Source organism: Haliotis rufescens, unplaced genomic scaffold (genome assembly GCF_023055435.1).
Source record: "Haliotis rufescens isolate VD_foot unplaced genomic scaffold, xgHalRufe1.0.p SCAF_29, whole genome shotgun sequence".
In the NCBI taxonomy this organism is placed as follows: domain Eukaryota; kingdom Metazoa; phylum Mollusca; class Gastropoda; order Lepetellida; family Haliotidae; genus Haliotis; species Haliotis rufescens.
Genome location: NW_025963990.1, coordinates 85654 through 157742, shown reverse-complemented (window position 1 = coordinate 157742; position 72089 = coordinate 85654). Strand labels below are relative to the sequence as shown.

The following is a 72089-nucleotide window of genomic DNA, read 5'->3' as shown; positions in this document are numbered from 1 at the left end:
TGCTGGAATATTGCTAAAAGCGGCGTAAAACCATACTCACTCACTCACTCACTATAGATTAACCATAGTACCGTCGGATCATAGGTTTCCGGACGGCCAAGTTTATCGCGATTACTCGCGCTATAACGGGGGGAGTAGCACCACACAGACGTTGTAAATATATACTCAGATGTGTGGTACGTTTCTGTACTAGGGGATGTATGTTGAGCTGAAGAGGCCAACTGATTTCTATTTGTATTTGTAACTACCGTATTCGACGTAATAAGCGCCCCGCTCTAATGAGCGCCCACGGCGATATTTGCTAATATATTGGCAAGTGAACAATCCCAATTAGCACCCCTTCCGATTGATCAATGTACGCAAGACTTATTTATTCGTGTATAATACGCACTCGTGTGTTATATGCACCCTTAATTATTGGCGATTAAATTCTGGAGAAATATATCTGTCGTATATAAACAGTCAGGCCGTCAGCATAAACCACGAAATTTATCTTTCAACTCTGTTTTTTTCCAGCAAAATAATATTCTAATAAGAGTCCCCTATTTCTTATTTTGAGAGCGCCCTGGGCGCTTATTACGTCGAGTACGGTATTTTTATTTGTACCAGTTAGTTCTATACAAACAATAAGACTATGTGCATTAATGATGAGGCAAAGTCCATTCACCTAGTGGATGCTAATAGCTCTACACTGATTACCCCGGTCTTTGGATCAGTGCGCACTCGATTTTCATTCTCAGCTCCCTGGGGAGTATACAACCCAAGCTGCCTGTGAGGCGCTGGAAGGTTAACAACCACATCCTATCGGGTACCCATTCACTGCTGGGTGAACAGAGGCACATTTGTAACAAAGTCAAAGTCTGAGGACGCACCACGTGTGCTACATGTGCTTCAGTGTGGGGCAGGACCGAAGCCCTGGAAATTCCCAGGAGTCCAGCTGCTGAGCGCGGTCACCCCTCCAACTACTCCCCGAGACCGACTTGGTTCTAGTTCTCATATACAAAATCAACCTAACGTAGTTTATCCGTACACTGTTACTATTTCATAGGACAGGGGCAGGAGTGAGTGAGTGAGTTGGGTTTAACGCCGCTTTTAACAATATTCCAGTTATATCGCGGCGTGTCAGCTTAATGCAGGTCTCAGACGTTTACCACTTCGGTGAAACCCACGAGCACGTGTATGGTGCTGACAAACCTAGAAACATAATCGGAGCGAACCGGGATTCGAACCCACAATCATAGGTTTCTGGCGTGCCCAAGGGACGTAACTCTGCACAGCGAATCGCGGCGCCTTAGACGACTGGGCCAGCCGTGCCCCCCGACAGGGGCAGGAAGACTACACGACTCGTTCGTTCATCTCTTCAACCAAAGACATTTTTAAGCGAAATGTTGCTATTTATTTAAACGGTAATATTTTGTGGGGGTATAAATAGAGAATCACACCCGAGTGTCTTTTGATATCAAATATATCAACACGAGTTGATAAAAGTGGAAAAATTCCGAGGCTTGCCGAGGATTTTTGCCACTTTCATCAACGAGTGTTGATATATTTGATATCAAAAGACACGAGGGTGAGATTTTATTTATCATCCAACATCATTCTTAAGTTTCAACTTTTTCAATTTGTAGACAGTAATTAGCAGTGTCTTCAGTGTAAAAAGTACTGCAAACAGCTTCAGTAGCAGAGCCATTAGTGATGTCATTTGATTGTGACGTCATGGTAACCAGTGACGTCACAATGGTCTGCAAAGCATTGTGATGTAATTTCATTGCAGCGATATCTCCTGTGGGAGCCAGTTTTGGATGATAAATATATCTACAATATCTTTCTCAAATGTACAGTTGAACTGGACTTGTCGAGGCCGATGCAAAACATTTTTTTTAAGTATGCGGAATTCGTAGCTATGCAAAAAAGCTGGATAGTGAAACCGGAGCGGCACATTGCTACAACTTCGTGTATGGTATATTTGCTGACTTGTATTAATCAATATAATCACAATTTGAGGTTATGAAAGACAACGAGAATCTGATGTGTCTAAATATTTGTTAACATTAGAAATTGTTCACAACCACTTTACCACACGAACAGGAACTCTGTAACGAAGTACACAGAAGAGAAATATAAACACGTGGGAAATACATGTGCAAATAAATCATTTATCAGTGTACCTTGAGATAATGAGGTTAATTATACCGAGTCAGGGCCAAGTGTGTATACGGTTAATTACACTCGCTGCACATTTGACACATTGGCGTCACACTTACTGATGGAACTACTTTGAAAAATTCGTTTCCGATTTCGGTTCATTATGTTTACTATATCAGTATCATGGTTTCTAAATGTTCATCTCCTTGTGAACAAATAATAATCGTTACCATGGTTACCAGTTATTCATATATGAATATTATCTGTTGTCATATGTGTAAGTCCACTTTGTTTATACAAATGCAAATAACATGTCCCAGATGTTAACATTCAACGACAGCAAAATCGGCAACGCCTTCGAGGGAATATGAATACAATAAACGAACACGCTTATAACGAACTTCCGGATATAACGAACTGTTTCTCGTCTCCGTCCATTTTGTGTATATATGTTGTATATATGCTTATAATGAACTTCGGTTATAACGAATTAAAATTAGTGGTCCGTTTGAGTTCGTTATAACCGTAGTTTAGTGTATACCACTGTGGAGCCACAACCAGCTATTCGCTTAAATGTCGTGTTCTATCATGTTCTACTTTGAAAAGTTACTTCATTTTGAAAAGGGGAAAATATGTTCGTCGTCCGCAGAGGTCGTCAGTGTAGTTGTTGTTGTTGTTGTTGTTGTTGGTTTGTTGTGTAACGCCGCACTCAGCAATATTCCAGCTATATGACGGCGGTCTGTAAATAATCGAGTCTGGACCAGACAATCCAGTGATTAATATCATGAGCATCGATCCATGCAACTGGGATTGATGAGATGCATCAACCAAGTCACTGAGCCTGACACCCGATCCCGTTAGTCGCCTTTTACGACAAGCATAGTCACCTTTTACGGCAAGCATGGGTTGTTCTACCCCGGAATCTTCACGGGTCGTCAGTGTAGTGTTTTTACCTGACCCGCCTAATCGCGTGAGCTATAAGACTGCATACAGTTCTCCACCGATGACTGAACTACGACAAATGAATGAAACGTTCTGAGCCTAACTACGAAGAATGCATAGTACACCCTTAATAGTTTGCATGTATTACACCCAACACGTTCCATACTTACATGCTGCATTTGAACCAAGTACACAACCAGGCAGCAAGTATCTTGTGGCATCAAGGGGACCAGGTATTGTCTGTCAGGTACAACGTGACCAGGTATTGTCTGTCAGGTACAACGTGACTAGGTATTGTCTGTCAGGTACAACGTGACTAGGTATTGTCTGTCAGGTACAACGTGACCAGGTATTGTCTGTCAGGTACAACGTGACTAGGTATTGTCTGTCAGGTACAACGTGACTAGGTATTGTCTGTCAGGTACAACGTGACTAGGTATTGTCTGTCAGGTACAACGTGACCAGGTATTGTCTGTCAGACATCAAAGTGACAAGGTATTGTCTGTCAGGCATCAAAGTGACCAGGTATTGTCTGTCAGGCATCAAAGTGACTAGGTATTGTCTGTCAGGCATCAAAGTGACCAGGTATTGTCTGTCAGGCATCAAAGTGACTAGGTATTGTCTGTCAGGCATCAAAGTGACCAGGTATTGTCTGACGGGGATCAAAGTGACTAGATATTGTCTGTCAGGCATCAAAGTAACCAGGTATTGTCTGTCAGGCATCAAAGTGACAAGGTATTGTCTGTCAGGCATCAAAGTGACTAGACATTCTCTGTTAATGAAAATGGAAAAATTGGCAACCGCGCTGTCATCAAGTATCCCCAACTGAAAACTCCAACAGCCATCCAGTGGACATGCTGTCAACTGTAGTTGATGCTTCTTCCTATGCCAGTTTTAAAGAGGGCGGCTGAAAAAATAATATTTTGCTATTTGGCCAATTGTGCTGCAAGTATGAGCAAGTTTAACCACTGCAAATGGTGTTGGCGTATGTTTTGTTAAAAGCGGCATAAAACTATACTCACTTGTTTATTCCATGCCCCACGAAAATAATAATCGGTCGCACACAACAGGTAAACTGTTGTCGTCATCCCTCGATGACGTGAGTCGTTTCCCGTGCTATCAACCACTGTTTTGACTGACCAAAACTCATTGATTTATACACCGCCGGGAATAATGCTGACTGCGGCCTTAAACAAGATGTACTCGCCCATTAACTATTTTGTACGTCTCCGCACATTGACACTGATTGTTGATTTTGTCAATATAATGTTTACATAGGTCCTTGTACTAAGGGCTCTTAAGATGTTTGTGGGTGATAAAAGTCGATAGTGCAAATAGTTATGCTATGAAGTTGGCAATTAGGCTGGCCAGTGCTGTTGACTTAAAGGTGGGAAACACGTACATTATCCCACGTGGGACTAATTACCTTTACACATCTCTATCTTGGTGTGTAGGTCAAATATAATAACACATCACAGTTAATACTGACAACACAAGGACCTGCACGGACTTCTGACGTTGACGACTGATCTTTATTGTAGGAATAGGTATTGGGCATTGACTTGTTTTGTTCTCGTAAAAAATCAATTTTGCTTTCATTGACTTCATCCATTAATCATCTCGATTAATATATTGTTTGAATATAAGTTTACCGCTTCTCCGAAGATAGCATTTGGCGTTAAAACTGCCAATTTGAAATCCAAGATGGCCTCCAGTATGTTCACAAGAAGAATTGGGCCCACTGTGTTTTTTTAAAGTCTTGTGGCCTAGAGAGTTGTATGGGCACAATTATATCATACTTGAGAAAATAACAGCTAATAACGCGAAGTACAAATGACCCTGTATTGTATTATAGCTAAAATGGATAGAATTATCATAAAAACGCCCGCATGTTATCAGAAATGAGCGGGCCACTGTAACTTGATAATGCCCTCATATTACTTGACGACGGGCCATTATCACGCCCGTTGTTAAGTGACGTCATAGGATAGGGATAGGTGACGTAACGTTCAATAGTGACGTCATCTGGTTTGTTCTATGACGTTTCCATATTTGTAAAAGTGGGTCAGTGACATTCGTGTTGATTGCAGTAAATGTTTCAAAATCGACATTGTTGTTTCTTTTTATTTGATAACAAATTCCGTCCATTTTAGCTATAATAACGGTAACGCTATTTTTCAGGGCATTATCATTTGCAGAAGCCCTCGGTCTTTTCAACTGCCCTCCTTCGTCGGGCAGTTAATGGAAGACCTCGGGCTTCTGCAAATGATAATGCCCTGAAAAATAGCGTTACCCTTATATTACGATGTCTGGGTGAAAGTAATCGCTGAAAAAATAATGTCTCTTCTTTTCGTGTACTTTAAAGTTCTTTCAGCACTTGGTCTACCTCAGACTATATTTTCTCAGTGTTGTAAATTGTAAAAGACCATGTCAGATGATGTAATTGTACCTGCAAATACTAAGCTGATTTGTAAAAGAGACACTGGCCAGCATTGACCGAGATTTTGTTGTGGTATGAAAGTACAAATTTTGACAAAACCGACAAAAGTACTGTGCGACAAACTGTCCATTTGTCTTTACAAACATCGACCGCCTCCGTGGTCTTGTGGTAGAGCGTCCGCCCGGAGAGCGGAAGGTTCGGGGTTCGATCCCCGGCCGCGTCATACCAAAAGACGTTAAAAGATGGTACTTGTTGTTACCCTGTCTGGCGCTCGGCATTAAGGGGCTAAAACAAGGACTGGTCGGCTCGGAGTCAGTATACTGTGTCTGAGTGGGGTATCCATGTTAAACTGCGGCATGATATCTCAGTGTGCTAGCACTATAAATCGGCATCAGTCCGGACACACACACACATACACGTGCATGCACGTCGCTATATAATCGCAATAATCTTGGACGCGACGTTAAGCCCAATTTCACCTCACCTTTCCAAACATCTGAACGATAACGACAAAAGAGGGAGAAGTAAAACGTAGTCCTAGGCGACAGCATTGCCTGTCAGCATAACGTTGGCTGTCGCCTAGGACTACGTTTTACTTCTCCCTCTTTTGTCACTATTACATCATAGGCATTATGACGCCACAAATACTACTGTTGTGCCTCGCCTAGGACTACAATGTACCTGAAGAGCCGTTGAACGGCGAAAGATCTTGTGTGGATAAAGGAGTTTTGACAAGCACGAATATCTGGACTCTGTTATATATTATTATATGAAATGGATTTGTTTGCATATGTATAACTTTATATAGCTAGCCATAAAAGATAAAATCGGTTTTCCTCAAATAGACCAGCACAGCGTTCGTTTTCACATCTGATTTATTTCGCTTGATTTTATCTAGACCATTTGTGTTAGTGACAAAGTCAAGCTTTAATTTTGATGATTTTAATTCAGTGATGTATGTATCGCAGCTGTGTGTGAAATATATGTGATTTAACCGGCGTCTCGTAACCGGCGTACACGAGACGTGATTTGCTAAACACTATCCAATGAGGCGGAAAGAGAACTTCGGCGTTCATGTTTGCGAATTTTCTGAAATATTTAAACGATTCTAGGGTTATTGGCGACGTTTAAGAAAGATCTTTGGTGTTTTGATTAAAAAACCCCACAGATAACCGTGATCACTAATGTGCCTTTTTTTGTCATTGAATTCTCCGAATAATTATCCCATATTTAAATCTCAAAACATACACGAAATAACGCCATGAAGGGTAATTTAGTAAAAATCAAAAGTAGCGATATGTACGATGTACCTAATATTTTGAAGTCGTTTTTAGCAATGTAACTTTGCCTAAAGTAAATGTATGTGATATCAGACAACTAACAATTTCCAATAATATTTTGAGGACGGTCGGGTAGCCTAGTGGTTAAACCGTTCGCTCGTCACGCTGAAGACCCGGGTTCGATTCCCGACATGGATGCAATGTGTGAAGCCTGTTTCTGGTGTCCCACCGCCGTCATTTTGCTGGAATTTTGTTAAAAGCGGCGTAAAACAGTGTTACAGTTTTTATATAAATAGAGGATATTTCGTGTGTTGATTTACGCCACTCGTGAAGATATCTACCTTTCCCCCCCGTCACGCCATGAGAGAAACATGGTATTTCATTTGACACATGGAATATTCTATTTATTATATACTTTTTGTGTAGGTGGCTTCCGGAAAATGAAATTATTTCATTATAAATGTAAAACCTTGAAACGTAAATTCTTCCTTCATAACATACAGGGACGGTTCACCACCCCTTGTATATGCGACTAAAAAGTAGTTTCGTGTTTACAAAATCTTAAAAAAATATAAACAAAAGTAACAAAAAATATTTAGTGTCACGAAAATTCTGTATTATACATATAGATTTGATTATACACAAAATCAACTTTAACAAAAAATATTCTTGAAAACTACGAGACCACGAGAAGCGAAAGAATACACGCTGGTCAAGTAACAAAAGTGGCGCTTTGCGAAACGAACAGTCTCGATTGACGAGTTAAATGAGAAATTTACAGTTTATAACCAAACGTTTTCAAGAGAATAAAAAATCGGCATGAAACGATATTAACTCCATAAATGACCACCTGTCATTATTTTGCCTTGCCAAAGTGGAACTAGCGTAAAAGGAAGTCAACAGTTTGTGTACGGGCCAGACACTTACGATAAAGGGAGACAATTTGAGGGGAGATAACTCTTGTATGACAATAGTTCCGTTAAAGTGTTCAAAGCAATGAAATATCAAGTGTTATGTTCACTGCAATGTAAATATCCCTTTCTCAACTTAGGAAAACTCAGTCTTTCACACTAAAAAACATAACAAACGATAATACGAGGGGCGTTCAATAAGTTTTGCAACATCAATAATAAACCAAGTCACAGAATATCTTTTGCACTTTTATTTTTCAATATAATCTCCATTCACCTCAATACACTTATTACATTTGTCCTTCAAGCTTTTAATACCACTTTTATAGAAATCCGCAGAATGGCCCTCTAACCACGCCTCTGTGGCAGCCTTTATGTCCTCGTCATCCTGGAAGCGTCTTCCACGTAGGGCAGATTTCATTTGCCGGAACAGGAAATAGTCACTGGGGGCTAAGTAAGGCTGTACAGTTAAATTACCCACCCTACAGCACCGAACCTACCGAGCAGTGACTGAACACATAAACGCAATACACACAGTACACACACACACACACACACACACACACACACACACACACACACACACACACACACACACACACACACACACACGCAGACAGACACACACACACACACACAGAGAGAGACACACACAGACACACACATACACACACACGCAGACAGACACACAGACACACACACACACACACACACACAGAGACACAGACACACACATAGACACACACACATACACATACACACAGACACACACACATACACACATACACGCACACACACACAGACACACACACACATACACACACAGACACACACACACAGACAGACACACACACAGACACACACGCACGCACACACACACAGACACACGTACGCACACGCACACGCACACAGACACACACACACACCACACAAAGGCGAGTTATGCATATTTTTAAAAAGATCTGAAATTACGCAGACATGTAGAATATTTAATTTCCTATCTGATGTTGTTACTGCAAATATTAAAACACTGGTTTGAAACAAGACACTGCTTAATGTTGTCCGAGAATTTATTCTGCGTTGAAAAAAAGGAAATTTCCCCGCTTTCTATCGTACACCGATAAAAGTACTGTGCGACGATTGGGTGTCCCAGTCGTCTAAGGCGCCGCGATTCGCTGTGCAGAGTTGCGTCAGAAACGCCAGAAACCTATGATTGTGGGTTCGAATCCCGGTTCGCCCCGATTATGTTAATAGATTTGTCAGCACCATACCCGTGCTCATGGGTTTCATCGACGTGGTAAACGTCTGAGACCTGCATCACTTCGGGCTTTCCTCCCACATTAAGCTGACACGCCGTGATATAACTGGAATACTGTTAAAAGCGGCGTTAAAACCAACTCACTCACTCACTCACTACGCACGCACAAAGAAAAAGGGGGCATAACTCCGCTATGCTTCGCACTAGTTTATTGTAACTAAGGTCACTTGGTGAGAATTAGCCGTGGATAAGGATAATATATTTTCGTGGTGTTTTGTTTACAAGGAACCAAACTATTTCAATACAAATATCGATAATGAAACTGTATACGTTTAGGTATAAAAAGACCCATAAGAAATGATGAAATCGTATTTTATAGAAACGGAAGTAATACTGAAATGGATGGCCCTATCTAACCTATAAATTAGTCCTTACAATCCAACATTCTCCTGATTGTACATGCGTAATTTAACTAATGCTGCACGATTTTTAATGGAGCACTAGCCTTTTCATCAAATGTAAAGAATTACTAAAAAAATGGCACCATTTATTTGACGTCATGGCAGTCTTTGACAAACAACGTCGAAGAAAGACGACATTGATATTTTGACTATTATATATCGCCCCTAATTTTCGTTCATGGTATGGAAAATCTCGACGTGTAAAACGGAATTTGACTGCTTTTACAATGTAAATAATATCTTGAATATATAAACAATTAGACAGTTTACCGTGTATCTTAATTAGTCAAGACAAGCACCTGTTTGGCATAAATTCTACGTAATCAAATACCCCAAAGAATATTTCGAACCAAACAAAATTAATATTTAAAATTTAATATTGGACATGTCTTTGTTCATTATTATGTGATTATTTCTCTTTATCTCGTCTCAGAATTATATAATAAAATATGCGAAGAAAGCTCCTTTGGTATAGAACTATCAGGATAATCGTATATATAAGGTTCGACCGACGGGGTACATATCACGGTTTATATATTTTATACTTTTAACATTTTTTGGAGAAATAAAGTAAACAGTTTAATATCCTGTTATCAGAATATTTAAAAAAGGTGAACCCATTGATACAAAACGAGAGAAATAATTCGTTAATCGTTTGTGACTAACGCGCACCTTGCGAATCTTTCGACATGACCGTTCTATCAAACGACATAAAAAAAATCCAAGACAATTCTTCTGAAGATGTGTGCATATATTTTAACAGAAAATATCATTCATTTTTAAAGTAATATAACAGCTTAAGTTTTAAAATAAAATAAAACGGCTATTCATTAACCTGTTTATATGAAATTACAATATTGACTATTACACTCCAAAGGAATACGTACATGTTGCAGTTACATTTCATCTTCTAACACCTATCTAAATGAAAGAAATATGTTTACAAAATGGCGTGTTCACTGACAACAGTACGCGGGATTTCCAGAGGAGGATTTTCGTTGATTCAGGGATCGGAGATACATAAATGTGACATGTAAGTAATCAGAAACATTCTGACAATCTGTGTACTGTTACTTGGTTTTATGTTTTTCTTTGAAAACAAAATATTCCTATAAATACCGTGTCATTGTGCGTGATTTTGCGTCAGTCATGGCGTCACGCATGACAGAAACTTTGACGATTTCGGGTGAATTTACTAAATCATTGCATTGTGTCTTTTCTTAATTCCCTAATTCTTTCTACAGTTCTCTCCACGTGCATATTCTGAAAATTTTGAGCCAATGTATGCAACGAATAGACGAATGGATAGCACAGCATAGGAGAAAATGCTACACATTCTAAAATCTGAATTTTGCTTTGTTTACAATACCAACAAGGGCAGTTTTTTTTTACCTCAGCGTTCGATTTTCACACCTTATATATTTTGCTTGATTTCATCTGGACACTTTGTAAAAGTGACAAAGACCCTTTATCTTTTGATTCTAAAATTCTAATATTTGTGAAATTCATTTCTCTGAGCAAATATACGAAATTTAGATTTCAAAATATGCTGTTAATAACGCCGTGAATCGTGATTTAGTAATGCGTAAAAAAGGCGACATTTACGATGTATCTAATTTCAGGTCATTTTCAGTAATTGCGCTTTGCCTGACAGTGGATGATATCACAGAAGAGGGAATTTCCCACAGAATTAAAACATATTCGACTTCAAAGTGAGGGTTGAAGAGGAGGGACATATATGTCCCTCTGGCATCCAGGGGGATATTATCCCCATGTATCGTATTATATTCCAGATGCCATTGAAAACACACCGAAACTTACAGTATTATACAGTATGATTGAAGACATTTTAACTGTATCTTGGGTATAGTTTTAAATGCAAGAAATATATTTATGTGACAAATGTTATATTTGGGATAACACTTTCTGGGTAAAGTACAGATTCTCGTGCCTTTTTGGGTTGAGTCCCGTCCGGGATTCGAATCCACACTGCCAGAGTGAGGCACTTAATCGCCAGCACACAAAGTCAGCGATCTAACCCACTCAGCCACCGAGGCTTCAAATGCTAATTTGAAAATTCACGATGCTTGTTTGAAATTTGACGAACATATTTTAAATTAAGTATTCCGAATTACGCGAGCATACGTATGGTGCTGACGGACCATGGATCATAATCGAGTGAATCCTGGTAGAACTAAGGGACGCAACTCGTCATAAACCACAGAACTACCCGTGGTCCGTAAAATGGAACAAATCAGAATTCTGATAAATAATCACTCTGTTTTAGAATAAACTGCTAGCTGCGAAACCTGCCCCCCCCCCCCCCCCCCCCCCCCCCCCCACGCCGATAAAATCGTCAAATTTGGATAGGTCCCCCACATGTCTACTATAAAACATTTCTAAAGCTGTACTGAGGCCATGAATGTTGTAACCTTGATCAAACAACTTCTGAGCAAGAGTCGTTTGACGCTCTTTGAGATCTTGGTAGAAAGAGCATGCTCGATTGTATCTCAAAAGTTGTGAAATGTTGTGGAGAGTGTTCGGTCACTCTGAATCTTTATGCACAGATCCAACTAACTACATGGAACTTCCACACACCCTAATCAACATGTAGATAAAAAATATGGATCCTTTACAAATCTAGGATCTTTCGTTCAAATAAAGTCGTTATGGTAGTTTACCGTTGCGTCGTGTCACCATGCAAAGTTAATATGTGGACTACAGCACAGTGCAGCGGTGATGAAATTTGACTCCCCACCAACTGATATGTTTTAAGTGAGTGTGTGACTTGGGTCTAACGCCGTTTTTAACACTATTCCAGTTATATCACGGCGTGCCAGCTTAATGTGGGAGGAAAGCCCGAAGTGATGCAGGTCTCAGACATTTACCACTTCTGTGAAACCCACGAGCACGGGTATGGTGCTGACAAACCTAGAAACATAATCGGGGCGAACCGGGATTCGAACCCACAATCATAGGTTTCTGGCGTGCCCAAGGGACGCAACTCTGCACAGCGAATCGCGGCTTAGACGACTGGGCCACCCGTGCCCCCTGATATGTTTTAAACTCATTGGGAACATTACATGCAAACTAGATATATAAATATATATAAATAAATATTTTACAAAATGTTAATCCGAATATAATAGCAAATATGATATTCATAATGATCGTAGACGCACAATGACATATAAAAATGCATACACAATCTAAAAAATACCATTTATCAATGACATTCAGTGCAATGAGATTGGACGTTAATACCAAAAGTCACATTTCCGGTATATACTAGCTGAAAACGTCACACTCAACACCCATAATTAAAATTTGTTCAAACTTTACAAGACCCCGACAATTACCAAGGATCGTTTGTCCCGCGGACAGCTGAAAAACCATCAACAGTCGCCCACTCACAGAAAACTCATAACTGATATTTCCACCAATATTAATTAAGACTCTACACATATTGACTATATACACTGTTCAGTCAATTTTATTGATACTCAGGCGGTTAAATACGACATCTATCTGACCTGTTAAACCAGCCTGACTCAAAGCGTGTGAGCGGTCGATGTATCAGCGGTGCTTCTGTACGAGGACTGTTGAAGCGAAATTGTAACGAGCAACATGGCTGGTAGTATGGCAAACGTGAAAAACGGTAAGGAGTTAGACCCGGGTTTGGTCATTAAGAACAGACTCTACGATGAGAAAACGGACATTGAGCCTATTCGTCCAAGGAATTCGCTGGTCGAATGTTGTTGCAACGGGAATTGGGTCGAATTCACTCAAAATACCACGCTCCATGGACTCAAGTATATCTGGTTGCCAGGTGCTTTTCCAACAAGACGGTGAGTACACTCGCCCGCAGTGGGTATCGCCCTTACTATGTTACGGATACACTGTTTTATACGGTGTAACAGTTTCGTATTGATATGCATCTGCACATGTGAAAAGGGCTCGTGAAATATAGTGACTTCAGTGTTGATATTAACCCTAAACTGACATCACTTTGAAGGTGTTTTCGTTTCGGAACATTATTATATTAACATTCCTCGTTTTGGACACTCGTTTATCTGGACACGCAACGAAACTGAAGTCCAGATTGACGACGTTCACATTCTGACGTCAGGACGATCAATCCATTGGTAATATATCTGTGATCATTGAATAACAGAATGTATGTACACATATTTGTAACTCGATCCGACAGTGGTAATAGCTTACTTAATTAGCCAACATACATATTGCGCCACAGGTTGTGGCATGTTATTAAAAAAAATGATTTGATTACAGGGAAAAAACAATTGTTACGACATCGAACAATTAATACATCATCACAACTTTTTTTATGTCACATGGTTTTAACATTAATTGGTATAAACGTTTTGAGGATACGTGATGTTTTTATATTCATAATTACTTTCTTGTACTGTCCGAATAATGGAAATACGTTATACCGAGTCCTATAATAAACCCCTTTACCCACTGACCTATTGGCAATACTGGTGTATAAATAACCATCTCTTAAGCCCTTGGGTAGCTATTGCCATCGTAAACACCGTACGTCCAGGGGTTCTTGCACTGCGTTAACTGTTGCAGTAATTCTATTGAAACAATTAATAACGGAGAATAGTATGTTTACTCTGTGTGAAACAGTCTGCCTCTGAATGACATTTGTGGTGACCATTATCTAGCGACCGAACGCTAACACCAGCGGCAGGGCAGATTTGTAAGGTCACCACAGCCTCTGGGCAGAACTAGAGTGTAGTGTGTGTCAGGAACAGTTACCATGCGTTCGTTCGTAATTGTAAATAATTACATAGGATCCGGATTCAGTACTTTTATATGCGTCTAAGTGAGTAACAGTATTCCAGTTATATCACGGCGTGTCAGCTTAATGTGGGAGGAAAGCCCGAGTGAGCGAGTGAGTATGGTTTAACGCCGCTTTTAGCAATATTCCAGCAATATCATGGCGGGGGGCACCAGAAATGGGCTTCACACATTGTACCCATTTCGGGAATCGAACCGGGGTCTTCGGCGTGACGAGTGAACGCTTTAACCACTAGGCTACCCGACCGCCCCAGGAAAGCCCGAAGTGATGCTGGTCTCAGATGTTTACCACTTCGGTGAAACCCACGAGCACGGGTATGGTGCTGACAAACCTAGAAACATAATCGGGGCCGGCGAACCGGGATTCGAACCCATAATCATAGGTTTCTGGCGTGCCCAAGGGACGAATCGCGGCGCCTCGGACGACTGGGCTACCCGTGCCCCCATATGCGTGAGTGAGTGAGTAAGTGAATATGGTTCTACACCGCTTTTAGCAATATTTCAGCAATATCACGGCGGGGGACACCAGAAATGGGCTTCACACATTGTGCCCGTGTCGGGAATCGAACCCGCTTTAACCACTAGGCTACCCAACCGCCCCTATATGGCTAGTAATAAACTAGTATACTGATATCACAGATTATAGCTAAAATGGAATAATTATCATTAAACCGCCCGCATGTTATCAGAAATGAGCGGGCAACTGTAACTTGATAATGCCCTCATATTGCTTGACGACGGCCTATTATCAAGCCCGTTGTTAGGTGACGTCATGGGGATAGGGAAAGGTTACGTCACGTTCAATAGTGAAATCTGCAAATTCTGCAAAAAAACAATGCCCTGAAAAATAGCGTTACCCTCATAATAATCCGTGCGTTATGCACGTATATACTATTTGATGTGCGTAAATATCATATGTGCGTAAATGTAACATTTAATACGTAAATAGTAGTACGTGTATACTACTTGTTAAGTGAATATATAGTACTTGATGTGCGTAAAATATTACGGTTTGTTACGCGCGTTAATTGAACACGTATGTTCGTAAAAAATTCTTTTGTGTGCGTTAATATTACATATATGTGCGCAAATGTAACAATATATGTACATAGTAGGCGTATATAGTACATGTATGTGCGTATAAAGTACATGTATTTGCGTATATAGTACATGTATGTGCGTATATAGTTCATGTATGTGCGTATATAGTACATGTATGTGCGTATATAGTACATGTATTTGCGTATATAGTACATGTATGTGCGTATATAGTACATGTATATGCGTATATAGTACTTGTATGTGCGTATATAGTACTTGTATGTGCATATATAGTACATGTATGTGCGTATATAAGTACATGTATGTGCGTATATAGTACATGTATATGCGTATATAGTACTTGTATGTGCGTATATAGTACATGTATGTGCGTATATAGTACATGTATTTGCGTATATAGTACATGTATGTGCGTATATAGTACATGTATGTGCGTATATAGTACACGTATATGCGTATATAGTACTTGTATGTGCGTATATAGTACATGTATGTGCGTATATAGTACATGTATGTGCGTATATAGTACATGTATGTGCGTATATAGTACTTGTATATGCGTATATATTACTTGTATGTGCGTATATAGTACATGTATATGCGTATATAGTACATGTATGTGCGTATATAGTACATGTATGTGCGTATATAGTACATGTATTTGCGTATATAGTACATGTATGTGCGTATATAGTACTTGTATGTGCATATATAGTACATGTATGTGCGTATATAGTACATGTATGTGCGTATATAGTTCATGTATGTGTGTATATAGTACTTGTATGTGCGTATATAGTACATGTATGTGCGTATATAATACATGTATGTGCGTATATAGTACTTGTATGTGCGCATATAGTACTTATATGTGCGTATATAGTACATGTATGTGCGTATATAGTACTTGTATGTGCGTATATAGTACTTGTATGTGCGTATATAGTACTTGTACGTGCGTATATAGTACATGTATGTGCGTATATAGTACATGTATGTGCGTATATAGTACTTGTATGTGCGTATATAGTACTTATATGTGCGTATATAGTACATGTATGTGCGTATATAGTACTTGTATGTGCGTATATAGTACTTGTATGTGCGTATATAGTACTTGTACGTGCGTATATAGTACATGTATGTGTGTATATAGTACTTGTATGTGCGTATATAGTACTTGTATGTGCGTATATAGTACATGTATGTGCGTGTATAATACATGTATGTTCAGATGAAAAGATGATAATTGGTGTTAAAGTGATGAAGAGTGGTGGTAAAATAACAATCATTCCACATTGATTGATCGTGTTAATAAAGTTGTGAAGTTGTTGGCTTGAATATATATTTATTACCACTTTGCAAGTATATTTATTACCACTTTGCAAGTATATTTATTACCACTTTGCAAGTATATTTATTACCACTTTGCAAGTATATTTATTACCACATTGCAATTATTTATTACCACATTGCAAGTATATTTATTACCACATTGCAAGTATATTTATTACCACATTGCAAGTATATTTATTACCACATTGCTTGTATATTTATTACCACATTGCAAGTATATTTATTACCACTTTGCAAGTATATTTATTACCACATTGCAAGTATATTTATTACCACATTGCTAGTATATTTATTACCACATTGCAAGTATATTTATTACCACATACCTAGTATATTTATTACCACTTTGCAAGTATATTTATTACCACATTGCAAGTATATTTATTACCACTTTGCAAGTATATTTATTACCACATTGCAAGTATATTTATCAACATTTAGTTACGACAAATCATTTATATCTTTAATAGGCTTTAATTTATATCACTTTTAAAAAGACGATTTCAGTCAAATTGAGAGTTAAATTAATTTAAAAATTTATATTTTACGTGACATGCTTGGTTGTTTATGTGAATTGCTATGCAACTAAATAGTATCCTGTCCTTCAGTAGATATTTCTGTCAATGGCTGGGATTAAAATATCGACGTATTCCGAAAAACAAACATACATACCACACTACCACAGAAATAGCAACCGTAGATTGAAATACTAACACACTGACAACTGAAAATCGAAAAATCGAATTTTCTTTCATGAACCCTTTACCAAATGTCACAGCTGACTGGGGTAATTGGGGGATATGATTACATCCTTAAGAGATCGCTTTAAAAATAAACTTTAACCATCTCGAACAACCCCAGCCCTGGCATCATAATAAAGGGCGTGTTTTATACAGTGTGATATGATGGTGAGGTGAGGAGAGTAGACTAACATTAAGTCTCTGAAATCTTATATTAAACACTATCCTTCTTGACTCTAAAAATAAAAACAGTTCCCTATGCTGATTATAGAGCTAGCTTGAGCTAGCTAGACTTGCTTTTGAATGCGTTTCTAGATATATTTTTTTCATAAAATAAATATATTCCACGGTCATGGTGCAGGACTATGAGGAGAGGTGAAATTGGGTTGAACGTCGCGTTAGAGATAATTGCGCTTATATAGGGACGTAATGTGTACCATATTCAGGCTAGTGGATACGCTTGCCGTAGCGCTCTGTCCGGTTATATGGTAAGCACGCTTCGTGCCACGATAGTGAGTGAGTAAGTATGGTTTTACGCCGTTTTTAGCAATATTCCAACAATATCACGGCGGGGTGGACACCAGAAATGGGCTTCACACATTGTACCCATGTGGGGAATCGAACCCGGGTCTTCGGCGTGACGAGCGAACGCTTTAACCACGATGCTACCCGACCGCCCATTGAGAATATGTGATTTGGATTGTGTTCAGTTGAAAGATGGCACAATTCAGGGATGCGTGTTTCATAGCGTTAACCTACTGACACAGTTATGGATACCCCACTCAGACACATAAATCTGACTCCGAGCCAACCAGTCCTTGTTTTGTACCCTTTATCCCGAGCCCCAGGCAGGGTAACAACAAGTACCATCTTTTACGTCTTTTAGTATGGCGCGGTCAGGGGATCGAACCCCGACACCTCCCTCTCCGGACAGATGCCCTGTCCTCTAGACCACGAAGGCGGACTGACTGATACGGGGATTGTATGTGCATGGGAAATTAATTGCTTCGCAGTGAGGAGAAACAAACCGATAGATAGGATGAGCTTTACGTTAATGCCACGGCCAGTTAATGATCTAACGTTACAGTGAAAATGGATCCAGCTTCTACAAAGATTGGAAGTTGAAAACGGACCGATTAATTTTGAAATAATATTGAAGTTATATTTTTGGTCGATTTCCTCCAAATTGATATACGCACATTTGCTTAAACGACTGAGGTCATGTACGTGTGCACAGACCGGTGACCTTTGACCTTTGACCTTCCTTCACTCGTTGATCGGGCAATCAAACTGTAATATATTTATACAATTTACATGGGGGAACTACTCGTAGATCAAGTCGGAAAAGTGATAGGCTGGTGACATTTGCGAAGATATATTGAAGTGAGTCAGTTATTTTAACTCTCGCTTTCCCAATATCCAAGTAGTCCAGTGCCTTTCTTAATATGGAAAACAACACCAAATGTTGCATGGAATCAAGAAGTATGTGCCAAGTTCATGCCATTCGTGAACAACTCGTGTTTTTCCGGGACAAGCCGAACAGCGACTCGTGCCCCTCTCGTGGCCATTGTTGCGACCGGGTTCCGTCTTAGCGCAAACGGGCATACCTAAAACAATTGTCAACTCGTTGCGTAATGGTTCACATGTATTTCCCCATATTATATATATATATCAGATGCAATTTAAATCACATCGGAATTAAACAGTATTATTGAACACATTTAAGTGTATCTAAGGTATATTTTTAGATGCAAGACATATGTAAAAATCAAACATTATTTCAAAGGGATTCTTTGACGAAGAACTTAAAATCATACGCGCATTCTGATTGGTTTGTCGTATTTTCGCACATAACATTCATCGATAGGGGGACGAGTCTTCTTGCGGGTTACGGAAAGGGGCGAGTGGTGACGAATGGGGAACGAGTCTTCTTGCGGGTTACGGAAAGGGGCGAGTGGTGACGAATGAAGTTCATGCATGTGGTTAGTGGAGCGAAAAATACTATTTGCTTAACAACCACTTCTGCTAGTTATTCAGACAGGTTCTCGCGTGGATAAGCATACTGAACGGGCACTGCAAACAAAAACAGATCAATAAATTAAGGAGTTTGAAATTGCTATAGAATTGTACTTAAATAAGGAATGAGCTGCCGGGTCGAGATGTCTCCGTGGAACTGTTCTGAGTCAATGAAAATAGTCAGTCAATGAAACGCGTGTAAACTCTCTGTATACTGATATTAAGAAATCTCGATTGTACGATTCCGACTATATCATGAGCATGTGCTTTAAATCACTATGAAATAGTGATGACACCAGGTGTTCGCGGACAGGTGAGGAGTGAGTATGGTTTTATGACGCTTTTAGCAATATTCCATCATTATCACGGCGGGGGACACCAGAAATGGGCTTCACACATTGTAACCATGTCGGGAATCGAACCCGGGTCTTCGGCGTGACGAGCGAAAGCTTTAACCACTAGGCTACCCGACCGCCCCGCGGAAAGGTAAGCGAATCCCACCGGTGGCACCCTTGTTAAGCACATTTAAAGACAAGTCACCTGAAAAAATGTGCTCCTTTCTCTCCGAGCATGTTTACCGAAGTCTGAAGGCACACGAATCTACAGGACCCGTGAAGATCCGGGGTAGAATAGGTCTTCAGCAACCCATGCTTGCCGTAAAAGGTGACTATGCTTGTCGTAAGAGGCGACTAACGGGACCGGGTGGTCAGGCTCGCTGACTTGGTTGATGCATGCCATCGTATCCCAGTTGCGTGGATCGATGCTCATGTTATCAATCACTGGATTGTCTGGTCCAGACTCGATTATTTGCAGACCGCCGTCATAATGCTGGAATATTGTTCAGTGCGGCGTTATACAACAAACAAACAAACAAACAAACAAACAAACAAACAAAGGAATCTACAGTCTGGGACAGAAGTAACTGTTTCGATTTTTGCATATGCTCCTGGTAATGAAAGCTGATCTTTTTTAATATACATTATTAATGCATTATTCAGATATCGTCAAAAACGTTTTGCAGTGAGTGAGTAGGCTGGGTTTTATCCCGCTTTTAGCAATATTCGAGTCAATCACATGGAGCGGGTGACCCCAGAAATGCACATTTGTACATATTTGCGAATCCAGACCTTCGGCGTGGGTTTCCCACCGCCCGGTTTATTGAAGAGACATGTTTACTCGATTGCCTCGCGATCTAACTTGCAAGTTATGTCCTGCTAGGGGCGGTGAGGTAGCCTAGTGGTTAAAGCGTTCGTTCGTCACGCCGAAGACCCGGGTTTGATTCCTCACATGGTGACAATGTGTGAATCTCGTGATATTGCTTGAATATTTCTAAAAGCGGCGGAAAACAACAATTACTAATGTCCGGCTGACCAATGTAGCGAGAATCCTGACAGATATATGAATTATTTCACATGGTTTCTGTACCAGCTAAAGGACATCATCGAGCCATACCAAAAGGCTGGAAGACTAAAGCAACACGTGACCTAAATACGCCACAATGGAATGTCCGTTCTGCACACGACACCGGTGTTATCACTACAAATTAGGACTGACGTACAGAAAACACTCGTGGCACTAAATAATATCACCATGATGTAAGCAGCGCTTGGAGTATACGGTCAATGACTTCCTTTAAGTAGACAACGGATAACAAGAATACCGGCAAAGTAACTACGTCCCGAATAAGTCCTTTCTTGTCACCATTTGATTATGAGGATCACGTAAGTAGAAAAACCCGTTAACTAGAACATGTCCTTGGTCCACTGAGTATGTAAACTGCCGGACAAAAGAAAGTTACACTCATGTTTGAAAGTGACTTAAAATGAAACAAACTAGAAACGTAACAAATGTTATATTTGGGAAAACACTTTCTTTGTAAAGCACAGATTCTCGTATGATTTCGGGTTAAGTCCCAACTCATTCGTCACCACTCGCCTCGCTATTCGGCTTGTCCCGGAATAACACGAGTTGGTCACGAATGGTCCCGACTAGGATTGGAACCGACACTGCCAGAGCGAGGCACCTTATCGCCAGCACGCAAAGTCAGCGATCTAACCCACTCAGTCATCGAGGCTTCCACAAAAATGAAAGTCCGACCACTGGTAGTCCAGATCACGTACATTGTGTACCCCTCTGACAAGTGTAAATTGGCACGGCTCCCATGGCCGAAAGCTATGAACACACAATGCCATTTAGAAAATGGTCAAATGTAACAAATGTTATATTTGGGATAACACTTTCTTTGTAAAGTACAGATTCTCGTACCTTTTCGTACTTCTTACTAGACTACCAGCTGTCAGACATTCGATTTTGATCGCCTTTTACTTCGCGGATTCAAAATATGCTTATTATGGACTGTAATCCCGACTGCTTCGGCGCTATTATCACTGCGCAGCTGCGTGAAGCGATATCTATCGGAGGATCGCAGAATGAGAAGCCATATATCATATATAACAAAATATAAACAATAAGGAGCTGCAGCCAAACTGACGTGTGGTTTTGTTGTTGGTTAATGCATTAACACTTGAAAGGGTGAAATTATAGGTCAACACCATATTATGCACAGTAAAAAACTACATAGTATCCTTTCAGAGAATTCAGTGAGGGACAGGTGATAACAAACTTGGTTAATAAAGATGTGAAATTTGAGATACATTATCACCAGAAATGATGATTAACCCTCTAAATTGTATTTACTGTTTTAATGATCGGAAGAATTGTGCCTGAAACCATCATTCTGTCAGCATTAATATATTCCAAAATCGATCAACACAATCAGTGGTGAATCAACACAATCGGCGGTGACGGATCAACCTTGTTAAACTTGCATTGTGTTAATTTTACCTGTAATGCATTCTTGTCTGTAAAACAAACATTGAACATATAACTTTTATGAGATTGTGTCTAAGTGTCAGTTCACTTGCAAGTGCTATCATGGCGGGCAATCGTAAGAGGAATTTGATAACAATGTTCGAATATATATACTGTTTAACGCCGCACTCAAAAATATTCCAGCTTTATGACGGCGGTCTGTAAATAAGCGAGTCTGGACCTGACAATCCAGTGATTGACATCATGAGCATCGATCCACGCAATTTGGATACGATGACATTCATCAACTATTAGTAGAACGCTGTAAAAATGTGTTCTATCTAAACACGTTTAGGGTCTAAATACATGAAGCGAGCTATCGACTCAACCAAAACTCCACTTAAACTCAACATCTCCATAATCTAAACATGTTTAGAATGTGTGTGGTCTCTTCCTCATTTAAACTCTAAACACGGTTAGCTGTTAACACAGTCCTAAACACGTTTATTACCTAAACTCGTCAAACGTATGGGACAAGGGACGCACTGAGGTTTGTGTACAAGTTTGAACAACTTTGGTATGATCCGGCTAGGGCAGCGAACCCCGGACTTTCCGCTCTTCTGGCAGACGCTCTGTCCACTCGACCACACGTCGGAATGCTACTACTAAATACTAAGTACTGGCATTTAATACATTCAGATCTGTCTCATGTTTATTCGCCAGTGTTTCAAATTATTCCCCAATGAAATATCACAAGATATTTCAGTATTCTGATGGACGCTTAGTTTTCTAAGGAAGACTGCCAGAGTCATTTAACAAATCTTTATTGATGATCCTGGTTGAAGACTGCCCCATTACTTAGAGTTAAGACTGCGATTTACATTGGAACGAGAAAAGATTGACGCCACACTGCTGTCTGACGTGCATATATCGTGGCCAGATCGTAAAATCGTGACATAATTATCATAGACGATTCTACCATGTTTACTTCATGAGATAGTTTTAAACCGAACTTTGATTTCATTTTCTTATGCTGGAAAGTCTGTTGACTTATGACTGTTGACGAAGTCGTTATTTCAATACAACAGTAGATGTGTTTTCTGTTCTCGTGATATTGCGGGGCAGAAAAGTTCCCCAGTACCGAGTCAGAATTGATCCCAAGTTTCCCTTTGGGATTCCGGATCAGATGATATTCCCAGTACTAAATTGGGATTTGAGGTCAAGAAATATCCCCAGTACCCCTTTGGGATTCCGGGACAGGAAATATACCCAGTACCCCATTGGGATTCTGGGTCAGGAAATATCCATAGTACTAAACTGGGATTCTGGGACAGGAAATATACCCAGTACCCCATTGGTATTCCGGGACAGGAAATATCCCCAGTACCCCATTGGGATTCCGGGACAGGAAATATACCCAGTACCCCATTGGAATTCTGGGTCAGGAAATATCCCCAGTACTAAACTGGGATTCCGGGTCAGGAAATATCCCCAGTACTAAACTGGGATTCCGGGACAGGAAATATCTCCAGAACTAAACTGGGATTCCGGGACAGGAAATATCCCCAGTACCCCATTGGGATTCCGGGTCATGAAATATACCAAGTACTAAATTGGGATTCCGGGTCAGGAAATATACCCAGTACCCCATTGGGATTCTGGGTCAGGAAATATCCCCAGTACTAAACTGGGATTCCGGGTCAGGAAATATCCCCAGTACTAAACTGGGATTCCGGGTCAGGAAATATCCCCAGTACCCCATTGGGATTCCGGGTCATGAAATATACCCAGTACTAAATTGGGATTCGGGTCAGGAAATATACCCAGTACCCCATTGGGATTCTGGGTCAGGAAATATCCATAGTACTAAACTGGGATTCCGGGTCAGGAAATATCCCCAGTACTAAATTGGGATTCCGGGTCAGGAGATATCCCCAGTACCCCATTGGGATTCCGGGTCAGGAGATATCCCCCATACTAAATTGGGATTTCGGGTCAAGAAATATCCCCAGTACTAAATTGGGATTCCGGGTCAGGAAATATCTCTAGTACTAAATTGGGTTCTATGACAGGGGGACGGTACTAACGATCCATTCAAGTGGAATGTGGCTTGACCTTGTTTAGGCCTGAAAATGCAACTGCGGTCAATTACTGTGGAAAAACTGTTTATCAAATTCAGCGTGTAATCGCACAGCAGTCAAAACATTAAATAAAAAGAAAACAATATTGTCCACACCGATTTCAATATGCCTGTGTTGAATAAAAAATTGTTTGATTAAATATATAATTTGAGTTGGCCACCTCAGTTGAATCTTGTTTGCCTCAGAGGTTATTGAAGGCCTCGTGTTAAAGTGTCGTGGTGTAAGTTCAGAATGGCCTACATGCGTTAATGGCCGGTGATTCCAACAGGGATTTCATGGCGGGGCGTCGCCGACAAGACTGGGATTCCGGTTCAGGAAATATCCCCAGTACTAAACTGGGATTCCGGGACAAGAAATATACCCAGTACCAAATGGGATTCAGGGACAGGAAATATACCCAGTACCAAATTGGGATTCAGGGACAGGAAATATACCCAGTACCAAATTGGGATTCAGGGACAGGAAATATCCCCAGTACTAAACTGGGATTCCGGGACAAGAAATATACCCAGTACCAAATTGGGATTCAGGGACAGGAAATATACCCAGTACCAAATTGGGATTCAGGGACAGGAAATATACCCAGTACCAAATTGGGATTCAGGGACAGGAAATATACCCAGTACCAAACTGGGATTCCGGGACAGGAAATATACCCAGCACCAAATTGGGATTCCGGGACAGGAAATATTCATAGTACTAAATTGGGATTCCGGGACAGGAAATATACCCAGCACCAAATTGGGATTCCGGGACAGGAAAAATTCATAGTACTAAATTGGGATTCCGGGACAGGAAATATACCCAGTACCCCATTGGGATTCCGGGTCAGGAAATATCCCCAGTACTCAATTTGGATTCCGGGACAGGAAATATTCATAGTACTAAATTGGGATTCCGGGTCAGGAAATATCCCCAGTACTCAATTTGAATTCCGGGACAGGAAATATCCCCAGTGCTAATTGGGATTCCGGGACAGGAAATATCCCCAGTGCTAATTGGGATTCTGACACAGGAAATATCCTCAGCATTAAATTGGGATTCCGGGACAGGAAATATCTTGTGTCACGATGCCACCTACTTCATCCCTCTGCACAGAGTTAATTAATGATTGAAGTTTAATGAATCTATGAAGTAATGCACACAATTGACTGTACTGTAAAAATGTATTTTGAACGTAAAAAGGCAAATCCACTGTGACGTTTTTTGGTCACGTGTGATTTTAGGGCTTCTAGCCTTTGGTTATCGACGGGTGGCTTCCTCCAACAGTGTTTTTGAATCCAGTATTCACCGATATTACTGAGTGTACTGCAGTAAAACCCGTGTGTTTGCATGGAATGAAATGTACTTAATAAATTATTTCTCCCCCACATGGGTACAAAATGTGAAGCTGGAATATTGCTGGAATATATATATATATAATTGTTTCCAAATGTAAATTTGTCTGAAGCCACGTCAATTACGTCAATCACAATTACCAAGCTGGGAGATTTACAATTCCTTTACCAGTTTCCTATCATTACTGAACATAACGAGAGGATGTTATGATGTAGCGAATTTCTATATGTATTAAACATGGAAAATATAACATATTGAACCCTTGAATGCTTTGTGGTAAATACAATATGCAATATTGTAATAAAGAGAGAAATGGCCCATGGATGTGTGTTGAATAATAGTGAGTGAGTGAGTATCGTTTTACGCCGCTTTTAGCAATATTCCAGCAATATCACGGCGGGGGACACCAGAAATGGGCTTCACACATTGTAGTTGAATAATAGGTTGATGGGATCAACTGCGAATGTTTTATTATGTTTAAAACTGTTTCCCCTAAGTGGGGATCCAATGTAGATTACAGGTCTCAAGTGAAGAATATGTCTCAAGTGTCCCATGCTTGTCTCCCTATTGATTCCGAGGAAGAATATGTCTCAAGTGTCCCATGCTTGTCTCTCTATTGATTCCGAGGTAGAATATGTCTCAAGTGTCCCAAGCTTGTCTCCCTATTGATTCCGAGGAAGAATATGTCTCAAGTGCCCAAAGCTTGTCTCCCTATTGATTCCGAGGAAGAATATGTCTCAAGTGTCCCAAGCTTGTCTCCCTATTGATTCCGAGGAAGAATATGTCTCAAGTGCCCAAAGCTTGTCTCCCTATTGATTCCGAGGAAGAATATGTCTCGAGTGTCCCATGCTTGTCTCCCTATTGATTACGAGGAGGAATATGTCTCAAGTGCCCCGTGCTTGTCTCTCTATTGATTCCGAGGTAACAGATCTCAAGTGCCCCATGCTTGTCCCACCATTGGAATTCCGAGGAAGAATATGCCTCAAGTGCCCCATGCTTGTCTCCCTATCATTTACGAGGAACAATATGTCTCAAGTGCCCCATGCTTGTCTCACCATTGGAATTCCGAAGAAGAATATGCCTCAAGTGTCCCATTCTTGTCTCCCTATTGATTCCGAGGAAGAATATGTCTCAAGTGCCCCATGCTTGTCTCCCTATTGATTCCGAGGAAGAATATGTCTTTAGTGCCCCATGCTTGTCTCACTATTGATTCCGAGGAAGAATATGTCTTTAGTGCCCCATGCTTGTCTCACTATTGATTCCGAGGAAGAATATGTCTCAAGTGCCCCATGCTTGTCTCACCATTAAGATCCCGAGATAGCATACGTCTCACATGCACATGCTCGCTCCGCAGGATAGATTCAGAATGGGTTCAAGTGACCTGTGCTTGTTATCCTGCGGGGATGCAGAAACACATTCGGTCCCTAAAATCAACATGCCCGTACTAGTAGGAATTCCTATTTAGACGATGTCCCAAGTGTCCAAATCTAGTCATCCCTTCCGAGTCATTTCCTCTGTTGTATATGAACAGGTCATCTACAATCTACGTCCAACCAAACTATAGAAAAAGGACACGCATTTAGTTAAAGCCATGATCAAATTATCTCTGCTATCAGGCACGTGGCCTCTGAAGCTCTTAAAGAGGAACTATGCCCCGCCTTCGTGTGCCCGTCGCTTGTCTACGTCAAGACTATGTAATAATACACGCTATTTGCCGGAGCCAAGTCTCCCTCAGCATGTGGTGTCTGGTGTTGCGTTGATGAAGCGCACCATCGGGAACTAACAGAGACAATGAATTGAGAAATTCACTCGAGAACTGTCAGCTATATTAGTCTACTAAGTGCCTACTTGACACCGCCTTGCAAATACAGGGGGACCGCCTCTAAAGGGATATGGCGATGTGACCATTATAGCACAGTTGGTTTCCACGTGTACTCCGGAATCAGTCTCCATAAAAAAAACCCAAGCAATTCAACATGTGAACGATAGCTAGATTGAAAACTCCCATTGTTTGTTCTACAAGACAGCCTCCGTGGCCCAGTAGATAGAACATATGTCCCGAGAGACGAAGGTCGGTGTCTGAGCGATCCCGGCTGCGTCATACCAAAAAACGTTAAAAGATGGTAATTGTTGTTACTTTGCCTGCCCTCGGCATTAAGAGTGAGTGAGTGAGTTGGGTTTAACGCCGCTTTTAACAGTATTCCAGTTATATCACGGCGTGGCAGCTTAATGTAGGAGGAAAGCCCGTAGTGATGCAGGTCTCAGACGTTTACCACTTCGGTGAAACCCACGAGCACGGGTATGGTGCTGACTAACCTAGAAACATAATTGGGGCGAACCGGGATTCGAACCCACAATCATAGGTTTCTGGCGTGTCCAAGGGACGCAACTCTGCACAGCGAATCGCGGCGCCTTAGACGACAGGGCCACCCGTGCCCCCCATTCAACATGTGAACGATAGCGAGATTGAAAACTCCCATTGTTTGTTCTACAAGTGGATAGAACATATGTCCCGAAAGAAGAAGGTCGTTGTCCGAGCGATCCCCGGCAGCGTCATACCAAAAGACGTTAAACGATGGTAATTGTTGTTACTTTGCCTTGCCTCGGCATTAAGAGTGAGTGAGTGAGTGAGTGAGTTGGGTTTAACGCCGGTTTTAACAGTATTCCAGTCATATCACGGCGTGTCAGCTAAATGTGGGAGGAAAGCCCGAAGTGATGCAGGTCTCAGACGTTTACCACTTCGGTGAAACCCACCTAGAAAAATAATCGGGGCGTACCGGGATTCGAACTCACAATCATAGGTTTCTGGCGTGCCTAAGGGACGCAACTCTGCACAGAGAATGGCGGCGCCTTAGACGACTGGGCCACCCGTTTGCCAGTGTAATGTGTCTGAGTGGGGTACCCATGAAATAATTACAGGGGGACGGCACTAACGATCCATTCAAGTGGAATGTGGCTTGACCTAGTTAGGCCTGAATAGGCAACTGCCGCCAGTTACTGTAGAAAAACTGTTTATCAAATTCAGCATGTAATCGCACAGCAGTCAAAACATTAAATAAAAAGAAACCAATATTGTTCACATTGTTTTCAACACGCCTGTTTGTTTAATTAAATATGTAATTTGAGTTGGCCACTGTGTTGATGCATCGCATCCAAGGTTTTCATGTAATATATCATATGGCGCCATGTTGAATCTATATGCAGTGACGGTCTTTCAGAATATCTCAGTTGAATCTTGTTTGCCTCAGAGGTTATTGAAGGCCTCTGGTTAAAGTGTCGTGGTGTAAGTTCCGAATGGCCTACATGCGTTAATGGCCGGTGATTCCAACAGGGATTTCATGACGGGGTGTCAGCGACTAAATATTATTATGCTATATCGGGAAGCAAGCATTCTCAATTATAGTAATCACGTAATCGAATAGGCAATTCATCTTTACCGTTGGCAGTAAAATTTGAACGGGAATAATGAACTGGAATACGAAAGGTGTGCTGACAAGGTGTTTTTTGTACTGTAGTTTTTGGGGGCTCTCAGATGTTGTTTTTTATCTTCTGGTGACTTAATACGTGTGTAACCGTTTGTGACCTGTGATTGACCCTGTCTGGGTCAGTGTATCTCGTTTTTACGTTACTGGTAATAATATTTATTGCTCGATATTATGTCATTGAGTGAATTGTGTTTTACGCCGTTTTATCTTTCCTTCCTATGAGTGAGTGGGTTTTGTTTGAGAAATATTTGAGTTATATCATTGTGTGTCAGCTGGGTGTGGGAGAACCAAATCCCTGAAGTGACAGGGGCTGTCGGGTAGCCTAGTGGTTAAAGCGTTCGCTCGTCACGCCGAAGACCCGGGTTCGATTCCCGACATGGGTACAATGTGTGAAGCCCATATCTGGTGTCCCCCGCCTTGATATTGCTGGAATATTGCTAAAAGCGGCGTAAAACCATATTCACCCACTCACCCTGAAGTGACACAGATCGAAGATGATTACTTGGCGATACCCATCAGAACATGTCTGGTGATAATACTCAGGGCGAACTGGAGTCACATCCATCATCAGTGTATCTTGGTGCAGCCAAGGGGCGCAACTCTGTACAACTTTCACACGGTCAAATGCACAGTGTGTTCCGATCGTAGAGGTAAAGGGATGGAGGGGTGGGGCGTCTGTTCATACTGCTTTTTCATCCAAAACTGGCTCCCACAGGAGATACGGCTTGGGTGAGATCAAGCTATATCTACATTGTATATATCGGTGCAATGAAATTGCATCACACTCGTTGATAAAAGTGGAAAAAATCCTCGGCAAACTCCGGAGTTGTTCCACTTTTATCAACTCGTGTAGATGTATTTGATATAAAAAAAAACACTCGAGTGAGATTCTCTGTGTATATATTAGAGTGTGGGTGATTATGATCATGTTTCAATGTTGGTTTCTTGAGCTCGTGGGTTTCATCGAAGTAGTAGACGTCTAAGACTTCGAATGTTCATCCCATATTTAGTTTAACTGAAATACCATACAAGATGGCGTTTACCAAACTCACTCACTCACTCAAGGACACATTGCTTATCGCTGACAGCATGGTGAACCAAAAGTTAACACGTGCGAGTGAGTGCATGCACATTCCGTGGATCCGACATGCATGCGCTCGTCCATTTGTTTTCCATGTGCAGTCAGGTCATGAACTGGAGGTGCACACGTTGAACACCTGTCCAGAAGATGCGTTTGCCTCGGGCATGGTGTTTGATTGGCTCACTGTGAATGTTTTCCACGGCCGACTGAAAACACGTGGTATTGGCATTCGTAACAGGCGTGACCAAATCTTAAGTACAAAGTTGTCTGTAAATTCGGGAAGTAACGTCTGCATAGACAAACGCAGTGAGGATCCAATATTGATCTATATTTAACAATTTGGTTGAAATCTTCAAAAGAAGTGCCTTGTTTCAGATGAATTCTATTGACATGTAAGACAATATTGTTTTCGGGGGCGGTCGGGTAGTCTAGTGGTTAAAGCGTTCGCTCATCCCGCCGAAGACCCGGGTTCGATTCCCGACATGGGTACAATGTGTGAAGCCCATTTGTGGTGTCCCCCGCCGTAAAACAATACCCACTCACTCACTCAATATTGTTTTCAGATTACCGTTATTGTTTGTGGACATATTGATAGAATTCAGTCATACGGAGTGACATAAATACCATGGAGCTTAATCTGTGACAAGAATAAGTCAAACAGACCAATATGGTTAAAGCCGCTTCCCGTCATGTCATACCTGATCATACGACGCCAAATTATACCGTACCATACTCTACAATATACCAATACAATTGTATGCCGTTGCTTACTATGCAACAGATGACTACATGCCTACATCATACTATGCCTACATTATACTATGCCTACATCATATTATGTCTACATCATACCATGGCACACATCATACTATGCCATACACCATACCATACATCATACCATGTCATACATCATACCATACATCATACCATGCTATACATCATACCATACATCATACCATGCAATACATCATACTATGCCATACATTATACCATTTATCATACCATGCCATACATCATACTATGCCATACACCATACCATACATCATACCATGCTATACATCATACCATACATCATACCATGCTATACATCATACCATGCCATACATCATACCATGCAATACATCATACCATGCCATACATCATACTATGCCATACATCATACCATACATCATAACATGCTATACATCATACCATGCCATGCATCATACCATGCAATACATCATACCATACCATACATCATACCATGCTATACGTCATACCATGCAATACATCATACTATACAGTACATCATACCATGCCAATACATCAAACCATGCCATACATCATACCATGCAATACATCATACTATACCATACATCATTCAATGCCATACAAGATACCATGTCATACACGTTACAGTGGTAAAGGTCTTAGACCTGCATCACTTAAGGCTTTCGTCCTACATTAAGCTGACACGCCGTGAAAAATAACCGAAGCACTGTTCAAAGCGGATTCTGCATTCCTCGCCAGCATCAGCCTCAGCCATCTACTCATTGTAAGTTATAGTCCTAGTACTTTGATTGGTGTACAGTCGGGATACTAATGTGCGTAATGGGATAGGTGGGCCTCTCGCAGGCCAGTTCTGGTCGGCCGGTGTCCTTATTAACTAGCACCGCCTGGGACTCGCCACAGAGAATGGTGTCAGAGGTCACAGAGAATGATGCCAGAGGTCACAGAGGTCTCAGCTGGAGGTCACGGCACTGTACCTCGAGTTACCTCGGAGTAGGTCTACGAGGCCGTTTTGATTGCCTATTACAGTTTCCATAGCTAGGCTATTACAGCCAATATAAGGCGATTAAATGAAGTTATCAATCATAGCGTGTGCCCTTCCATTCGGATGAGCCATACAGACGGAGAATTTGTTAGTAACGTTCTCAGCTGAAGGGTACGACTACCCCTATCAACAAAGGCACAGAGACCGACCAGCCGATCCTTACGTGGCCTCTAATGACTAGCATAGACAGACAGACAGACTAGCATAGAGTGCTAGGGACCAATTCCTTCTCGGAATTCCCACAGGGAAGATCCACAGAGGTTGTTTGTTTGTTTGTTTATTTGTTGTTTAACGCCGCACTCATCAATATTCCAGCTATATGACGGCAGTCTGTAAATAATCGAGTCTGGACCAGACAATCCAGTGATTGACATCATGAGCATCGATAAACGCAATTGGGATACGATGACATGCATCAACCAAATCAGCGAGCCTGACCACGCGATCCCGTTAGTCGCCTTTTACGACAAGCATAGTCGCCTTTTACGGCATGATGGGTTGCTGAAGACCTATTCTACCCCGGATCTTCATGGGTCCCATAGAGGCTGAAGCTAGATGTAAAATGGCATTTATTTTACACTGGCAATCATCTCATTCACAAATTTCACTTTCTGGTTCATTCAGACACTCCGTCTCTGCCGTGCCAGAATCCCGTGGTGGCCCTGTCAAAGACTTGGCTGATATCCTAAATACATAGCGTTAACGCAAGAATGAGTGAGTGAGTTGGGTTTAACGCCGCTTTTAACAGTATTCCAGTTATATCGCGGCGTGTCAGCTTAATGTGGGAGGAAAGCCCGAAGTGATGCAGGTCTCAGACGTTTACCACTTCGGTGAAACCCACGAGCACGGGTATGGTGCTGGCAAACCTAGAAACATAATCGGGGCCAACCGGGATTCGAACCCACAATCATAGGTTTCTGGCGTGCCCAAGGGACGCAACTCTGCACAGCGAATGGCGGCGCCTTAGACGACTGGGCCACCCGTGCCCCCCGGTGACGCAAGAGAATAACCAGTCTAGCTTCTCCACCGAAACACACTCCATTTGACGTAAAAAGCAAAAAGCGGGGGAAAATATACGAATGGATCACTGAAAATCTGTTATGCTGAATCAATAAAACTAATAATTGTAAGACAGGTATGTGTGCACTTAATTCAATGGCTTCTGTTGATAAAGCATTGTGTAATTCTACACACCTCATCACAGACTGCCTGGGGTTCCACTTCAAACAAAACAACACAGACGGAGCATTGCACCGGTCGGCAAAGCACTCCTTCGTTGTGCGCAATAATTATTGAACATTGGTTCAGTCCGTAGTTCTATTGATGTTTTTTAACACGTTTCGCAAATGATAATGCACCATGCATTTGGACAAAGGGTCTCATGCACGGTAATTGTTCTCGGGCATGTGTCAGTTTTAAATATGCATTTACAAACATCACATCGTATTGGAACCATTAACCGATGTTGTACGAATGTATTTGTGCCGATCGGAGAAACACATTACGGTTTTCCTGATTGTATAAATGACTAATACGCCTTCAAGGTAAATACAGTAAACTACGGTTATAACGAACACGCTTATAACGAACTGACGGATGTAACGAACTACTTTTTTGGTCCCAACTATTTGCGGTAGTTATGCTGTATATATGCTTATAACAAACTACGGTTATAACGAACTAAAATTAGTAGTCCTTTAAGTTCGTTATAACCGTACTTTACTGTACTGGTACTTGAATAACTGCTCTATTTTCATCTAACTCAATATAGAATTCTTGTATAAGACGAGTAGGAGTTGTTTATCGTCCAATAAAACGCTGCAGGGAGAATAAACCACGCGTCGTTTATTTCTTATATGAGATATCAACATCATGTACAGTCAATTTAGGATGTTGATAAAATGTACAAGGTTTAAAAATATTTACCCAAATTTTAATACTGGCGACTCCCTGAATGGAATCCGACCTAGGAAATGTCGGACAAGTCCATTTTACGAACAGGTGGGTTAGGATTGGTATTTCCCGCATATTCTCACAATTCTCAAGTCGGTCATCTGAACCTCTTCTCCTAATACCGAGTGTCATATCTCTCCCACTTTTGGATGCGATCGTTCGGACACTGCGTTTATCTGCGTAGCCCTGCTACATCTATGGGGAACAACTTACTAGACACTTCCCTTTCAAAAATAATGTCATCCAATATATGACGTCATCAAGTTACGGGGGGAGTCGGGTAGCCTTGTGGTTAAAGCATTCGTTCGTCACGCCGAAGACCCGGGTTCGATTCCCGACATGGGTACAATGTGTGAAGCCTATTTCTGGTGTCTCCCGCCATGATATTGCTGGAATATTGCGAAAAGCGGCGTAAAGCCATACTCATTCACTCACTTGTATCGAAAATCCTTCACAGAAAATCTCCAAACCTACCCTCTCGCAGCTTTATTCGGGGTTTGACGTTTAAGACCCAATACTAATTTACGAAACCTATCATGAAATATATCAACATCTAGGGATGGGTGGAAACCCCACATCTCAGATCCATATAATAAGATTGGCAGGATTTTAATGTCAAATAAATTAAGCTGTATACTTATAGGAATTTTTTGATACATAAAAGATTTACATCGCAATATTTGGATAACTTTCCACGCTTGTTGCGCTGATGTTTTTTGGGTTAGGTACCATGAGGCAGATGAGGAAAAATATGTCTCAAACCTAAAAAAACCCTTATGTCGTATTAAAGTGCATCCGTATCCAAGGATACAGTGGTTCTACGTGACATGGTCGTTGTTATTAGCGTTGACTTTAACAGGGGAGCAGAACCGGATATTAAAGGTTAAATTACCCATATATAATGTCATTATGTGATCATAGCCTGAGTCTGACGTGCAAGCTAATACTGCTGTGGTTGACCCGTCGCTCAGTTACACGAGTGAGTGAGTGAGTGAATGAGTGGAGTTTACGCCGCGGGGGACACGAAAATAGGTCTTTGGTATGAGGTGTTAAATATAAGGAGAACCGACAGATTTTCACGTGTATAAAATACATTCTTTTGGTATGTTAGAAATAAAGGATGATTGATCTATAACGTCAGTTATCTTGAACGCATTAAACTTTATCATTCATAACGTCATACGACGGTATCGTATATCAAAGCATGACAAATACATTAATAATAATTAATTACTAATATATCGATAAACTATTCAATGCTATTTTTACGTCACTGATAATGCAGCTGTCACGAAATCCAAATATCTTCGTACGTGCGTGAGTATTCCTTTCACAAAATTATATTTCAAGGGACGTCAGATATTTAACTGGTGACGGTTTCTTTCGGTAGGGTATGCGCCATCTTCCCGATGGATGTTGATTTTGTTAAACGTTCTCTGATTGGACTATCGATATGTGCGATAGTCCAATCATATTTAGCACAGGAAAGCGGGCTTGATATGGCAAGGGTGAAGTGAGTGAGTGAGTTGTGTTTAACGCCGGTTTTAACAGTATTCAAGTTATATCACGGCGTGTCAGCTTAATGTGGGAAGAAAGCCCGAAGTGATGCAGGTCTCAGGCGTTTACCACTTCGGTGAAACCCACGAGCACGGGTATGGTGCTGACAAACCTAGAAACATAATCGGGGCGAACCGGGATTCGAACCCACAATCATAGGTTTCTGGCGTGCCAAAGGGACAGCGAATCGCGGCGCCTTAGACGACTGGACCACCCGTGCCCCCGGCAAGGGTGGAAACAAGACTTTGATAAAAAGGCTTGTGGACGCTCTTTGGTCGGAAAGATGGGTATGCGCTTGCTCACCCGTTTTGCGAACACGTCCTGTGAACACTCTACATTTGTGTACAGTTATTCTTGTAGGGTCTTGAAAATGTGTTCCCATTTATTTTTTCATCTCGATCATTGTTCCAGAATACCCCATGGTCAGAATCTGACCTTGGCAATAGATCCAGCACGCGTTGTACTCATTCAGTCGTTATTGACCACTAAAGTGAAGATCGGTTGGTTAAAATGGGTGCCATGGTCTACCATGTGCCGTTGTGCGCATAGTTGGTAATAGCATTAACTGTGTCAGTATTTGATCACGTCGCCTTGACGCATCTGGAGCGTTGTTGACAGCGGCGTAAAACACTATCCATTCTCATATATACAAACTAAGAGCAGACAAAGTCACCTTGTAAATGTTTGATACATATCGCGTCACATGTTTTTTTATTTAATTAACTACTCCTTTTTCGTTTTATTATGTTATATAGGACTAAAACGAAATAGGAATTTAGAGACGCTCGTCAAAACACTGACTTGGACATCGATAATGTTGCAGTCAGATTAAGTGACAATCAAACCGTAGCGTTAAGCTTTTGTCGTACCCGGTGTATGGGCAAGCTACCCCATCCCATGGGGCCTTTATTAGATTAGCTTGGTGGATGTTTAAGTGCTTTTCATGGAATCAATGCAATGTAACCATTTCATTGCCTGTATTGCCAGAGCCCTTTTGGTGAACGACTCAAATATAACAAAGGAAGATGCGTCTTTGCGTGACACGAACCAACATCAACCGATGTTTCAGTGACGTGATGAAAAACACCCTTGTGTAATTTGTATGGGTAATATATTTTAACGGTTGTGCAAGGCCATCTATGTAATTATGGATACTGTTTGGTGTTCGGTGTGTGTTGTTTATTCTCATAGGAATATGGGATGTAAATAATACAGAAATGGTATTTGGTTTTCGTGTCCGGAAACATGTTTATCACATCGAGCGGCCCGTCGACACTGGAATGTTTGTTCATGGGTGAATTTGTTTTTCTAAAATCACATGATGAAATAAACATTATCTTTGACAATAAAAGTCAAATGTTCTATTCGTCATATTCGTTATATATAATTTATCATCCAAAACTGGCTCCCACAGGAGATATCGCTTGGATGAGATCAAGCGATATCTAGACTGTAGATATCGCTGCAATGAAATTACATCACAATGCTTTGCAGACCATTGTGACGTCACCGGTTACTATGACGTCACAATCAAATGACATCACTAATGGCTCTGCTACTGAAGCTGTTAGCAGTACTTTTTACACTGAAGACCCTGCTAATTACTGTCTACAAATTGAAAAAGTTGGAAGAATGATGTTGGATGATAAATAAAATCTCACCCTCGTGTCTTTTGATATCAAATATGTCAACACTCGTTGATAAAAGTGGCAGAAATCCTCGGCAAGCCTCGGAATTTTTCCACTTTTATCAACTCGTGTTGATATATTTGATATCAAAAGACACGAGGGTGAGATTCTCTATATATTCTACTTCACCATAACTAGTGTAAGCCTATTTTAAAGTATAGGAGGTAAGCTAGTCTTAGCGCTAAATTCTCTTTGTGTATGTGGTCCTAAGCATTTATAAAGAAATAAACGACGAGCACATTATAACACTGCAGGGAGAATAAACCATTAGGGGTGCAGCCCCGAGTGGTTTATTCTCCCTGCAGTGTTTTATTGTACGATAAACAACGACCACGATTCGTTTATTTCCTATGTGAGATATCAACATTTTGTACAGCTCTTTTTAAGGATGTCAATAAATTGTACAAGCTTTAAGAACATTTACCCGTATTTAATAATGATGACTCCCTGAGTAGAATCCGACCTCGGCGAAGTCGGACAAGTCCCCAAGGGGTTTAGAAGGGACGTCATAATAAGGGAGTACTCGGTGTATCCGGTTTCGGTATAAGCGAAATCCCCCTTTACCCAACTTGGTTATATCCGAGGTGACTGTGAAGACAAGTCGCTGGATACGTTACATTTCATATTAATATTGTTCAAGAAAAACGCGTTTTTAGAAATCCATATGAAATACTGTATCAAACTTCCACACATAGTTAATTAGAAAATATATTTGTTACACATATTTCCGCTTTTCGGATTGGCCGACACCTTCTGAAAACCTGCTTTTATTCTTCGATAAATTCACCACACTTCACGTATATTCATACTTGGGGCGGTATCCGATATTTCTGAATGTTTTCTTAGCAATTAAAAGGTCGACGTCTGGCATTCCACGTCACTACTCCAACCCTTTCGTCAAACAATATCAGTCGCCTCGCCACAGATGCGGAACGTTCACGTTCAAGTGTGCGTCATTAGTAATGTGTACCCTTGGATCACAACCAGAAGATAGAACACACGGGTTCGTGGACGAAAGACTGGACGATCTGAAACAGCTACGCCCAAGTTGACGTATTAATGTACACTTGGATCACAACCAGAAGATAGAACACACGGGTTCGTGGACGAAAGACTGGATGATCTGAAACAGCTACGCCCAAGTTGACGTATTAATGTACACTTGGATCACAACCAGAAGATAGAACACACGGGTTCGTGGACGAAAGACTGGACGATCTGAAACAGCTACGCCCAAGTTGACGTATTAATGTACACTTGGATCACAACCAGAAGATAGAACACACGGGTTCGTGGACGAAAGACTGGACGATCTGAAACAGCTACGCCCAAGTTGACGTATTAATGTACACTTGGATCACAACCAGAAGATAGAACACACGGGTTCGTGGACGAAAGACTGGATGATCTGAAACAGCTACGCCCAAGTTGACATTAATTGTCACTTCTTTTCTTTTCTCAAGTGTTTGTTAAAGTTTGTTTGTTTGTGCGTTTTTAATGCCGAACTCAGCAATATTCTAGATATATAGAGAATCTCACCCGAGTGTCTTTTGATATCAAATATATCAACACGAGTTGATAAATTTGGTATCAAAAGACACGAGGGTGAGATTTTATTCATCATCCAACATCATTCTTTCAACTTTTTCAAGTTGTAGACAGTAATTATCAGTGTCTTCAGTGTAAGAAGTACTGCAAACAGCTTCAGTAGCAGAGCCATAAGTGATGTCATTTGGTTGTGACGTCATGGTCACCAGTGACGTCACAATGGTCTGCAAAGCATTGTGATGTAATTTCATTGCAGCGATATCTACAGTGTAGATATCGCTTGATCTCATCCAAGCGAAATCCCCCCGTGGGAGCCAGTTTTGGATGATAAATATAGTGGTCAGCAAATAGTTGGACCCGACAATACAGTGCTTGACATCATGAACATCGATCAACGCAGTGGGAAACGATGAAATGCGATCAACCAAGTCAGCGTGCCTGACCACCCGTTCCACTTAGCCGCCTTTCACAACAAGCATATGTTGCTTGGGGTCTATATTCCTATTGATACTCAAACGTCACATTGAAAGAATAACGTCAACTTCAACGTCAACGTCAACGTCAACGTCAGCGTCAACGCCACAGAGAACAATCAGTTTCTACTATCTGTCTAAATGGATTCTATTGGGCGTAAAGGTCAAAACAACGGTGAAAATTATATGTATGAAGCACTGAAAATTAGCGACAATATATTCACAAAAAGGGACAGAAACCCTTGAATACATTCATGTGGGTGGTCGGGTAGCCCAGTGGTTTAAGCGTTCGCTCGTCACGCCGAAGACCCGGGTTCGATTCCCGACATGGGTACAATGTGTGAAGCCAGTTTCTGGTGTCCGCCGCCGTGATATTGCTTGAATATTGCTTAAAACGGCTTGTTCCGGTATAACACGAGTTGGTCACGAATGACGTGGCGTGAGAGATTTCTGAAGTTGTTAATGAACCTGTGGCGGTGAAATAAATAAATAAATAAAAAATAAAAAAAAAATTAAAAAAAATGAATGAATGAATGAATGAATGAATGAATGAATGAATGAATGAATGAATGAATGAATGAATGAATAAATAAAGTCATATGACGTTAATGGGTAAAGTGATTGATCGACTCACATACAATAGAGTTATATATTGTTTTATTTTCTACCTGTATAGATTTATAATTAATGAACCATTTCATCAGGGGCCTAGTGGTTAAAGCATTCACTCGTCACGCTGAAGACACGGGTTCAATTCTCCACATGGGCGCAATGTGTGAATCCCATTTATTTCAGTTATATCACGGCGTGTCAGCGTGATTTTGGAGGAAAGCCCAACGTGATGCAAGTCCTTTATGATTACCACTTTAGTGGAACACACAAGCACACGAACAAATCGAGAAACTCACGATCAAATTTGTCGTACATGCCTAAGGGACGCAAGCGACTGGTTCGTACCCATCTTGTTTGCTGTACACTCGGTGAATCTAAAAGTGAATCGCGTGTCTATCATTTCATTTCTTCTTGTTACAGAATGTTATGGCTGGTTCTAACGGTAGCGTGTGTGGCCATCATGAGTTTCCAAATTATCGACCGCATCATCTACTACTACGACTACCCCGTCACCGTGAACGTCCAGGTCAACTACAACAAGACGCTCTTCTTCCCCACTATCACCATCTGCAACCAGAACGCTTTCCGGTAGGTGCATAGCCTAAACTTCTACCTTTTACGTATATGAATATATTCTGATTTGACGGCTTGTTTATTTGTTGTTTAACGCCGCACTCAACGATATTTCATCTATATAACGGCGGTCTGTAAATAACCGAGTCTGGACAAGACAATCCAGTGATTGACATCATGAGCATCCAAGGATACGGTGACATGCATTAACATCAGCCTGACCACCCGATCCCTTTTTACGACAAACATGGGTTGCTTAAGACCTATTCTACCCAGGGTCCCGATTTGGCGGTATATTTACTGAAACCTCGTTCAATCTAATTAAATTCAGATCTTTTGTTTTGATACGATCCCTCTCTGCACGAAGATCAGACCGCCCAATCTAAATGGCAGATGCGTGGGTTCTTGAGCCAATCAGATGTCAGCTTTCTAAAATGATTCGGCTACATTTTTTTACTCACATAATTCGGAAATTTCTATTACTACTAATGAAAACCCACACAGAACACAAATATTCCTTTGACACTCCCTTTTGGGTGTAGATGCTATGGCGCTCAGAAACGACAGGATGTATAGAATATTCATATGAATTTAATGGCGCGGCCTGATTTATCTACATTCGGAACGATACAGAAATCAGGGATTCTTGTGTGAATACCGAGGGAATCTTAAAACCTCAACGCTGATTGGTTGATGAAAAAGTTCACCTGACACCCGGAAGTGTCTTCAGACCTTCGCGCAGAGTGAGTGAGTATGGTTTTATGCCGTTTTGAGCAATATTCAAGCAATATCACGGCGGGGACACCAGAAATGGGCTTCACACATTGTACCCATGTCGGGAATCGAACCCGGGTCTTCGGCATTACGAGCGTACGCTTTAACCACTAGGCTACCCAACCACCCATATGTATTCAATAGTTTCTGGCCCTTTTCGTGAATATATTGTCACTAATTTTCAGTTCTGCATTCATATAATTTTCACCTTTGTTTTGCCCCTTTCGCCCAATAGAACCCATTAAGACTAGAAAGTAGAAACTGATTGTTCTCTGTGGCGTTGAGTGAGTGAGTGAGTGAGGTTTAGCGCCATTTTTAACAGTATTCCAGTTATATCGCGGCGTGTCAGCTTAATGTGGGAGGAAAGCCCGAAGTGAAACCCACGAGCACTGTGGCGTTGACGTTGACGTTTATGTTGAAGTTGACGTTGACGTTATTCTTTCAATGTAACGTTTGAGTATCAATAGGAATATAGACCCCAAGCAACATATGCTTGTTGTGAAAGGCGACTAAATGGATCGGGTGGTCAGGCACGCTGACTTGGTTGATCGCATTTCATCGTTTCCTTTTGTTGTTCGATGTCCATGATGTCAAGCACTGGATTGTCGGGTCCAACTATTTGCCGACAAATATCATATATCTGGAATAGTGCTGAGTGTGGCGTTATAAACGCACAAACAGACACACTTTTAACAAACACTTGAGAAAAGAAAGAAGTGAAAATTAATGTCAACTTGGACGTAGCTGTGTCAGATCGACCACTCTTTCGTCCACGAACCCGTGTGTTCTATGTTCTGATTGCGATCCAAGTGTACATTAATACATCAACTTGGACGTAGCTGTTTCAGATCGACCACTCTTTCGTCCACGAACCCGTGTGTTCTATGTTCTGATTGCGATCCAAGTGTACATTAATACGTCAACTTGGACGTAGCTGTTTCAGATCGACCAGTCTTTTCGTCCACGAACACGTGTCTTCTATCTTCTGACTGTGATCCAAGTGCACACATTACTAACGACGCACACTTGAACGTGAACGTTCCGCATCTGTGGCGAGGCGACTGATAATGTTTGACGAAAGGGTTGGAGTAGTGACGTCGAAAGCCAGATGTCGACCATTCAATTGCTTAGAAGACATTCAGAAATATCGGACTGCTTTCTATATAAACAAGTGCCATTGGTGACCCAGTCACTTTCTATTGGTAATCCAGGGTAAGGTAAACCATCCAACAAAACGCGTTACAGACACGAAGGAGGTGCATAGAATTTGGGCTCATAAGACTATTGAGTGAGTGAGTGAGTTGGGTTTAACGCCGCTTTTAACAGTATTCCAGTTGTATCACGGCGTGTCCGGAAAGCCCGAAGTGATGCAGGTCTCAGACGTTTACCACGTCGGTGAAACCCAATAGCACGGGTATGGTGCTGACAAAACCTAGAAACATAATCGGGGCGAACCGGGATTCGAACCCACAATCACAGGTTTCTGGCATGCCCAAGGGACGCAACTCTGCACAGCGAATCGCTGCGCCTTTGACGACTGGGCCACCCGTGCCCCCTCTCCTTCCCCCCATAAGACTATTGAGAGGTCGGTGTGGCAAGTTGAGACCAGAAATCTCTAAAGTCGTTTTAAAGTTAGCAATATTACGTTTACAACATGCTGAGGTAAGGTGAGGTGAAATGGGGTTTAACGTCGCGTCCAATATTATTGCACCTATATTGTGTGTTTGTGTGGATGCTTGTACTAGTCCGGACTGATGCCGATTTAGTGCTAGCTCACTGAGATACCATGCCGCAGTTGAACATGAATACCCCACTCAGACACAGTATACTGACTCCGAGCCGACCAGTCCTTGTTTTAGCCCCTTAATGCCGAGCGCCAGACAGGGTAACAGTAAGTACCATCTTTTAAGGTCTTTGGTGTGACGCGGTCGGGGATCGAACCCCGGACCTTCCGCTCTCCGGGCGGACGCTCTACCACTAGACCACGGAGGCGGTCTTACAACATGCTGAAACCCCATATAAAATCACATGGGATTAATCAAGAAGAATGTCATTGAGTCAACTATCACTGCGTTAAGGTGTCAACCTTTACTTTCATTGGATGAATGACATGACACTATTCATTGTTGCTCTCTGGGGTGAAAAATATATATTAACATTTTCATTTTTACAGCACATGAATTCCCCTCATTGTCATTCATCTCAGTTGTTGATATCTATGTAAAGCAGGGATCACCGTTTTCACAGTCATGGGTTTCCTGACATCAGCACGTACTATTGAACTCGCCACTACAACTCGTTGTTAGCCGAGACAGGATACGGACATATCCAGCGTACTAGTTGTCGGGGACCACCCGCTACCCCTTTTTTGACAATGGTACGCGCCAGTGGTCAGGCCTCATACATAGTTATATGGGGTTAATTGTCAAGTCAAAACTCAACTTATCCTGGCATACCTGTAACGTTTGTTTGTTTGTTGTTTAACGCCGCACTCAGCAATATTCCAACTAAATAATGGCGTTCTGTAAATAATCGAGTCTGGACTAGACAATCCAGTGATTGACATCATGAGCATCGATAAACGCAATTGGGATATCATGCATCAACCAAGTCACCAATATACAGACACAGTCACCAATATACAGACACAGTCACCAATATACAGACACAGTCACCAATATACAGACACAGTCACCAATATACAGACAGAGTCACCAATATACAGACAAAGTCACCAATATACAGACACAGTCACCAATATACAGACACAGTCACCAATATACAGACAAAGTCACCAATATACAGACACAGTCACCAATATACAGACACAGTCACCAATATACAGACACAGTCACCTATATACAGACACAGTCACATACAGACACAGTCACCAATATACAGACACAGTCACATACAGACACAGTCACCAATATACAGACACAGTCACATACAGACACAGTCACCAATATACAGACACAGTCCCCAATATACAGACAAAAACAACAAGCCCAAACATTCCAATGCAAGTAAAATCAGGAAATATTTCGACTTGGAGTAAGGGGTCACTCCATACGTTGAAAGTTTTGCACCTTCATACCGCGTTCATTCTAAGTTGGAAACACCCTGTGAACATAATTATACATGTTAAGGTTTGAAGAAGAATATACATATTGCCCAAATCATGTATTAATTGGCCAAGAATGATACAGAATCTAAACAGTACCACTCCAATATATTTAGCCACTATGATAAAGTCTATATTTATCACAACTAACCTGTACCTTACCGCCATGTTATACCCCCTGTAGTTTGCACTGATAAAACCATCATTGCTTCATACGCTTCAAATATCGGTAAAGTAACGCGAGGCTATCGCACATGGTTTTTTTCAAAGGATGTGGCACATTCGTTTTTGCGCCGAGGGAAAACATTAAGAGGTTATTATCTTGCTTATCACGACTGGCTCCAAGGGATGGTTGGTACATGATACTCGCTCTCCCTTAAAAGTCTACTTCCAGCGCTTAACCTACACTGTTAAACGACTGGCACTGCTTGCCAGAATCTGGTCGGTCTCACTGCCTACGAATGACTTTCGTGAAGACAGGATTGACTTATGGAGTTTAATTTCTTTATAATTTCTTTGCGACATATCGTGCACTGCTCGTACCTTTATCAAGAAAGTGATCCGGGTAGGATACGCTATGCAGTTTGGGATTACAGTAAACTACGTTTATAACGAACACGGTTATAACGAACTGACCGATATAACGAACCCATTTTTAGTCCCGACCATTTGTTGTATAAATGCTGTATATATGCATATAACGAACTACGGTTATTACGAACTAAAATTAATGGTCCCTTTTAGTTCGTTATAACCGTAGTTAACTGGATATTGAAAGAGATGAACAAAAACAACAATCACGGTTAAGGTGACATGAAGCAAGGGATGAAGCCAGGAACAATACTGTTGTTTTGTTGTTTTTGTTGTTTATTTTAGAAAAAAAATAAAATTAATTGTTTCACATTAGGTACCTCGATTTTACGACAATCCCCACAGGACGACGTGACTGATCTTACGGATCGTAGTATGTTGTTGTTGTTTGTTGTTTAACAACACTCAGAAATATTCCAGCTACATGACGGCGGTCTTTAAATAATGAAGTCTGGGCCAGACAATCCTGTGAGCGTTGTAGATATTACTTGGGAACAGCTTCTGATATTCGCTCTATCGTCACATGGTCCATTTTCTGATGTGTGTTACTAAGTTGTACAAGGAACTCGCGCTCCTTAACGTATCTATTAAATGTACAGATCTTTTCAAGAATTTTATATTTATTCACACACTATTTTACCGTAAGTAGGGCGCTGTGTACAGCGCACGGGTCACAAATCGATTAAGCAGCGCTGGTTGCGGAGAGTAGCTGGGTGGGTGATCGTGTGAAAGCTTGACGCCTGAGACTTTCTGAGGCTTCGGCCCCGCCCTACACTGAAACACATGGGGGCGGTCGGATAGCCTAGTGGCTAAAGCGTTCGCTCATCACACCGAAGAACCTGGTTCGGTTCCCAAAATGGGTACAATGCGTGAAGCCAATTTCTGGTGTCCTCCGCCATGATATTGCTGGAATATTGCTAAAAGCGGCGTAAAATCAAACTCACTTACTCACTCGAAGGCAATGGACTTTGTTTGAAATATGCCTCTTTTCCCCCAGCAGTGAATTGGTATACGGTAGGGCGAGATGGTGAAGTGACTGTTAACCTGCTAGCGCCTCATAACCAGCTAGTTTTGAATACTCCTCTGGGAGCTGAGAATGGCATTGGATCACTGATCCATGTACCGATTGTGTACCGCTTTGACTTACGAGCATGGTAAGATTCAAGATTAGGAAGTGACAGTAGGCTAATGGGATGAAACAACCACAGTCTTGTTTGAAGATCTGTTACTGTTCTCGATTGCCCGTGAAGATCCGGGAAGAATAGGTCTTCAGCAACCCATGCTTGCCGTAAAAGGTGACTATGCTTGTCGTAAGAGGCGACTAACGGGATCGGGTGGTCAGGCTCGCTGACTTGGTTGATGCATGTCATCGTATCCCAATTGCGTGGATCGATGCTCATGATATCAATCACTGGATTGTCTGGTCCAGACTCGATTATTTACAGACCGCCGTCATCTAACTGGAATACTGCTGAGTGCGGCGTTAAACAACTAACAAACAAACGATACATATTTATTTTGTCTTAGTCCTCAGACATACATATTAAGTGTCTGACATATGAACAGCTTCGACTTAAGTGATTATGCTCTGCAGGCGGTTCACATGTCATAGATCCATATGACGTCATCAATTAAACCATGCATTCATAAGTGTATTTCTGTAGAGTAACTATGTTTTGTCGGGTGTTATCCGATATTTGATACATGGGTTTTTTCATCATTTGAAACCTTCGACATACGCCGTCGGTTACAAATAGTGTAGGGGCGGTCGGGTAGCCTAGTGGTTAAAGCCTTCGCTCGTCACGCCGAAGACCCGGGTTCGGTTCCCAAAATGGGTACAATGTGTGAAGCCCATTTCTGGTGTCCCCCGCCGTGATATTGCTGGAATATTGCTTAAAGCGGTGTAAAACCATACTCACTCACTCACTCTTTCACTCACAAATAGTGTAGATGCAACTTGTTTGTATCAATGTTAATACTTAATGATATATAAATATAATAGCATTCATTAATGCATGGATATCAATATAAATGTATTTACATATATTAGTGTAAATATTTTAACGGCCCTTCATTGAAAATCACTTCACATAAAAAACATAATCTTATTTGTAGGTACACAGGAGCAGTTTTTTCATTGTATTATTAGAACGCAAATTATGTCTCACATAATCTTAAAAAAGCTATTTAAACAAAATAAATAGTGTGGACAAGTTGTTTAATGCATACGTAAGACACTCTTAATAAAAGATTAAAAAATATAAACTGCCACACAAAGAAAGTTTTCATTTGAAAATTAGATTTCATCCAAAAATTACAAACATTATGTAAACGTTACTAGGCTGAAAACAGTCGCCGAAACACTGCAAAATTAACGTCCAATTCAGAGTGAGTGAGTTTGGTTTTACGCCGCTTTTAACAGTATTCCAGTTATATCACGGCGTGTCAGCTTAATGTGGGAGGAAAGCCCGAAGTGATGCAGGTCTCAGACGTTTACCACGTCGGTGAAACCCACGAGCACGGGTATGGTGCTGACAAACCTAGAAACAGAATCGGGGCGAACCAGGATTCGAACCCACAATCATAGGTTTCTGGCATGCCTAAGGGAGGCAACTCTGCACAGCGAATCGCGGCGCCTCAGACGCCTGGGCCACCCGTGACCCCAAAGTCCAATCCTATGATACCCGTATCAAATACATCACCATCGAATAACCATTTCTTGTTTCATGTGATGCTTCCACCCTTCTTGGGTGTATACTCTCAATACAGCTCGGATTTTTATAATCTTTCAGAGAATATTTGGAGACAGGTTCCACATCAAGCCTATGAGACAGCAAGTACAGACATGTATATTACGAAGAAGGGCATCCGTGTATGTCTTGGTAAGGGAGTTTCATAATGAATTATCTGCGTCTGTTCTAGCGCCAGCAAGGCCGCCCAGCTGAAGCATTACCAGCTTCTGACTGACCTCTACACGGGAAGGAAGACGAGTTCTGACTGTGACTACGGCGTCAGGAACTTCAGTCATCTGACTTTGAGGGAACTCTTCAAAAACACAACACATACGAAGGAGGACCTCATTGTCAGGTGAGTGTATTCATTGGATGTTAATGCATGTCATCGATCCCAATTGCGTGGATCGATGCTCATGATATCAGTCACTGGATTGTCTGGTCCAGACTCGATTATTTACAGACCGCCGTCATATAGCTGAAATATTGCTAAGTGCGGCGTTAAACAACAAACCAACCAACCAACCAACCATTGGATGCTAGACCGCCTCCGTGGTCTAGTGGTAGAGCGTCCGCCCGGAGAGCGGAAGGTCCGGGGTTCGATCCCCGACCGCGTCATACGAAAAGACCTTAAAAGATGGCACTTGTTGTTACCCTGTCTGGCGCTCGGCATCAAGGGGCTAAAACAAGGACTGGTCGGCTCAGAGTCAGTATACTGTGTCTGAGTGGGGTATTCATGTTAAACTGCGGCATGGTATCTCAGTGAGCTAGCACTATAAATCGGCATCAGTCCGGACTAGTACAAGCAGCCACACACATACACGTGCATGCACGTCGCTATGTAAGTGCAATAATCTTGAACGCGACGTTAAACCCCATTTCACCTCACCTCGATTTGCCATGACCTTTGGTCTATCAGCACCATCACCTTGTGGTACTTGTCTAAGGCCTGCATCACTTGGGTTCTCCTCCTACATCAAGATATTACTGAAATACGTGTTTTTCCCCAGCTGCACGTGGAGGGGAGTAGCGTGTGGGTCTGAGAACTTCACCGAGGTGGTGACCGACCACGGCGTTTGCTACACCTTCAACATCCCCGACGAGGGTACCAGGGACGTGCTTCGTGTCTTTTCACCAGGTAGGTCCAGCAACAGACCGACCGTCTAATAGATGGAAATGTAACTCCTCCAAAACTAACACACACGTTTCACCACCCCTCGCATTTGCGACTTAAAATTATTTCCGATTTTTCAAAATCTTAAAAGAATATAAACAAAAGTAATACAAAATATTCGAGGTCACTAAAATTCATTACCATACATTTGAAAATGATTACATAAAAAATCAACTTGAAAGCTACGAGACCGCTGTTGGAAGCGAAGTAAATACACGCTGGTCAAGTAACCAAAACGGCGCTTTGCGAAACGAACAGTTTCGATTGACGAGTTAAATGAGAAGTTAATAGTTTATAACGAAACATTTTCTGGACAATAACAAACGGTAAAAAGCGATATTAATTCCATAAATGACCATCTGTCATTAGTTTGCTTTGTCAATGTGGAACTAGCGTAAATAGAAAGTCAAGAGTTTGTTAACGGGCCAGACACTTACGATAAAGGGAGACAATTTGCAGGGAGCTAACTCTTGTATGACAATAGTTCTGTCAAAGTGTCATTTTCACTGCAGTGAAATGTCAAGTGTTATGTTCCCTGCAATGAAAATGTCACTTTTCTCAATTTCTCAACTCAGTCTTTCACTCTGAAGAATGTAATAAATGCATATTCTGGCTTATTAAACCCGTAAGAGACTAAGTTACTCCCACACAATTTATTCAGTTAAATACCAACTATATCAAACCTATTTATTTTATATCCAGCAGTCCGCTACATGTGTTTACATCAGTTGATACGCTTATAATTTTATATTAAACCTTAACTTAGAACGAGCTTGAATATTAAAGCTTGCTTGATGTTTAACGCGCACAAAGTAATATCCCCCCTATGTGAGGGCTGCTCGTACATTATCGAGTCTTGACCAGGCAAACCTGTGATTGACATAGAAAGCAACGGTCCACGTAGTCGGGGTACGATGCTACGCAATCAACCAGGCTGCCGAGTCTGACCACTGCATCCGTTATGTCGCATTTAACCACAAGCACAGGGCTACCCGTGAAGAACCGGGGTCTTCAGCAACCCATGCTTGCCGTAAAAGGCGACTATGCTTGTTATAAGAGGCGACTAACGGGATCGGGTGGTCAGGCTCGCTGACTTGGCTGATGCATGTCATCGTGTCCCAATTCCGTGGATCGATGCTCATGATGTCAATCACTGGATTGTCTGGTCCAGACTCGATTATTTACAGACCGCCGTCATATAGATGGGATAATGCTGAGTGCGGCGTTAAACAACAAACAGACAAACTTTGGAGTCCCAACGGGGTTTGAATATTAGAATGGTCACACTATGTTGTTGGTATATATTCAGAAATACTTAAATTAATTCATATAAAATTATCATTTGTGTATTATTTGTTATTGCTGTCCTTGAGAGAACAAATTCAGCCATGAAATGAATGAGTTTTTAAGTTTGTCGTTTCAAGCATTGAAAACACAATCACGAAATTGCCACCCTAACAAAATAGTCATTTAAAAAACATTTAAAACAGAAAACCACTTTCGTCTTGTTTTCTTCGTCTTACTGTATTTAATAACTAATAATTTTCAAAAATGCACAGCTGAGAATGAATGATTAAAGCGTTCGCTCATCACACCGAAGACCCTGGTTCGGTTCCCAAAATGGGTACAATGCGTGAAGTCCATTTCTTAACTTTAATTTTACTATAGGACGCGGGTGGAATAAGAGTTATCGTCCTTGTTTGAAGTGCGAGATGAGCACGAGTCTCCGTTGCGCTTGTCACAGTATGGCAAGAGTTGGTCTCTCAAAAGTTGTCAGTGACTGCTGTTGAATTATATTGTGATGTTTTAATTTCACACAGACAACGTATTTGTAACTAGATACTTGCCGGATTGCAAAGGAACCGTCACTCAACATGGCGGAATATGATCGGAGTCAAATATACAGGAAATTGAGTTCATTGTTGCCTGGAACGAGAAACGACATTTGCTAAATCCTTGCTTAATGAACTGTATGCTTAAATTATGCAAAAATGACCTCTAGCATATATAGATATATAACACAGCTAGGATGTTGCGGATAACTTCGAGATTTAGAACAAAAATATGAACTTGAACTGAAAAAATAAAACCTTCGAGACAACCGTAGTTGACTTTAATGTACAGGTAAGTGCAGTCCTGTGACATGAAGGTGGTGACACATGATATCAAGAAGCAGGACTTCACATGTAAGCTGCACTATAACACTATTGGCGTGAGGTCGAGACAAAAATGTCGAGAGGATCATAGCCGAAATAACGAAAGGAACCCTTCGAGATAACCGTAGTACAGAGAGAGGGATCATGTTGATGCAATCAGGCGAGTAATTGAGTCAACTCGTGGGACATACGTGAGACTCCCAGTGAGTAACAGAGTAGAGTAGGTCAGATCGTGATGATTCAGCTACAACGACCAGTGTGCTGGATGCGTCGAATAGTAATATTGCCTATTTCAAACCGAACGTCGGTTATTAAGCATAACGGGTGTGTGTGAATGTGATTGTCCATATTTGCCGAGAGACGACTGTGAATAAACATGATATAACCAATGCCTAATGGTATCTCTCTCTCTCTCTCTCTCTCTCTCTCTCTCTCTCTCTCTCTCTCTCTCTCTCTCTCTCTCTCATGCTCGTGGGTTTCACCGAAGTGGTAAACGTCTGTGACCTGCATCACTTCGGGCTTTCTTCCCGCATTAAGCTGACACGCCGTGATATAACTGGAATACAGCTCAAAGCTGCGGCAAACTAAACTACCTAAATCACACACACACACACACACACGCACGCACGCACGCACGCACGCACGCACGCACGCACACACACACACACACACACATACACACACACACACACACTCTCTCTCTCTCTCTCTCTCTCTCTCTCTCTCTCTACATAGTATATATACAGGTATGTAGTTAATCTGGTTCTTGAATTACACAAGTCAGTGGCCAAATGTTACGAACCTTGTATCTAACATACACACAGCCACAGGTCCCTTGCTATACCCCAATACATGACGACCATTGCCTCGTGTACCAGGAGCAGAGAATGGCTTGTCCCTGACGCTGAATGTGGAGCAATACGAGTACATGCCGGGGCCCCACGACGCCGCAGGGGTGAAGATCCTCATCCATGACCACAAACAGTTCCCCAAGGTGCAGGAGCTCGGCATCGCCCTACCCACGGGGACGCATTCATTTGTCGGCATGCAGCTCATCTCGGTAAGTAAGGTGCACGTTTCAAAGACTGGGTTCAGTATTCCTTTTTTGTTACCATACTTACACGATGCCGTGACATTTCAAATTTACCATTTCCGATCGGATCTTTTCAACCAGCGTCTTAGCATCTTAGAAATATATACAGCCACGTACCTCGAAATAGTAACCTGTCGGCACTATCTGCAATGGCACCAGATCTTCACAATATAAAAAAGAGATGATCGCAATTCACTGTGTAGAGTTGCGCCCACTAGACGTGACAGGATCCGGTGATGTACGAATCCTAAATTCGGGCTGATTATGGTTCTGGGTCTGTCAGTACCATGCCATGCTGGTGGGTTTCACCATTATAGAGACGGGGGTCTCAGGACTCTAAGGTGCCGCGATTCTCAGTTGCTCCCCTTAGACGTGACAGGATCCGCTTACCACCGGTTAGAATCCTGGAGAAACTGTTGCAACCACATCACTCACTAATTGGATTAATGAAAGAAAGAATATTCGTATGGGAAAATAATATTCCACTGGAAATTAAGTAAATAGTAAGATGCTGGCTGTGGAATAAATGGGTTAAGACACATAAGCCATGTCTTTGGAAGACTATAAGTTTAGATGTTGTAGACAACTGATATACGTTTCCAATATTGGTAAGAAATGAGGGTAAAAATAGCGATCAGTGATATACAATATCTGCCTCGTTGTGAGATGTATCAACAGGTTTTAGCTAAACCCGTCACTGTAGTGTAATGTAGACTCAGAAAACTATTTATTTACGGGAGGGGAGGTGAGGTGAAATGGGGTTTAACGTCGCGTCCAAGATTATTGCACTTATATAGCGACGTGCATGTACGTGTGTGTGTTTGTGTGGCTGCTTGTACTAGTACCGATTTATAGTGCTAGCTCACTGAGATACCATGCCACAGATTAACATGAATACCCCACCCAGATAAAGTATACTGACTCGAGTGCAGATATATGGAAATGCTAATTTCCAATCCAGTCAGGGGTACGTAATTTGAAGCTTACTTCAATCAGAAAACCCATTGAGCGTAATACTATTAATTAGTAAAATTCATAAACACAAACTGAAATTATGCAAATCCATTTCCTCACCAACAGACCGACTATTTTCGATAAAAGTTGTTTATTTTCACTTTTAATTTATGTACATATTTCTTCCCCCAATATACACTAAAACGTTCGTGACAATGAGACAACATTCAAAAGTTTCGCATGAATAAAATATACACAATTCGAGCTCGACACATCTAATACACAATCGATTATGTCATCTTAAAGGGGAAGTGTACAGGCAAAAATCACTTTCTTTCTTATTTTAAACAAATCACAATTTTAGAATTAGTTAGTATCAGTGTTTGAAAATATACTCATTTTTCTCACAGTGAAAGTAGGGAGCTCACAATAAGTGTGAAAATGTCATGCCGTTATGAGGCCTTCGGTTTCCGAGCTAAACAGGCCTGAGTTATCCCCCTTAGATTATGACGTAATTGGTGCCAATTTAACTCGGTCCCTGTCTTGTCATAACGCAAAAGATATTAAGTACCAGTTTATGGTGATACAACATGGCATCCGATACATTGCCTGGTCCGAAGAAGTTCCCTTGACACCTTCAAGAAATCGCTAAACCACACGATTTTGAACCAAAACGAGCAAGCTTCGCGGTATGGAAACGATGAAAATCAAGTGGAAACAAGAGAAGACCCACATCACCTGTTGTATCTTGAACAGCGCGGCACCGTACAAAATAGGCTGCGCATATGGGCAGATAGAACCACACACCTCTACATACACCACGTGAAACGAGTCTTATGACGTCATTCCTTTATTAATTGGCAAGGGGCATAAGCCATGGTGTGCCCATTCGTCACCACTCGCCCCTTTTCGTAACCTGCAAGATGACTCGTCCCCCTATCGATGAATGTTATTTGCGAATATACGACAAACCAATCAGAATGCGCGTATGATTTCGAGTTCTTTGTCAAATAATCCCTCAGAAATAATTTTTGATTCTACATATGTCTTGCATCTAAAAATATACCCAAGACACAGTTAAATGTGTTTAATCATACTGTGTAATTCCGCACGTCCCGATGTGCTTTAAATTGCATCTGAAATATATATAATATATGGGGAAATATATGTGAATCATTACGCAACGAGTTGACAATTGTTTTAGGTTTGCCCGTTTGCGCTAAAACGGACCCCGGTCGCAAAAATGGCCACGAGAGGGTCACGAGTCGCTATTCGGCTTGTCCCGGAATAACACGAGTTGGTCACGAATGGGTGTGTTTATTATAGAAATAGAACTCTCGGGAAATGTGAAAAATATTAACCGATTTTATGAATAAAATCAATTAGATAATTGTGATATTTTTATTGTTTGGCCTCTGAAACTACTAGGTAAATATTTTTCATGATGAAAAAGGACAAGAAAAATAGTGTTTTTTTCGTGTGAACTTGCCCTTTAAATATAACTTCGGCTATACCGTGTTCGGATAAACTAACAGCACATGTCTTTCTCCAGTTGGGAAAATTTTGTCTTTTTTAATCTGATAAAAATCGATTCTTTGTTACCCCAGGACGTGATTGAAACCAGTTTCCGTGCAGTGACAGGAAATATCGGATTCTGACAGTAAATATGAGTAATTTTCTGCGATATATACCACGGGGAACATTGTTATCGTCTGAATGTGATTGGCCCGTGTGGATTAGCTGCAGTGAAGCCTGCTGTTAATCAACGTCATTAATGGAAGACTTCGCTCGCATAGCGTAATCTGCCTGACGCTGAAAACATCATGTTTCTCGTTTCATGTTTCATTTACAACTCATCACCTGTGTGTAACGCGCCACTAGCCCGTTGTCTCGGGTTTCAAAGAGAGCATTTGATTACTCATATAAATTTAAAGGATTTTTAAAAACTGGTCGATATTGGTTCGTTTCCTCTTTATTGGGGCTTTGAAATAGTGTTGTCAATGTGTTGAAAGGTCGCAGCAACCTACAAAGAGAAGTGTTTCAGCTGTAGTGTCTCCGGGTAATGCTGGCGGATTTTATGTGATAATGACATGGGTGATAATGTGAGGTGAGATGAAATGGGGTTTAACTTCGCGTCCAAGATTATTGCACTTATATAGCTACGTGTATGTGTGTATGTGTGTGTGGCTGCTTGTACTAGTCCGGACTGATGCCGATTTATAGTGCTAGCACACTGAGATACCATGCCGCAGTTTAACATGAATACCCCACTCAGACACAGTGACTCCGAGCCGACCAGTCCTTGTTTTAGCCCCTTAATGCCGAGCGCCAGACAGGGTAACAACAAGTACCATCTTTCAAGGTCTTTTGGTATGACGCGGTCGGGGATCGAACCCCGGACCTTCCGCTCTCCGGGCGGACGCTCTACCACTAGACCACGGAGACGGTCTGATAATGTGAACGCGCCTACGCTTAGTGGATTGTTTCGTTAATAACCCGGTCACTGCCTTAAGGTCTGGTCATAGCACAGCCGCTTTCAGTGTAGGTAACACAACCCATGCAATATCATACAGTGGGGTGGTCGGGTAGCCTAGTGGTTAAAGCGTTAGCTCGTCACGCCGAAGACCCAGGTTCGATTCCCGACATGGGTACAATGTGTGAAGCCCATTTCTGGTGTCCCCCGCCGTGATATTGCTGGAATATTGCTAAAAGCGGCGTAAAACCATACACACTCACACTCATGTATATCTGAATACACTAGACACATGAGACATAAACAACTCATATCCAACATTCTAAACATTCAACACGGCCACGCTGACTCGCCTAATGTCCAACAATGATTATCTTTCCAAGTACAGTAAATTACGTTTAAAACGAACACTCTTGTAACGAACTGACGGATATAACGAACTGTTTTGGGGTCCCGTCTATTTGCAGTATACATGTTGTATATATGCTTATAACGAACTACGATTATAACGAATTAAAATTAGTGGTCCCTTTGAGTTCGGTATAACCGTAGTTTACTATACTATATTTCTATATCTTTCGTTCCGCATCTCGGTTTAACAGAATTTTAACTCAAGTCTTTATTCTACCTATGAATCGTCCATGATATATCATGATTACTGAACACTCCCACTATAAGAACAGCTGTAACATAAAATGAAACTTCTCGGCTTAGACTGTGAGAAGATATGAAAGCATAATATTTACTCGGAATATTTCGGGACTACTTTCCCTGAGCGGAAGCGTACTTATGTGTTATCTCAGAATAACACGCGCCTTCCCATACTGATATGTAGTGACCCTCGGAGCAATATTCCCCTTCTTCATGGGAATTATTTTGGAATCACACGTGGACGACACGGGTGTTATTACTTCAAACACTACTTGCGATACGCAATACACGGGTCCGTTCTCACTCGGTGCATCTGTTGGTGGGTGAACCCATACGAGTTTTTACAGTCTGTTGCCAGGGTTACGAGTATATATTAAATCTGGTTTATTGTTTTATCACTGTAGGGTAAATAAGGGGAGAAGAGGTGAAATGGGGTTCAACGTCGCGATCAAGATTATTGCACTATAGCGACGTGCATATACGTGTGTGTGTAGTTGCTCGTACTAGTCCGCACTGATACCGGTGTTATAGTGCTAGCCCCTTGAGATACCATGCCGCAGTTTAACATGGATATACCACTAAGACATAATAGCAACTCCGGGGCGACCAGTCCTTGTTTTATTCCCGTAATGCCGAGCACCAGGCAGGGTAACAAAAAGTACCATTAGTTACGTCTTTAGGTTTGACGCGGCCGGGGATCGAAACACCGATCTTCCTGTCCGGGCAGGCTGTGATGCAAGGAGCAATGGAGGTTGTCTATGGAATCCTAGGAGGGACGTTGTCACGACAATGCGACAACACGACAATGTCCCTTCTAGGATTCAATGAGCTATCTATGAACAGATGTCTTCAGGACAACAGCAGTATATACATTAAAATACTGTGTTCAGTCTAAAGCGAACGAATCAAGTTTGTTCATGGCTTCGAATTCAATTCTAAAGTCTTCACTCGCGCATGCTAGTTAAGACATTGATGGATGCTTGAGAGTGAACGATGCACGTATCATGGCCCGTTGGCCGAAGATAGATTTGCTTCGCTACAGATGCTGTTACCGTTATCAAACATGCATCGAAACGTCGAGTGATAAGAATAAGGTTGTTTTAGTCCGCCACTTAACTCTGTCTTCTTTCATGCTACAGTTTCTAAAGTGTAACTTAAAGATAAAATGCATAACCCTGAGGACAAGTATTCAACAAACTAGAAATAAAGCTGTATTGGTAAATATAGAATACATCAATTTATGCTGGAAAGTCTCCATTTGGGATAATGCTCTATTGAACAGTGTTTGGTCAACGTCGCCCTGATCTATTTATCGGGGATACCTGGTGACCCAGGCGTTCAAGTTGCCGCAATTCGCTGTGAAGAGTTGCGTCCCTTAGTCTTAGAATGTGTCACTCACTCACTCACTCACTCTGGTTACTGGCCTGCGGGGAACGTGGGCCAGAATAGGTCCCAAAGACTTGGTTGATGCATGTCATCGATCCCAATGGCGTGGTCCAATCTGGTCCAGATTCGATTATTTCACTCACTCACTGACTCACTCACTCACTCACTCACTCACTCACTCACTCACTCACTCACTCACTCTGGTTACTGGCCTGCGGGGAACGTGGGCCAGAATAGGTCCTAAAGACTTGGTTGATGCATGTCATGATATCCCAATTGTGTTGATTGATGCTTATGATATGAATCGCTAGATTGTCTGGCCCAGACTCGATTATTTACAGACCGCCGTCATACAGCTGGAATATTGCTGAGTGCGGCGTAAAACAACAAGCCAACCAACTCAAAGCTAAATACGGATCAAGTGTTCACAATGTGTGTCCAAGTTAATTGCGTGCATTGTTGCACGTCAACACTATTTCCTGGTTCAGACTCGATTATTTACAAGCCGTGATGTAATATTGGCTGTTGCGGCGTAAAACAACAGTCACTAATGAATCTATTTATCATGTAGGTTGTAAATCTCCCTCGACCCTACGGGGAGTGTAGCTCACCTGATCTCTCCTTCTTCCCTCAATATTCACTGGAGAACTGTGATGTGGAGTGTTTCACGAAAAGGATGGATGCAATCTGTGGCTGCAGACTCTTCTATATGCCGAAGGGAGAAGGTAAGTATTGACCGTACTCGATACAGTATTGCCATCATGGTTCCATTTCTTATTTTACAACTACCCTAACATTTCCATGACCTGTAGATCCGTGAATATCCGGGGTAGAACAGGTCTTCAGCAACCCATGCTTGCCCTAAAAGGCGACTAACGGGATCGGGTGGTCAGGCTCGTCGACTTGGTTGATGCATGTCATTGATCCCAATTGCGTGGATCAATGCTCATGTTGTCAATCGCTGGATTGTCTGATCCAGACTCGATTATTCACAGATCGCCGTTATATAGCTGGAATATTGCTGAGTGCGGCGTTAAACAACAAACAAACAAGCATGACCTGTAATTACAAATAATCTCAGTTCCCATCCAATGGTGACATTAAACGAGGTTTTATAAATAATGTAATTGGCTATAGATAGTTGACAGCTAAAATGCGCTAACTACTATTAACTGTGGGGTAGCCGAGTGGTTAAAGTGTTGGTTTGTCACGCCAAGGACACGGGTTCGATTCCGTGCTCGGGTACTTTGGAAGCCCATTTCTTACAAGCCTATTCGAGGGCACGGGTGGCCCAGCTGTCTGAGGCACCGCGATTCGCTGTGCAGAGTTGCGTCCCTTAGGTACGCCAGGAACCTATTATTTTGGGTTCGAATCCCGGTTCGCCCCGATTATGTTTCTAGGTTTGTCAGCACCATACCCGTGTTCGTAGGTTTCACCGAAGTGGTAAACGCCATAGACCTGCAACACAGGGCTTTCCTCCCACATTAAGCTGGCACGCCGTAAAATAACTGGAATGCTGTTAAAAGCACCCACTCACTATTAGTCTATTCTTATAACAATGCAGAATTAATGGAATCGTGGTACAATTAGTGGCCTGGCTGATTGTGTAACATCGTACTCCTACTATTTGGTTATTTGATCATGTTATCAACCCCTGGTTTGTCTAGACTATTTCCAGAACGTGATAAGCTGTGACATTGTTGACTGCGGTGTAAAACAACATACGAGGGGCGTTCAATAAGTTTTGCAACATCAATATAAGATCAAGTCGCAGAATATCTTTTGCACTTTTTTTTCAATATAATCTCGATTCACCTCAATACACTTATTACATTTGTCCTTTAAGCTTTTAATACCACTTTTATAGAAATCCTCTAACCATGCCTCTGTGGCAGCCTTTATGTCCTCGTCATCCTGGAAGCGTCTTCCACGTAGGGCAGATTTCATTTGCCGGAACAGGAAATAGTCACTGGGGGCTAAGTAAGGCTGTACAGTTAAATCACCCACCCTAAGTGTATTGAGGTTATTGGAGATTGTATTGAAAAATAAAAGTGCAAGACTTGGTCTTATATTGAAGTTGCAACTTATTGAACGCCCCTCGTAAGACTCACTCTCTTATGGTGATTTTAGCTTATACAGTAAACTACGGTTATAACGAACTCAAAGGGACCACTAATTTTAGTTCGTTATAACCGTAGTTCGTTATAAGCATATATACAGCATACCTACAGCAAATAGTCGGGACAAAAAAGTAAGTTCGTTATATCCGTCTGTTCGTTATAAGCGTGTTCGTTATAAACGTAGTTTACTGTATTGTATTACTGACTGTGACTGTGACGTTACTAAACAGTCACTCATTCACTCAGTTACTATTGCCTTTGAGTGTATATGACATATCCTGCTGCAGATAGCCCCGAGTACTGCACGCTGCAGGAACACCATGACTGTTACCAGAAGAAAATTGGTAAGTCTAAACTTTACCTCCCACCACCACCAACTGCTGTGAACGGGAGTATTGTCCTGATGAAGAACCTCATGTCAAAGTTTGCGCGATGCTTCTCTTTGATAGACTCACGCGTGTTTTCAGTACGTTGACATACAATTCACCATTCATAGTCGTTCATTGTCGTAAGTAATCTATGTGTATTATACTATGTGTAGTACCCCAAAAAGTGGGCATAACTTTCTCAGTGGATCTGGTTGCTCTGCACAAATTGGCTGACCCGACGTGTTTCACCTCCGTGGCTTCTTGTTTGCTCTCAGGGTCATAGTGATGGGTAATTAAAAAAAAATAGGGGGCGGTGGGGTAGCCTAGTGGTTAAAGCGTTCGCTCGTCACGTCGAAGACCCGGTTCGATTCCCGACAAAGGTACAATGTGTGAAGCCCATTTCTTGTGTCCCCCGCCGTGATATTGCTGGAATATTGCTAAAAGCGGCGTAAAACCATACTCACTCACGCACACATTGAAAATCTTCTGGCTTCCGGTTGGTTTTCAGGACATCAGTGATGGTGATCCTTGTAGTCATCTACATCCTATAGCATTCTAGGAACTGATTGGGCACACACCTTGACATGTACATGTTTATGAAGGATTGCTTTAAAGATATCAATGGTATCTACAAGAGTGTGGGCTTGCCCCCACATCAATCTGACACGCTGTGATATGACTGAAATAAACACTTACACATTCATATTTACAGATTATATACGTGAGTCTGTGAGAGACACGTGTTCTTGCCCTGTCCCCTGCTCTTTCCACATCTTCGACCCCACCGTCTCCTACGCCACCACATCGACCTTCGTGATAGACCGTTTCCTCAGCAACTCCAACCGCTCCGCCCTCAAAATGAAGTACAAGAACGCGAGAGACATCACCCATCGCCTACAAAGCAACAGGGCCAACCTTCTTAAATCTCTCACAGAAAACCTGGACCGGAAGTTCCGTACGTTGAACCACGTCATTCTTGACGAGTTGGAAGTGAGTATTGAAGAGCAGGAGAAACACCTTGTGAATGTTTCCAATAATTATCTCTGGAACTGGAACAAGACGAACATATATTTTCAATACCAGAACTACATTCTCCAGAAGAACCTTGTACGTGCCCGAGACGCCATGAACGAGAGGACGTTCTCTGTATTAGGCCATGGGGTTCAGGAGTTCACCTTCAGCGTGGAAAGACAAATTGCCCAACTGGTTGACCCACAGATTGACGACCCTGCTGTCCGAGAGGTCCTCTTCCTCATGGTCAAGAACCAGTTGAATGCAAGACTGGATATAGGAAAGAGAACCTTGCAGAACTACACACAACTAATAAAAGGCTTCCTCAATACGTCATCAATTTTTAATTATAAATACCAAAATTTTAGTAGGAAGAACAGCAATTTCATTCTTCCTCGGGAACTTTTGCTGCAAGCGTTTACACGCAGTAATCATGTTCGTGTGAGGTCTCTTAGAGTCGAAAGGGATATAATTACCATGGCAACATGGATGAAAGAGTACGGTAGAATAGCAGAGGAAGCATTTTATAATAAAACGGTAAATGACACAGAATTGTACATAGCAAATGTGAAATTTTTACGTGCGTCCAGAGAATTTTTACAAAGTAAAAGCATGTTTTTTAACGATTTCATCCAGTGGCCAGTGACCCAGCTGGATTTAAGAGAACAACAATTCCTTCAAATGCGAAGTGACTTTATCCACATGCGGGATACAATGTTGGGGTATTTCTCCAGCGTTTCCGAACTAATCCATGGCATCGAGAGTTCTTTGATGGCTGACATGGAAGTCGGAATACAGATGTGCAAGGAATACTTAACCCATGGGAACGTAAGCAAAGTGCATGTAGCAGAGCTCTTTACGTCTGAGAAAATCCAAAATGGTGTCAATAACTTGAAAGTCTTTTTTGACACTGTGAGGAATCGTGGTCAGAATATCTTCGACGGCTGGGATCAGATATCGATGGCCACACAGCAGATGTGGAACTTCACGCTAAGCCAGGTTAACCTGATGCGGTACTGGAAGTATAAGAAGATCGGACGGTATCTCAGGAATTACACCCAGGTGGCTGCAGAGATCGCGCAGGAGTTTGCAGATCACCGGGACATGATTGACGTCCGGTGTCGGTTCCTGAACAAGGACGAGGAGTTCCTGCAGAGTCTCGGGAGTCTCGTGGAGCACATGGAAATGTTCCATGCCAGCAGTCACGTGGACTCAGCATTTGTCAGGTTGGTCTTGTCTTACTTGTGTTGCAAGTGTGTGTGTGTGTGCGTGCGTGTGTGCGTGTGTGCGTGCGCGTGCGTGCGTGCGTGTGTATGTGTGTGTGCGCGCGTCTCTGTGTTTTCAGATTTAAGGGTGTTTTCAAGTATTTCACGATCTGGAATTTTTACATTTGAAATATCCGTATAAAACCATCGGATCCGAATGAAATTGCCTTGCGTTGAATACTCAATAACACCTTCAAGATACATTCTATTTTATCATATCATGGGTAGGTGTCTCGGCAGGATAAAGCCAACGGATAAAAACGATATACGTACGGCGCATTAACAGATAGAGATGCAAATATCAAAGGCCAACTAGGGACTACTTTAAGTCTTTTTTACAAATAATCATGGCTTCGCCCTTGTTCGGCGATCGAGTCAGAACAAACTATCGGGAATCTGGAGAAACTACTGGGATAATTGCTATCATTATCAAAGAACAGTTTAATATACTGAAAATCAGTGTCTATCTGTGACTTAGCTAAGGCATTTTATTAGTTTTGGTAACTTGTTAGATATATATTGCGAAACAATTTAGCGAGGACACAAGCCGCTGTATGTACATCTGATTGCACTTTGTAACGTTATGACAGGCAGAATCTAAACAAACGTGACTCATAGACTAGGGCTAGAGGGGTTTCCCTTTAATAAAGCGCAGTACTCTTGGACAGACCGATGGATTGCCACGAAAGCCAAGTAGAAACAATTTGCGTAGGCAATTGTTGTTTTGCTTATATGTAGATAAAGTACTGTCTGAGAAAGAGGTTTCAGCTGGAACTACATTGGCTACTGTCTTCTGTCCGAATAACACATCACTTACCCTCAGACGTAATATATATATATGCGCACATTCCAGAAATATTTAGGCTATGTTTGTAAGGCATGGGAAGAGATTTTTCGAGCACAGAATTGAAGAATGACATTATATGATAAAGAGGTTATCACGCTTGTGTGGTTGGGGATGGTAAATATACTGCATTAGGAATACACACTATGTATTTAGCTCGCCAAGGCTCGCAAAGTAAATTTTTATTCCTGATACAGGGTATTTACCATCCCCAAACACACTCGAGTGATAACCTTTATTGATCCTTTAACTGATGCTCTGTCTTCGCCAGGGATAACTTCCTAAAGGTCAATGTCTTCTACCGAGAACTCAGCTATGAGAAGATAACTCAACAAGTTGCCTACGACATTTTTGCCTTACTATGTAAGTATACAAACTGTATTTGTCATATACTATACGACCCGTGAAGACTCCGGGGTAGAATAGGTCTTCAGCAACCCATGCTTGCCGTAAAAGGTGACTATGCTTGTCGTAAAAGGCGGATCGGGTGGTCAGGCTCTCTGACTTGGTTGATGCATGTCATCGATCCCAATTGCGTGGATCGATGCTCATGATATCAATCACTGGATTGTCTGGTCCAGACTCGATTATTTACAGACCGCCGTCATATAGCTGGAATATTGCTGAGTGCGGCGTTAAACAACAAACCAACCAACCAACCATATACTATACAGACGCACAATGGTTCTACCAAACTGCCCTATGGCCCAGGGGAAGGTCAAGCGTCGTGTGTCTTTAAGCATCCAACACGCAGCTCAAGTTGTATTAATTATGGGCAATATCCAGTTCCTCGGTTCATTTCACTGGGATTGGGGAGAATAGGGTTGTGTACGTATATTTTAGCAATAGCTATATCAGACAATACAGTGGACTCCAAGATGGGAATCGAACCCGGTCTTAGGCGTTATCAGCTAATGTTTAAACCACCAGGTCCAACTGCCCCTTGTTACACCGCAAACCGCGACATTCGTTTTTCTGCTTTTCTTTTTTTCTATCCTTAGTCTGTCATGGTGCCTACATGGAGAGCACGTCTCCCTTTTTGTGAACCACTTGCTCAACAGACTTAATTCCAGTTATTGCTATCCGACTATTCTGACATTGATTTCAGTACTAATTGCTCCTTTTGTGTATTTGCATTAGTCAAATCCCACAAGCCTGGAGTCATTTCTACAGTTTAACTTTTATCCCTTAATATACTACTCAAAACGAACTTACCTTCGATCGTGAGCGGGGCCAAAGTGTATATATTGTAGAGTTGGTCAACAGGGTTTTACCAACCCAGTAAATACTAGGAGTCATGAACATTTGGGTGAACCACGCGTGAACAAAGGATATTTTAACAACCAAAAAAAACTTCAAGTAAAGATGTTTAAATTCAGTGAAATAATTCTGTTGATAGAATCATGTTATATTGAGAGTCTTTGTTATAGGTGATGTCGGCGGATCCACGTGACACCCTGAGTGTACCCTATTCACTGAGTGTCTCTGTTAGAGGTGATGTCGGCGGATCCACGTGACACCCTGAGTGTACCCTATTCACTGAGTGTCTTTGTTACAGGTGATGTCGGCGACCCCACGTGACACCCTGAGTGTACCCTATTCACTGAGTGTCTTTGTTACAAGTGATGTCGGCGGATCCATGGGACACCCTGAGTGTACCCTATTCACTGAGTGTCTATGTTACAGGTGACGTCGGCGGATCCACGTAACACCCTGAGTGTACTCTATTCACTGAGTGTCTTTGTTATAGGCGATGTCGGCGGATCCATGGGACACCCTGAGTGTACCCTATTCACTGAGTGTCTTTGTTACAGGTGATGTCGGCGACCCCACGTGACACCCTGAGTGTACCCTATTCACTGAGTGTCTTTGTTACAGGTGATGTCGGCGGATCCATGGGACACCCTGAGTGTACCCTATTCACTGAGAGTCTTTGTTACAGGTGATGTCGGCGACCCCACGTGACACCCTGAGTGTACCCTATTCACTGAGAGTCTTTGTTACAGGTGATGTCGGCGACCCCACGTGACACCCTGAGTGTACCCTATTCACTGAGTGTCTTTGTTACAGGCGATGTCGGCGGATCCATGGGACACCCTGAGTGTACCCTATTCACTGAGTGTCTTTGTTACAGGTGATGTCGGCGGATCCATGGGACACCCTGAGTGTACCCTATTCACTGAGTGTCTTTGTTACAGGTGATGTCGGCGACCCCACGTGACACCCTGAGTGTACCCTATTCACTGAGAGTCTTTGTTACAGGTGATGTCGGCGGATCCATGGGACACCCTGAGTGTACCCTATTCACTGAGAGTCTTTGTTACAGGTGATGTCGGCGACCCCACGTGACACCCTGAGTGTACCCTATTCACTGAGAGTCTTTGTTACAGGTGATGTCGGCGACCCCACGTGACACCCTGAGTGTACCCTATTCACTGAGAGTCTTTGTTACAGGTGATGTCGGCGACCCCACGTGACACCCTGAGTGTACCCTATTCACTGAGTGTCTTTGTTACAGGCGATGTCGGCGGATCCATGAACATCCTGAGTGTACCCTATTCACTGAGTGTCTTTGTTATAGGTGATGTCGGCGGATCCATGGACATCCTGAGTGTACCCTATTTACTGAGTGTCTTTGTTATAGGTAATGTCGGCGGATCCACGTGACACCCTGAGTGTACCCTATTCACTAAGTGTCTTTGTTACAGGTGATGTCGGCGGATCCATGGACATCCTGAGTGTACCCTATTCACTAAGTGTCTTTGTTATAGGTGATGTCGGCGGATCCACGTGACACCCTGAGTGTACCCTATTCACTGAGTGTCTTTGTTACAGGTGATGTCGGCGGATCCATGGGACTGTTTATCGGCGCCAGTGTGATGACAATCTTCGAGATTCTGGATCTTCTTGTGTATCATTCGGTGACTGGCACAGAGATGAAGCAGTAACGCGCGACCCCCTCCGCCCTTCCCCCGCATCCAAGTACGATACTGACTTATCTGATTGAGATTTTGAAACCCCTGATTCAGAGTGCCCGTGTGAGATGGAGAATAGGCAATCATTCCCAAACCGTGTTGGTTGTTTAATGTTACCAATATCCAATATATATTACGGCGTCATGCAAGTACTCGAGTCTGGACAAGTGATTGCTGTTTTAAGCAACGTCCCGCGTCGTTGGATTACCTTAAGAAACAACCTACCAACTCACCGAGCCTAATCACCCAATCCACCTCTTACGACAATTAAAATAGTTGGCTTGTCTCGACAGAGTTGGCCAGTCTGGTGCAGCATTTCAAGAAATGTCTACATTGAGTGATGTCCCTAATACATTCGTGAAACAACTCCTTCCGACAAAAAAAACAAAGTGAACTTAACTGATTGTTTGCGATATAAATAAAAGCGACAAAATAGACAGGTTTGCGAAAATGTTTTAGCTAGAAGCACTCGTAAAATTTCCCAGGCAGTGACGTGAGGTTGAGGCTTGTTGTTAAACTCGAGATAAGCAATGATTTGAGAGTGAGTGAGTAAGTGTATGGTTTTACGCCGCTTTTAGCATTATTCCAGCAATATCACGGCGGCAATGATTCGAGATGATGTGTTGGTAGGTGTTTTCTTGGCGCAAATGGTCTCAAGATCTCAAACGTTTTACGGTAGATATTTGGACAAACGTGATGTGCCTATTTGACTTATGCCAAATGTTCCCAAATGATCTTTCCCGGGGATCAAATGACTTGCCTCTGCACGTGTTTGTTACTGGTGCCACCGGTGGGACAGGATGCGCTCGTTGTCATCACTCTTTGATGCTGATTCATAAACACATACAGACCGCATCCATGGTCTAGAGGTAGAGTGTCCGCCCGGAGAGAGGACGGTCCGGGGTTCGATCCCCGGCCGCGTCATACCAAAAGACGTTAAAAGATGGTACTTATTGTTACCCTGTCTGGCGCTCGGCATTAAGGGGCTAAAAGAAGGACTGGTCGGCTCGGAGTCAGTATACTGTGTCTGAGTGGGGTATTCATGTTAAACTGCGGCATGGTATCTCAGTGAGCTAGCACTATAAATCGGCATCAGTCCGGACTAGTACAAGCAGCCACACAAACACTCACACGTACATGCACGTCGCTAGATAAGTGCAATAATCTTGGACGCGACGTTAAACCCCATTTCACCTCACCTCACCTCATAAACACATACTCATACAACAGTCGCAATCGAACAATGGACTCGTCTTTCAGCAGAGATTTCTTATGGTTAAGTAAAGAATCGCTTTTATTCAGGTAGGGAGTTGGCATCGGGCATATCATCCCCTGTATTCGACATTGTACACCAGGATCACGATGTCTAGCTTCAACTTGGGATAAAGTGTTTGTGTGTATCGCAACCAAGAAACTGAAGGAGAAGATGTACGAGTGTTATTGTGTTATCCAGCTTAGCACTGACAAGAACGTTGTGCGGTTTGCCCATGTGCAACGGAGCCTATTCAAAACATATATTTTCATTTTATTTTTAGAAACTCCGCAAATTTTCAAATGCATAATCACATGAAAAAAACTTTTATTTTATTTAACTGCACTCTCTCAACGCCATTTAGTAAAGTCGAGAGGACGTAAAATGTTGTCTGATCTTAGTATCGAATTATAAACGAGGATATTAACTCTACATGGATAAGAAAATATTTTGTTGTATCAAATTATACTCCTTATACGACTTCGTTACATGCGGAGTAAAATGTCCTGTGAAATTCATCTTTACGGGTATGTATACATTACGTTCTCTATCACCTGTGCATAAATTGGGCCGATATGCGATGCATAGTCGTCGCTATTAACCCAGAAGTCGGGCAACGGCCTGCTTCTAGCGAGAGACCAGCCGGACAATACTCTGACCAATGGGCGCTCAGGTTACGTGGCACCAACGGGAATGTTTCTTGCATGACATTTAGTGTAACATACCATCAGGGTCGGGCAATGGACGTGTTCGGACATAGTTTATGTACGGAATAGGGCACATGTGGCTTCTGTGAGGCCTTGATAGCTGAATGAGTGAGTGAGTTGTGTTTAACGCCGCTTTTAATAGTATTCCAGTTATATCACGGCGTGTCAGCTAAATGTAGGAGGAAAGCCCGAATTGATGCAGGTCTTAGACGTTTACCACTTCGGTGAAACCCACGAGCACGGGTATGGTGCTGATAAACCTAGAAACATAATCGGGGCGAACTGGGATTCAAACCCACAATCATAGGTTCCTGGCGTGCCCAAGGTACGCAACTCTGCACAGCGAATTGCACAGATACCAGACTACAAACAGTCATATGGAGGAACGTAGTGAATACAAATCCCTGAAGTAAAATACGGACAAAAGAAAGTATAAACACCTATGTTTGATTGCTAAAAATGAAACAAACAATAATTGTTTATTCAATGGTGATATATTTAATATCACAGTTGTGTTGTCGACCTTAAGTTTGCAGTGTTTCGGCGACTGTTTTCTGCCCAGAAACGTTTTGATTGCAGTGTTTCGGCGACTGTTTTCTGCCCAGAAACGTTCTAATTTTTTGTTCAAATTCAGTTTGCAAGTGTATACTTTCTTTTGCCCGGCAGTGTATTCAGAATGGATTAACATGTAGAGAACCATTAGCTGAAGAAGAAACAGCAGGAGGGTTGAGAGAGTGATGCTGTATTGAATTACGCTGGTGATTTATTTTTCCTGATTGAATGCACGCAAAATGATGCGGACTGTTAAACCCGATTCCATGATGCTGTTAATATGTCAGTGTATATATTCACATACATTTGTTTGTATATAAGTTGATGCATGAATAAATAAATATATTTATCATCCAAAACTGGCTCTCGCAGGGGATATTGCTTGGGTAAGATCAAGCGATATTTACATTGTAGATATCGCTGCAATGAAATTTCATCACAATGCTTTGAAGACCATTGTGACGTCATTGGTTACATGACGTCACAATCAAATGACATTACTAAAGGCTCTGCTACTGAAGCTGTTAGCAGTACTGGGGTGCGTTGCAAAGCGCCAATCGCTTGCAAGCGATGTACAGCGATTCGCCTTACAACAGTGCGCTAACTTTCAGCCGCTTGCAAGCGAAACAATCGCTGGCTGAGGCCGCTTCGTTCTCAAACCAAAATGGCGGCTTACTTTGACAGCGGAACAAGAAATTCTAGACTGGATCAACGAGGAAATGAACAAAGGCAACTAACACCCCATCATCCTCAATCTGCTCTACATCTTCAAAGTAATCATAAATTTCATCAGCTCGTCATCGAGCCTCTTCTATTACGTTCTTCATTACGTCAAGGCAACCAAGCGAGTGCGCCGCCATTTTGGAAGAGTGCGCAAGCGCTTCGAACTGTTTCAGACACCGGGATGAGCGATTAATTTGCTTTCTCTTAGCGGTTCGTGGGTTGCAACGCGCCCCTATTTACATTTAAGACAGTGCTTATTACTGTCTACAACCTGAAAAGGTTGGAAAAATGAACTCGTTGATATATTTGATATCAAAAGACACGAGGGTGAGGTTCTCTATTTTGTTTGCAAGCTATTTGTATTACACCCAGAAAACGTTCGAAATTAAAATTGGTGTTTCAAACATGACCTGGACCCAATTGCACAAAGCGATCTTAGCGCTAAGATGACCGATCTCCCATACTTTAACATAGGCTTACAATAGTCTTAGCGCTAAGATCGTTTTGTGCAAGTAGGCCCAGGAGTCTCAAGTGGCCTAATGGCCAAAGGCGCCGGACTTAGGATGGTTAGGTTCGAATCCCGGATTTACCCTGATTATGACCCCTGCAACCTGTTGTGAAGGTCTCTATGGGGCTCTGGAACACACACAAGTTGTGATTTATATTTAAGACACGAGTAAACGTGTAAGGTTTCGAAACAAAATTATGTTTGTTTGTTGTTGAACGCCGCACTCAGCCATATTCCAGCTATATGACGGCGGACCAGACAATCCAGTGATTGACATAATGAGCATCGAGTCACGCAATTGGGATACGGTGACATGCATCCCGTTCGTCGCCTCTAACGACAAGCATTGTCGCCTTTTACGACAATATGGGTTGTTGAAGACCTATTCTAACCCGGATCTTCACGGGTCCGAAACAAATGAAGGGAAACGAACTCGTAGTCGAGAGCGATCGGCCCATCCGTTTGGCTAACCCTAACTCTCCACAAGAGAACAAACAAGTCAACGGATGGAATGCAAGTAGTTTATTTCTCGGTAGATGATGATAATGATCATTGAGACAGCTGTAAATAAACTAAGCGGCAAAAGAAAGTATAGGTTGGCAATTTGTAATTTTCCTAAAAACAGCGATAACTAGTGGAAAGTGGGTATTGGGAATATGACTGCCCAGGAACAGGTACCAAAAAACACCTCACCCGAACGCGCCACCTTTGACGGCGCTCGTGTGGTGACAAAAATGGTGAAACAGGTGTCCCGCCTATGGCATAAACTGCACGTGCGGGTTCGCTGTATAAATGCGTTCGTCTGCAGGGTATAACCACACGTGATGAAAGCACACAAAAGAAATGCCACGACTGTCACAGGAGCAGAGAGAGAGAGCCATCGGTATGGCCGAAATGGGGGCAACACAGGTCCAAATTGCCAGAAGGTTTGGTTGTACACCATTGACAGTAGCCAGGCTGATTCAACGGTACAGGCAGACAGGGAAGACACAGGACTGGCCTAGAACCGGACGACCCCGAGTGACAACACCACTGGGAGACGGTCAGATACGGCTCATTCACCTGCGAAACAGATTCGTAACGGCGACGGCGACGGCGACGGCAGCACCAGCGTCGGGGCATCTCATTCCGAGAAATGGTACTGACTGCTCAACATCGACGCCTGAGACTGCGATGGGCGAGGCAGGTTCGACGCTGGCAATGAGAAATTGGCGTCGAGTGCTGTTTTCTGATGAAAGTCGGTTTAACTTGTTTCGAAATGACGGCAGGGAACGAGTTTATCGACGCAGAGGGGAACGTTTGGCTCCGGCGTGTAATTGAGAGGTCCATCCATTCGGCGGGGGAGTGGTCATGGTGTGGGGCGGTATTTGTGGAGATCAGAAGACTGATTTGGTGATTATACAGGGAAACCTGAACGCTGTGCAGTACAGAGACCAAGTGTTGCAGCCAGTTGTGCTTCCGTTCTTACAAAACCAACAGCAGGAGACATTGTTTCAACACGACAATGCCAGGCCCCATACTGCAAGACTGACTCGGAACTTTCTAAACCAGCAGAACGTTGACGTTTTGCCCTGGCCTGGCCACACACCCGATATGAATCCCATTGAACATCTGTGGGACCATCTTCCCTGACAGGTTAGAGCACGCCATCAGCCTCCCGTCAACAGACAATAATTGCAGCAGGCCCTGAGAGACGAGTGGCAACGGATTCCAGTCCACGTCATCGGAAGACTGACTTCATCGATGAGGCGTCGTATCACAGCATGCATTGAGGCAGCTGGACATCAAACACGCTACTGAAGGCAACTGTGACGACAATGAACTTGTAGTGTGTCTGACAATTTTTGGTGACGTTTCAGACAACTTTTGAAAATGAAATTTCTTATCCCACCATTGTTTACCTTGAGCTTACATCACTTGTGATTGCACAATTTCATTCAAACTGTGGTTGATCAATCATTTGTTACCCCTCCCTAGATTATATTAAAATTCACAACAAAACCTCTTGTTATTTTTTTATCGATCATGGAACTCAACCTATACTTTCATTTGCCGCCCAGTTTATATACACTGGCTAAAGACTGTGGGGTAGTCAATCATTCATGTGTCTCCGTCACAAACAAGAAAGAAGCTCACAAACAC

At 42.1% G+C, this 72089-nt stretch overlaps 1 protein-coding gene across 1 annotated transcript; it reads left to right on the top strand.

The window, feature by feature from the left end:
* The first annotated feature begins 12834 nt into the window (after positions 1 to 12834).
* On the top strand, positions 12835 to 66642 carry LOC124137692. Its single transcript, XM_046504101.2, has 10 exons — positions 12835 to 13285; positions 40362 to 40529; positions 47926 to 48090; positions 48746 to 48873; positions 51944 to 52125; positions 58194 to 58347; positions 60030 to 60086; positions 60823 to 62347; positions 63502 to 63593; positions 66066 to 66642. The coding sequence occupies exons 1-10, from the start codon at positions 13065 to 13067 to the stop codon at positions 66176 to 66178; spliced, it is 2805 nt and encodes a 934-aa protein (XP_046360057.2). The 5' UTR covers positions 12835 to 13064; the 3' UTR covers positions 66179 to 66642.
* Positions 66643 to 72089: the final 5447 nt, after the last annotated feature.

Excerpts from the sequence above, each read along its gene's own strand:
- LOC124137692 (XM_046504101.2), top strand. The coding sequence starts at position 13,065 with ATGGCTGGTAGTATGGCAAACGTGAAAAACGGTAAGGAGTTAGACCCG. Across the intron at positions 48,874-51,943 it reads GCTTCGTGTCTTTTCACCAG|GAGCAGAGAATGGCTTGTCC; the intron begins GTAGGTCCAGCA and ends CTCGTGTACCAG. Across the intron at positions 58,348-60,029 it reads CTATATGCCGAAGGGAGAAG|ATAGCCCCGAGTACTGCACG; the intron begins GTAAGTATTGAC and ends ATCCTGCTGCAG.